Source organism: Dipodomys merriami, unplaced genomic scaffold, assembly GCF_024711535.1.
Source record: "Dipodomys merriami isolate MVZ:Mamm:240054 unplaced genomic scaffold, mDipMer1.0.p SCAF_4, whole genome shotgun sequence".
Lineage (NCBI taxonomy): Eukaryota > Metazoa > Chordata > Mammalia > Rodentia > Heteromyidae > Dipodomys > Dipodomys merriami.
Genome location: NW_027205603.1, coordinates 60,873,079 through 60,944,854, shown reverse-complemented (window position 1 = coordinate 60,944,854; position 71,776 = coordinate 60,873,079). Strand labels below are relative to the sequence as shown.

Here is a 71,776-nt window from a genome sequence, read left to right as displayed (position 1 = left end):
CACACAAAACTTAGAGGTCCCTGATTAACCATGAAAGTTAAAATGCAACTGACTATTATGGGCTGTCTTTCACCCATCCCTTTTGTCACAACTATGTGCCTTCTGAATGGGCAGCTGTGTACATTGAACAATCACTGTACATCAGGTGGTTTTGAAAAGAGGTTTATCCATAATAGTTTATTTATTCTTCCAGTGAGTCCATGAAGTCAAAATCAATAGGAAGAGAAATAAAAGGTAAACTAGTAGGAGTTCAACTTGTATTCTCTATGACTCAGAAAATAATAGAAACTACCAACAACTTAAATATAAACCAACCAGAAAGGGCTGGGAAGGTGGCTCAGTGGTAAAGTGCTTGCCTCATATGCATGAGGCCCTGGGTTCGGTTCCTCAGCATCACATAAGCAGAAAAAGCCAGAAGTGGTGCTATGGCTCAAGTGGTAGAGTGCTAGGCCTTGAGCTGAAGAGCTGAGGGACAGCGTCCAGGCCCAGAGTTCAGGCCCCATGACTGGCAAAAAAAACAAAAACAAAAACAGAAAGTAAACAAGCAACACAAGGAAAAGAACGACATTAGTACAAGCTAATCCTATCAGTGCCAATATAGATGGAAAAATCCTGGATTGAGGTCTTGAATCTGCCACTTGATTTCAAGCAGATAATGATTACTCTAGGCCTTAATTTCCTCCTGTTTGGTGAGGCCTGGACTGAATGACGTATAAGAGGACTTGCAGCTCAGAGAAGGTATCATTGAATGCCTTCTAATGGGTTCAGTAAACAGGAGGTGTGGAACTAGGCAGGGAAGGTTTCTTAAGAATGAGGACTTTTTCAACCTGGTCACAGACTCTGCACAAATTTCATTACACAAATTCAATAAAGTCCCTTATGCCCACCTGGAAGCCAAATCCAATTACCATAGTTCAATTCAGGCCTTACCTTATTTGACTCTTCTGTTGCCTTTGCCTGGCTAGCCAATCTGATTTTCATCAAACTCCCTCCTCTTGAATGTCCCTGAAACTCTCCTTCCTTGGTTTGCTTCTTTTTCTCTAGTCTCTCCTCTTCTTCTACCCACACATAATGCTAATGATGCCTGAGGGCTCCCAGATCCCTGCTTCCCTAAGATAGGCCTTTGGCTTTTCTTACTCTCTCTATGCATTCTATCTGATGGACTCATACATAATGTGTATTCAATTGCTGGCTACAAGTCCAGCTTCATCTCTAATAGACACATCCTCCCCCATACCAGATCCATACATCAATCACCTATTTTTCACAACCACAACAAGTTCAAAACTGAATTTTGTATATCCCCATTTGTAGCCTTTCCTCTAATTTAGTACAAGATGCCACAATCTTCTTAGATAGCTGAAAGTCATTAGAGCCTCTCTCCCCTCTTCAAGACCTGTCATTCTTCCTTCAACATATCTCCTAAGTCCAGACCTTCTTTTATCATATTCACTGCGGTATTTTGGCAATAAGCACTCAGTCTATGTCATGATCAGGCTACTTCTCTGCATACCCACCAACATAATGTTCATCAGACCCTCATACCAGCTCAATATGCTTCATATGGTGTCAAACATGGATGGATAAAATCCAAACTCCCTTGCAGGGCAAATTCCATGCACAGTGTATGTGGGTTACTCAATCAGTGCACCACCCATCATTACTTGCATCACACTGAATTGTGTTGTAACAGCTTAGCTGTGACCATTTTTTTCATGTCCAGTGCTTAACACAATTCCAGAACACAGGTTTAAGAAACCATTAAATTTTGGTTGAAATGGATGAACAAATGAATGCACAAATAAATATTCCTTAACTTTTAAAATGGGGATTACATCTTCATTGACCATTACAAGCTGGAAATGTAAGTTTAGAATGCATCTGACACCCTGAGAAACACATACTAAAAGCAGAGAATGAAGGAGAAAAGGTATCGACACAGAGATTCACTCCATCTCCACAAGATGCCTCTTTACAAACAGGAAAGTAGTAAGTTTATAATGAATAAGCCTGGCAAACTCCAGTGCACCAAATGAGAAAATGTATCACCAGCAATCATTAATGAGACGAACTACCATTGGGTTCCTCTTGATCTAATGCACTTGTAATGGTAATAAATGCATGCTTTTATTTGAATTATGAGAAAAGATCAAGCAATTCAAAACTAAGGGACAATCTAAAAATCTATGCTTTTTAATATCTAATCCTTTTTAATGTCAAGATTATAAAAGAAAAGGACCACAGAGCTTGACTGCTATGACTCAGGTAGACATGTACTCAAAGCTTTGGAAGCCTGGACCCCAGTGGGGTAATGTGGAGGTGGTGGAAACGGTAAGAAGTGGGAGCTCAGTGGGAGATAATGAGATTGTGGAGACAGTGCACTTAATGAGAGTGGACTGTCGTAAGTGTAAGAATTGCTCCTCCTGGTTTCTTGCTTTCTTGTCTCACCATGTGTGAGTTTTTCTCCCTTTCCTGTCTTCAGCTTCCAGGATGTCATCTGCCATGTTTTGCGGTCTTCACTAGAGGTGAACTGATATTGGACTTTCAGCCTCCAAAACTGTGGAGTAAATAAATCCTGTCTTGTGTGTAAAGTGCCTACTGTGAACAGCACAAAATAACCTCAGACAATCATTAAATGCAATTTGTAGTTCCAAATCAGATACTGAACCAGGAAAAGGACCTTAGTCGGACAGTTTTTGAGATTTGGACAAGATGTATAAATTAAATAATTTTACTACATTAATTTAATGGCCTGCTTATTATTATACTGTGGCTATACAAATATATTTTGGAACTTGAATGGAGGATATTTGGAGCTTTACTGGATTTTTTTTTTCCTTTTGGTGTGAAGTACTAGGGCTTGAAATCCAGACCTAGGCGCTTAGCTTTTCCCACTCAAGGCTAACACCTACTAGTTGAGCCACTTTCCTCTAAACTATTGGGGGAGGGGGCGGAGGGTAATACAGCACACACATGCACGCCATTCCTAGGGCTTGAATTCAGGACTTAGGCATTGTCGTTGAGCTTTTTTCTTTCTTTCTTTCTTTTCTCAAGCCTAGCCCTCTACAAACTTGAGCCACAGCTCCACTTCTGGATTTTTGGTGATTGATTGGCAATAAGTGTCTCACAGACTTTCTTTCCCTGGCTAGCTTCAAACTGCAATCCTCAAATCTCAGCCCCCTGAGTCCCTATACACAGTGTGAGCCACACAAGAACCCAGCTTGAATTAATTTAAAGCTTAACTTGAGGGGAGGTAGGGAGGGAAGGATAGTAGGGGAAAAATAAAGGAGGGGGTAATAATGCTTGATAGGAAATGTACTCATTACCTTACTCATGTAACTATAACCCCTCTGTACAGTATCTTTACAATAAAAAACATTTCTTAAACATAACTTGAAATTTTGCACTCCCCCAGAAAGAATAACTCTATTCTGAGTTCGTGGGATTTGCTGGAGAATAGCTTATCATCCTATATCAGCTACATTTAGATAAATCCCATATTCTCCACTGATAAGGATGAACATTAGAAAGAGATCAGGCCAAAGGTTTTTGATTTGCTTGTTCAAAGTTATTGAAAACATTCTAAGAGATCTTTCAAATTACTCAGAGTTAATTTGATAAACTATTTGACTAACCATATATTTTCAATATAGTGGGGGATTTTTTCCTTCTTGTTATACAGAGAAATCTATACATCAAAATTAGTAACAATGGAAGTGTTGAGATTTACACTGACTCTACCCCATTGTAATGAGCAACACAAAGTTCTTTTGTTGGTTGGGGTTGGAAAGCTGTCAGTAACCTCTAATTCAGCCAGGTGCTGGTATCTCACACCTCCTAGCTACTCAGGAAGCTGAGATCTGAGGATTGTGGTTCAAAGCCAGCCCAGAAAGCAAAGTTCCACCAGAAAACTGTCTCTGTGGCTAAAGTGGTAGAGTGCTAGCCCTGAGCAAAAGAGCTCAGGGACAGCGCCAGGCCCTGAATTCAAGCCTCAGAACCGACAAAAAATTAAAAGAATAACTTCTAATTCCTCAGTTCATGCCCTTGCTCTTGGGCTTGTTAGTTCCCTATTCTTCAATTCAAAGGCTGATGGGCCAATCTAGGACTTTTTTAGGATTCATCCTGCACTCTGCTATGTGTCATTTGCCTGTACAAACTCATTTTGATCAAAAGACTTCAGAAATGCCCTGCACTGTGATGAAGCATTTCTTAGGATAATGGTTCCTAGTAGATGGCAGACAACACCAAAAACAAAGATTTTCGAGTCCTTCCTTGAAGATTCACAAACTTCCCAGATATTTGCATTAAAAAAAAAAAAAAAAAAGGAGACCCAGCCAGGCACTAGTGGCTCACAAATGTAATGCAAGTTACTCAGGAGGCTGAGATTTGAGGATTGTGGTTCAAAGCCAGCACAGGTAGGGAAGTACATGAGACTCTTACATCCAATTTAACAGCCCAGATGGTTATCTATGGAAAAATAGAGCATTTTACAGCAATAAAAAAGAAGGAATCCTGTAAGACTAAAATAGACATCTGTTATACTCATGCTAAAACTTAAAATCAGTATGGTACATGATTCATATAAACATATACATATATATGTACATATAACATCTCTAGATGTTATAAAGTTATAGGGAAAGGAAACTGTAGCCAGGTAGAAAGGAATAAGAGACTTCTTCTCCTAAGCCTATTTGAATTCATTTTATTTGCCTAACATGAGTTATATGGTAGTTGTAAATCATTTTGTTATAAATGTAAAAGCCTCTGCTTCAAAATTCTGCGTTGGATCATTATTTTTGTGTTTGTAACTCTTTAAATATCTATTATTCTCTCTTTATTCTCCACGGGGACCTCAATTTCCATTCCTTTGCAAGAAGAACTGTTTGTCCCTTCTTTGTTTTGATTTTATAATAAACTTGCTGCTGGCTTTAAGTTCAATTGCCTGACATCCAATAAAAATCCAAGTCAGCACAGAAGAGAGCTGCTTCCTGATATTTTAAAACACATCTCTTATGCCACTCCCCACCCCGCCCCCAATCCTTCAATCCAAGGCTGCCAGATCCTTCTTTTAGTGCCCTTATCCAAATGCATCAGAGCTGCACAGTGGCCTTGTCTGAAGCATTTTTCCAGGAATAATCATTAGGCCCCAATACTTAACAGTCTTCAAACATCCAGTCAGAATGTGTTTTACATTATTCAAACTAAAACATCCTCCTTTAATCTTATCCCAAGAACAACTGAGATCTTAAATTTATATCAAGCCCTCAGCAAGTATTAATGTAACTAAAATAGATTCCCATACTTTGTGTTCCAATAACTTTTTATGGGTAGAAGGTCAGGGAAGTGCTGGGAATCTCACCCTGCATTGCCCCCTACTGATCATTTTCAGAAAAGGCAGCAACTTTCTAATGGTGCTGAAGAAGTAATTCACAGGGTAAAAGTTTTGTTTTGTGTTCTTCCCACATGCTTCTCAATTTGGGTATCTTTTTTGTACATACGCCATCTGGTGATGCTAACTGAGAATTTCTATGAGTCACATTGGTGACAATGGAGTGTCAACGGAAGGAAAGGCACTTCAAATTACAGGAGGCAGTAGAAGAGTACTCCCCCAAGAGAGAAAAACTGTGTGCTTAGATTCTTCTTGGTCCTCGTGCTCTCAATTGACATTTTTGCTCAAGGCTGGCACTCTACCACTTGACCCATACCTCCACATGGGGTTTTATGCTGGATAATTGGAGATCAGAGTTTCTTGTGGTTTTCTGCTTGGGCTGGCTTCAAACTACAATCTTCAGATCTCGGCCTCCTGGGTAGCTAGCCACCACTGCTTGGCTGAATTTTCTCTTTTGCAGCATGAAAATAACTATGGATGGCTAATTGGGTGGGTGTTTCATTTATTGTAATATGATTTCCTTTTACCAAGTAGGTTTTATCTAACAACTAGTGGAAACCACCTCAGTTTGGGATTCATAGTGACTAAAAATTAAGACTAATGAATGAGTTTGCAACAACTGGGCCGAGAGGTCTCTGGGCGTCCACATGTCCTGCCTGTAGTCTGTGAACACTTGACCCAGCCACAGTAAGCAGGATACTTAGAGGAACTCCTCCCATCTCAGCATTTATCCCATTTTTTTTTTTTGGCAATAAATCCAAAATCATCCCTACAGAGTTTCTCAAAGCACAACCAATAACATTATTTCACCAATGGGAGAGCATCACCCACATCCTGACAACAGAAAACAAATGAGATGGGCACCAGTGGCTCATGTCTATAATCCCAGCTACTCAAGAGGCTGAGAGCTGAGGATTGCAGAAAAGTCTGTGAGACTCTTTTTTTATTTTTTGTCAATTGTGAGGCTTGAACTCTGAGCCTGGGCACTGTCCCTAGCTCTTCAGCTCAAGGCAAGTGCTCTACCTCTTGAGCCACAGTGCCACTTCCAGTTTTCTGAGTGGTTTATTAGAGAAAAGAGTCTCACCGTGCTTCCTGCCCAGGCTGGCTTTGAACTGTGATTCTCAGATCTCAGCCTCCTGAGTAGCCTAGGATTACAGGCATGAGCCACTGGTGCCAGGCTCTGTGAGACTCATCTCCACTTAAACACCAAAAAGCAGGGAGTGGAGGTATGGCTCAAGTGGTAGAGTGACAACTTTGAGCAAAAACACTCAGGAACAGCACACCAGCTCTGAGATCAAGTTCAGGGCTGTCAGGAGGAGGAGGAGGAGGAGAGGAGGAGGAGGGAGGAAGGGGGAAGCAGCCTTTGAGCCTTTGCTAAGTAGAACACGCACAGCAAGGAGGCAGCTGCAATGTTCTTTGAAGAAAGTCTTCTGTGCCAAGCACGAGGAGAAGCTGATTCTTCCCTCACTTTAAGCCAAGTGTGCGGGGGGAGTCCATTGTTCTCTGCAGACTGTCATGTGACTCATCCCCTGAGTGTGAAGAATGAAAATCTGGATGGAAGGACCTACCTCCTAGTAAAGAAGCAAGACCACAAAGGAACAGCCAGACTGTCTAGAGGCAGTGACATTCACAGCTCTCCCTGAGGTAGCTATAAACCTTAGAGAAGAGAGCCAGGCTTCACTTACCTTAAATGAATGTCCTAGGAACTAGGAGACCACTATGGAGGGACAGAGTGTCAAGAGCCAGGGACTCGGGAGAAAAGCAAAAATGCCCAACAGCTGGAGCAACTGCCCACATGAAAAGGGGCATAAAAAGGTAGGAAAGTACTAGGGTCAGAGTCCCTGAAAACTTCCTTTTGATTTTATTTTTCCAAGAGTCAATAGCCATAGCATCCAACTCACCTAGCTGCCCCATGGCAGCTTACATTGTTATGCCAGGTACAACTGTCTAATTAGACGTTCCTGCCCCTTTTCCCACCCTCCCTCAGAGCAGTAGAGCAAGCAGGACAGAAATGAAAGGACAAGGTAGACAAATAGACACACTAATCATATCCACCCCTCCTCACACAGACCCTCAGCACAAGGATCTTGTAACCAGCAAAGAGGAAAAGCTTGACTTTAACTTTTTACAACCACCATGCTTAGTTGTGTTATTTTTCATTAGTAGTAAAGGAAGAGAAACATGGTCTCAGATCTCAGAAGTTCCACAGCTGTTCTTCACAGATGCTAGGATTCCTTCTAATATAAATAGAGCAAAAACCAAAACAAGCCAAATGTGAAGGCACACACCTGTAATCCCAGTACTCTGGAGGCTGAGGCAGAAGGATCTTGAGTTTGAAGCCGGCTTGGGCTACATAATAAGTTTCAAGCAAGCCTAAGCTATAAGACAAGACCCTGTCTAGAGAGAGAGAGAGAGAGAGAGAGAGAGAGAGAGAGAGAGAGAGAGAGAGAGAGAGGATAAGGAAATAGAAATAAAGGAAGGAGGGAAGGTAGGAAAGGAAGGAGGGAAGGTAGGAAAGGAAGGAGGGAAGGTAGGAAAGGAAGGAGGGAAGGTAGGAAAGGAAGGAAGGAAGAAAGGAAGGAAGGAAAGTAGGAAAGGAAGGAAGGAAGGAAGGAAAGAAGGGAGGGAGGGAGGGAGGGAGAGAGGGAGGGAGGAAGGGAGGGAGAGAGGGAGGGAGGGAGGGAGGGAGAGAGGGAAAAGACAGACACATTTTGATAAAAATCACAGCCTTTATGTACTATTCACTTACAAAAAAAAAGTTTTAATGATAGTTTGCCTAGAGAAAGATACAAGAATTAATGGCTGGTTAGACCATGACATAAAATTATAACATAAATTTTTACAAAAGAGCTTAGAAAGACAGTTAGAGCTTATAATTATGGCTGTCCCAAAAAGTAACTGGCTAAGTTTTATGAACAAAAGGCACCTTGAAGGCCAGCCACTGCACAGCTAATAAATTCCTAAGTAATGGCTGCATCAGACAGGTCATGGGGCTAATTGGCCAGGGGTGTGATGACGCCATTTCTCTCTGCAGTGGCACAAACACAACTGATGCTCTCTTTTGTGTTCCCCACCATGATCCCCCAGCTCCTTGGATTTGTATTTCAGACACAAAATCTTCCATCCATACTATTGTAGAGATTAGAAGCTGGCAAAATAAAAACAGTACTAGGAAAAAATGATGCAATTTCAATGACTGGTGTGGCCTACTAGAACTCATCTAACTCCTTCCTCAAAGTGTTCTTCACTTAGGGATTTGTCTAACAGCTAGAACACAAATATATCAAAGAATGATACTTGTTGAAGGCTTACTCTACATCTATTTTCCTAAGCACTCCAGTGCCTTAGCTCATTTCACTCTCAGGAAGCTGATATTATAAGCTCCATTTTACAGATGAGGAAAGTGAGATTTTTAATGTTGCTGTCACTTTCCCAAAGTCCACAGTAAATTAGAGGCAGAGCCTGGATGCTTTATCCAGGCAACATGGATATGAGCTGATTCACCTGAAGACTCACTATAGAGCCAAACAAAGATTTTCCCTTAAATAATGTGCTATGAAGTCAATAATAAGAAACCCATTGGGTACTATTCAGACTAAAAGTCCCTGGCTTGCAAAGAGGCAAGTATCTGGGCGTATGAAGCAAATCTATTGAAATCTTTTTTAAAATTTGTTCTGTCTTAAGAACATTTAACCTGCTCTACCCATTTAAGAGGGGTTTGTTTGGTTTTTGTCAGTGGTGGGGCTTGAACTCTGGACCTGAGCACTGTCCCTGAGCTCTTCAGTTCAAGGCTAGCATTCTACCACTTGGGCCACAGTGCCACTTCCAGCTTTTTCTGTTTATGTGGTGCTGAGGAATTGAACCCAGGGCTTCACACATGCTATACAAGCATTCTAACGCTAAGCCACATTCCAAGACACATTTAAGATTTTTTTTCTTCTTTTTTTTTGTCAGCCATGGAGCTTAAACTCTGGGCCTGAGCGTTTCCCTCAATTCTTCAGCTCAAGGCAAGGACTCTACCACTTGAGCCACAGAACCATTTACATTTTTCTGGTGGTTTATTGGAGATAAGAGTTTCACAGGTTTTCCTGCCTGGGCTGGCTGTGAATCACGATCCTCAGATCTCAGCCTCCTGAGTAGCTGGGATGACAGAGGTGTGCCACCAGCACCCAGCTCCTTTAAGAAATTTTTATGGGGGCTGGGAAGGTGGCTCAGTGGTAGAGCGCTTGCCTTGCATGCCTGAGGCCCTGGGTTTGATTCCTCAGCACCACATAAGCAAAAAGAAAAAAGCCGGAAGTGGCGCTCTGGCTTAAGTGGTAGAGCGCTAGCCTTGAGCTGAAGAGCTGAGGGACAGCGCCCAAGCCCAGAGTTCAGGCCCCATAACTGGACCCAAAAAAAAAAAAGAAATAAAAGAAATTTTTATGAATACAATATATAAGTGTTAAGGATAGCTACACTGTTTTACAATAGACTATAGAGTTTATTCATCTTCCCTTTATGCTTTCGATTATAACTCCACATTTCCCTCTCCCACCCCTATAAGTTGCCCTTAGTAACTACCATTCTATTCTTTGTTTCTTTGAATTTCAGTGTTTTTTATTATTTTTTATTTTATTGTGAAAATACCATACAGAGGGGAATTTAAGTGTGTTAAGTGCCATCTATACATGGAACCACACAGTAGTTGTCTTTCTGTGCCTTGCTTATTTCACTGAACATACTGTCATCACAGTTCACCCGTGTTGTTAAGTATTTTTGAATTTCCTCCTTTATTAGGGTGAGTAGTCTTCCACTGTATGTATACAATGTGTTCTTTAAACTTCCCTTGCTCAATGGATATTTAGTTTGTTTACACATCTTTACTATTGTGAATGGTACTGCAATACTATGCAAGTATTGCGCTCTCTCTCACTCTCTCTCTCTCTTTCAGCTCCTAATTGTAATTCTTTTAGATAAATACTCAGAAGCAGGGTTGGTAGGTTATATGGGAGTTCCAGTTTTAATTTTTTGTTGTGATATTTGAACTCAGGGCCTCATACTTATGAAACTACCACTTGAGCCAGGCCCCCATGAACTCAGTGCCTTGAACTCACTCAGCTTTGCTTATTTTACTAATGCTCTACCATTTGAGTCATGTCTCTAGCCTGGCTTTTTAAAGCTTATTTTGGAATGGAGTCTCAAGAACGTTTCTGCTTAGGCTAGCCTTGCACCATGATCTTCCAGATTTTAGCCTCCTAAGTAGCCAGAACTATAGGCATAAGCCACCAGAGCCTGGCTCTAACTTTAAAATTTTTAAGGAACTCCATGCCGTTGTCCTTCGCAGCTATACCCTTTTTTATTTCCACATACAAGGTACAGGAGTTCCTTTGTCGCATTCTTACCGTTACTTTCTGATTTTTAATAGCAGCCACCCAATGGGGTAAGTCTTATTTTTTGACACTAATCACCCTGACAGATATGACTAGGGATATTTCATGCACCTATTTGCAATCTATATGTCTTATTTGGAGATTAGACCCTTATACCATACAGGAGTCAGGAACCTATTTTCTGCCAGGGGACATTTGGTAGTTATAACATCATTCATAGGCCATACAAAATGATCAATACCAACAGAAGCATATGAGAAGCATATTATCTGTATCATCATGTATTAAAATGATTTTGTGGACCTTCTATGGGCCCACAGGCTGGACTGCCTCACCCCTGGAGCTCTATCCTCTAACTATAAAACTCCTAAAACATCAAAGCCTAATACTCCTAGAAGAAAACACACAGGGAAAGCTTCAGCATAGATCTTAGCAATTAATTCTTGGATATAATTGATACCAAAGCAAGGTAATAAAAACATGATTATATCAGACTAAAACTCTGAACAGAAAAGGAGACAATCTATAGATTAGGATTCCATCCCAAGGAATGATTGAGAAATATTTGCCAAGGATCTCATGTGAGGTTACTCTCCAGAAGGTATAAGCAACTCCTACAATTCAGAATAAACACCTTTTCAAAAATGGACTGGGAAAAGCCAGGCGCTGGCTCATGTCTGTAATCCTAGCTATTCAAGAGGCTGAGATCTGAGGATCACAGTTTGAAGCTAGTGCCTACAAGAAAGTCTGTGAGACTCTTATCTCCAATTAACCTCCAAAAAGAAGCCAGGCCCAGGAACAGTGTCCAGCCCCTGAATTCAAGCCACAGGACTAGCACCCACCCACCCCACCCCCAAAAAAGTGGCCTAAAGACTTGAATAAGCATTTCTTTAATGACATCATTCTCAGTCTGGGAAGAAGAAAGGAAGAAATGAGTACTGTCAAGTGCTCACTCCACATCACTCTCTTTTCATAAGTCTTGGCACAGCCTTTCCAGGCTGACCACATCCATGGGGCTTCCGCACCCGGGAGGCATGGCAAACACTCCAAAGCAGCTGGCAGTGGTAGAAGAAAGGTCAGCCTCACAAATCAACAATAATGAAGTGTAACTCCCTGTTACTGCAGCCCTGCCAGGCACAGTAAACTGTTTGAGAGCTCCTAGCACCTGTGGTACTCAGGCCCCAGAGCAAATGAGGCAACGGGAGAGGCCACCTGTCCCGTGGCAGAGACGTGTGGGAGGAGTTAAACTGAACTGCAAAATAGATAAGGCCTGCTAGGACACACAAAAGAAAACACTTCATCGCAAAGAAAAGATACAGCCAAACCTGAGAGATAAAAGGCATCATTATTACTAGTGAGAAATGAAATCGTCTGGTAACAGAGAACCAGAAATATAGTGCAGAACAGTGCAGAAGAGTCAAAAATCTTGGTAAAGGTCAGAAAAGAAATTCCTACAGAGATAAGTGATTTAGAAGAAAAAAAAAACATAAGTATATTTTTAAATCATCAGCTGCAGTTTAAAACAGCTAAAGTCTGAGCTTGTATTCCCAGAAGCCATTGACTGGAAAAACAACAGAGAAGTGTCCTCTGTCAGAGTTTTTGTTGGACTCTCTAAGGAAAACAGTGGCTTTTGCTACCCACTGTCCCAGGAAGCTGTGGCCTGAGCTGGGAAGGAGAGCACCCAATGTTTCGAGGAAAAGGAGAACATCATGAAGGCAGACCAGCTGTTTCTCACTGCATTAGAAAATATCCCACTGAACTTTTAAAGTGAGGGATCACACTAAACATGTCAGTGTCCCACTGGAATGGAGTTGGAGGGTATTTTCCCTTTTTATTTATAATAATTCACATACTGATGGATACCATACAAAAATAGGAAGCAGAAGGAGGAGGGGGTTCCTGATGGAGCTTATATATGCAACATATGGAACAAGTTATTGGAGAAAAGTGCTTCTAGTAGAGTTTGTAAAAAGTTGAGGGTGTGGTGGGAAAAAAATAGCAAAATGGGATTAAGATAAACCAAAACAGAGGAGAAATATGGGGCCAAATGAACTTTCACCTTTCCTAAAATGATTTATGTACTTAGAAAGAGCTAGGCTGGTCTTGATTTCTGGAAGCAAAGGTTTCTGGGGAACCTGCATGAATCCATCATTTCTCTAAGAGTTGTAGGCAAAGATACACTTTTCCAGGTAGAACCCATGTTGACATTAGTGATGATGGGGTTTATTATTTGGGTGGGGCAAACCATTGCTAGGTCTTAGATTTTTAGCACTTCACTCCAGAGGATGAAGGGAGGAAAGATAAAGATCTGAGGACAACGAGAAACAGCTTGTTTTTTGTAATGCTTGTTTTTTGCCCCTACTCTTAAGAAAAATAATAATTTCTCATTTATGATTTCCTAGTGTCAAAGTCAAAAAGATTCTGAACTGTGACTAAAGGCCCATGAGGACCCAACATGATCAAACTAGTAGATTTTGTTGTAATTTAGGCTCAGTCTAATTACAGGCTTATACCTATAATCCTAGCTACCCGGGAGCTGAGATCTGAGGATCAAGGTTCAAAGCCAGCCCAGGCAGGAAAGTTTGTGAGACCCTTACCTCCAGAAAACTAGGAGTGGTGCTGTGGCTCAAAGTATTAGAGCACTAGCTTTGAGTGGAAGAGCTCAGGGACAGTGCTACGTCCTGAGTTCAAGCCCTACAACTGAGTTAAAAAAAAGACTACAAGATTATTAGCTCATTGTGAAATATATGAATCTAACAATGTATCTAACTGTGACAGGAAAAGGGGCTGTAGCATTTCCAGGAGAGGATATGTAACAGTAGGAAATCTTACCTGTGTTCAGGTAATGCATAGGAGGTCTAGTCCATGATTGCAAAGCACCAGCTGAAGATTCACCCTGGAAGCTTCACTAAGAGTAGAGTTCAATGGAAGGATCATGAAATCAAAGTATTCAGTTTTTCTCTATATTTTTTAAATAAGGATGAGATTTAAAAAATAGAATATGTTAGGCTCAGATATAAAATAGACATTGATACTAAAAGAGAGCTTGACTTTCCATACTAAGTATTACTTAATGGAACTTTTTAATTCAGGTGTCTGTACACATTTGCATGCTGATTCATTAACCATGACCCAAACAGACTTATTTTGAGGGGGGGGCTACTGCAGTGTCATAGTTGACACAAGAAAAAGTCAGTCTACAAGGTATACTGTTTATCACAGAAGTTACAAAGTTATTGCTAAATATTAGCTTTTTAGCTGAAGAAACAGTTTGACTCAAGGTATCGCGCGCGCGCGCGTGTGTGTGTGTGTGTGTGTGTGTGTGTGTGTGTGTGTGTGTGTGTGTGTGTGTGTGTGTGTGTGTGTGTGTGTGTGTGTGTGTGTGTGTGTGTGTGTGTGTGTGTGTGTGTGTGTGTGTGTGTGTGTGTGTGTGTGTGTGTGTTACTCTCAGGCTTGAATTCAGGGCTTTCTGCTCTTACTTGGCTTGTTCCACTCAACATTGAATACCACTTGAGCCCCACTTCTACTTTTGGCTTTTTGCTGACTAATTGGAATTTGGAGTTTCACAGACTTTTCTGCCCAGGCTGGGTTCAAACCATGATCCTCAGATCTCACTCTCCTGAGTAGCTAGGATTACAAGGCACCTTTAAGTGAAAACATCTTGAGAAGGTTGTGATGTGTTGAGTGAACCAATGGTTGTGTGTGGAATTCAGAACCACATGGTTTTCCTAGCAGTCTGGATATAGCAATGTACCAGGTGACATAGCAATTGCAGATTTCCTGTACTGCTTCATGGTCTGTTTTAATGCTAAACCAGACACTTAGCAAACTACAGTGGATTTCAGTTTTCATGCTGTGTGGTAAAGTCACACTTGTACAGTGTAAATCAGCTCAAGTGATTCTGCTTGGATTACAGACAATATTCACCTTTGTTCTGGGAGCCCTTCTATGTGTTTCTATATGCCCCTATCAATCACCCAGACAAGTTACTACATTCATACAATGCAGAGAAATAGCTCCAAAAGAGCTCCAAAATAATTTGGCATGTGATTGAGCCTTAAGAGATTCGTATTGTAACAAAACTGCTTACATGAACCAAAAACCTTAATTCAATTCCAGAAAGTAGCTTATATAACAACTATAAATTAGCCATATGGTATAAGAATCAAGAAAAATATCTATATGAGTAAAATGCTAATACAGAGATTTAATGTAGTCCTGTTTGGGGCGAAACTACAGTGTTTCAGAATGAAAAAGATTTTATTATTGTGTGTATATGTGCATATATTACATACGAAGTATAAAAATTATATTGTATTTTTTTTTGTTGATAGTGGAGCCTGAACTCTAGGCCTCAGTGCTGTCCCTCAACTCTTCAGCTCAAGGCTAGCGCTCTACTTCTAGAGTCACAACACTACTTCCAGCTTTTTCTGCGTATGTGGTGCTGAGCAATCGAACCCAGGGCCTCATGCATGCAAGGCAAGCACTCTACCACGGAGCCACCTTCCCAGCCCCTATATTGTATTTTTTTTAATCATATGACACAACAATATTGAAGTAACTAGGATTAGGATAATGTTTAAGGATTAAAGTACCAAAGCCAAGCCAGGTGCTAGTGGCTCAAACCTGTAATCCTAGCTACTTTAAAGGCTGAAATCTGTGGATTGTGGTTCAAAACCAGCCCATGTAAACCAATCTGTTAGGTTCTCACCTCCAATTAACTGGGGGAAATCTAGAAGTAGAGTGGTGGCTCAAGTGGAAAAATCCAGGCAAGGCTATAAGGTCCTGAGTTCAAGACCTGTATCAGAACACACACACACACACACAGAGTACCAGAGCTATTTCTGTCCTAATTGATTCTTATTCAAACACTGGGGAGACCAAAGTCCTTGGACTTTGATTCATGTACATTATTTTATTCCAGCAACAGTAGAGTTCTAGCTCTTTTCTTACAAAAGAAAGGCAGACACAAGACTTTAGAAAGTTTAGAAAGACATTGAATATTTAACTTCCTAAGGAGGATCTTCTTCATGACACAGACAGTGAATTCTGTGTGGTAAGCTTCTTTAGTACTGTATTTGTGCCACTCTCTGGTTCATATTTCTTTGCTACTAGATGATATACCTCTCTTCATAAAACTTCTAATGTCTGCTGGTGGTGGTGGTGTCTTTTGTTTCTGCTTTGGGGGGTTTTGTTTGTTTTGTCTTGGGGGAGGTACAGGGGGCTAAGAAATGGAGGAGGAAGGGTAAGCAAATGCAGTCATGTGAAAATGAACTATGCAACTTGTGGGCAGGAACAGGAGGGGGAAACTGGGGAAAAGCAAAGGAAGGGATGACATTGTCCAAAAAGAAATGTATGGGGGGATAGTGGAAGAAAAACTAATTTGACAAGAAATGTACCCATTACCTTACTTATTTAACTGTAATCCCCATACAGCACCTTTGCAACAAAATAAAATTAAATTTTAAAAAAAATGTATCCAAGCTGGGCACTGGTAGCCCACACCTGTAATCCTAGCTACTCAAGAGCTGAGAACTGAGGATCATGGTTCAAAGCCACCCCCAACAGGAAAGTCCATAAGACTCTCATCTCTAATTAACCACCAGAAAACCAGAGGTAGCACTGTGGCGTGAAGTGGTGGAGCACTAGCCCTGAGCAAAAAAGGTTAGGGGTAGTGCACAGGCCCTGAATTCAAGCCTCACAACCAACAAAAAAGAAAGAAATGTACCCATTTCCTCACTTATGAAATGATAACACCTCCATATAATACCTTAATAATAACAAAATTATATTTTTAAAGAAATTTCTAATGTCTTTTTTCTTTTTAAAAAATAAAGTATGGTTAACTGTTAGATTCAACAATTTGTTTAGTTTCAATATTTTTAAAATCTACAATATTAATTAGGAAATTCAGCAATAAACTTCATATATTTTTTGAAAACTTTGAAACCACTAATAAATGGAAACTCCATAGTGAATGAGGAAGGAAAGGACTGGACTGTAAAACTCAAGAAATTAGCAAATTATACACAGTTCTATCCTCTTTCTTGAAAAAAAAATGGAATCCCAAAGAAATTAATGTGTTTAAGGTTATAGGATTCATGACAGCATTGCAACTGGTATCTTTATGCCATTAAGAGCCTTTCTCCCTATGAGAAAGCAGGTGAGAGAGGAGGAATCAGATGAGAGGTTCTGCAGGAAAGCCTGTTTCTTGAGTTGAACCAGAACTTGCTCTAAGATGGCACCTGATTCCTAAGTAGAATTATCTATTCTGCCACCAAGTAACTGGAATAACTTGGATAGATACCTCACTTTCAGAAATCCGGGGTCTCTCCTCTGTAAGTAATAACATATACTTAAAGTAGATCCTATGGAAAGCTACCAGTATTCATCCCCCTTGCTCCTTTCCTAACAAAGTCCCAACTTTATTCATCCACCTACTTCATGCAACCCAGGGAAAACAGACTCTTCCTAATTCCAGAGGAGCCAGGCCAACCATAACAGCACCACCCTTCTTTGTCAGCAACTGATTCAGGAACCTGTCAGTCGCTATAGGTCAACTACCATGGGGCATTGCCTTAACTATCCAGGAGAGACTAACCAGGAAAGAAGTTCTCTTCTTTGTTGTAGAAGAGATTTTTTTTCTTCTTGTAAGCTAGCTATGGAAGATATTGTTTTGTTTTTTGGTGCCAATACTGGTTCTTGAACTGAGGACCTCATCTCTTGCTGGCTTTTTTGCTCGGGGCTGGTTTCTATCACTTGAACAATGCCACCACTTTTGTTAATAAGTAGCCTTACAGATTCTTACCATTATAAGGGAGAGTATATTTGAATGGAACCAGTGCCATCAACTACAAAATGTGAAGAATGAGAACCCAAAGGCATAAAACCTCTATTTCTATCAAAACAAATTCCAGAAAATGGAAACATGGGGAGGGGGTGTGGTTGGTGGTGGTGTAGGTGGTGGAGATAGTGATGTTTATTTTTGCTTTGGGGGAGGTATTGTTTGCTTTTTGCTTTGTTCTCTTATCTATCTTTTGACCGAGGCAAGGGAAAGAATAGAAGTGGAGGAAGAAGGGTGAACAATGCAGGCAATGTACTCAGTATACACTATATGGGAAATGAACTATACAACTAGTGGGCAGAGGCAGGAAGGGGAAACTGAGAAAGCAAAGGAAGAGGTGGCATTGTCCCAAACGAAATGTATTCATTATCTGACTTAACAGTAACCTTTTTTGTGAAACAACTTAATAGTAGCAATAAAATTGTATTTTTAAAAGAATTACATGAGTGCTCACTGAACTGAAACTCCTACACCTCCATCTTTAGAATTGAGACAATTATATTTCTGCTTATTAGATCATGTTTCCTATTACTTGTTGCTAACAATTCATCATGACAGAAGTAGAGATATAGCTAATCTATTTAAAGCATTTTATGAGCTACAGACAACATATACAAAAGACAAAGTTCTCCAACATCATAGTTCCAACTGCTCTGCACAGAAATGACTTTTAGGACTCATCCTTCTCCTACATGTTGCAAGCCTCGCCTTCTCCAGCGGGACACACTTGTCCTCTCTCCTGGCCTCTGAGCAGGAATTTTATTCTGTACAACACCTAGTACATTATCAACACTTAATAAATGCAGAATCATGTTGTGCTAACTAATAAATTGCCACCAGATGTTCTTAAAGCTTTGGAACCTTCAGGTGAAACAGATCACACACAATAATAGTTTAATTATTACATCATCCATCTCAGTAATGGTGAGCGTCTGTCTGTCTTATGGCTGAAGCCTTGCATTAGATTACTGCTGTAGTGTTCAAGATTAAGTGCTCTATATGTGATCCCTAAAGGCAGATCTTGGAAAGAGCCAACATTCAACTTCTTTTTTTTTTTAATCTCTTTATTTCAAAACATGAGTGTTAAATAAAATCCAAGAGGAATTGGGCTGGTCTTTGGTCTCTAAGCAAAGTATCACTGAGCCTCCAAAAAACATGAGGGCATCTACTCACAAGGCTGGAAGTTCAAAGGCATACATCCATACTGGGCCCCAGTGACTCACGGCTACTCAGGAGGCTGAGATCTAGAGGATAATAGTTTGAGGCCATCCTGAGCAGAAAGTTTCTAGACTCCATCTCCAAAATAAACAGCAAAAGCATGACTGGGGGCATGCCTCAAGTAGTAGTAGCAGCAACCTAGCAATCTTGAGTTCAAACCCAGAAAGAGAGAAAGAGAGAGAAATAAATGTGCAATCATAGAGAACTCACTGGATGTAGTAGGGCATAGGCTCCAGCTACTACAAGAGAACAGAAAGTCAAAGTGCTCTTTGTTTTTTTTCGGGGGGGGGGGTTGTTTGGGGGTTTTTTTGTTGTTTGGTTTTTGGTTTGGGGAGGGGGTTTGTCGGTCATGGGGCTTGAACTCTGGACTGGGCGCTTTCTCTGAGCTCTTCAGCTCAATGCTAATATCTACCACTTGAGCCACAGTGCCACTTCCAGTTTTCTGGTGGTTTATTGAAGAGTCTCATGGATGCTCCTGCCTGAGCTGGCTTTGAACAATGATCCTCAGATCTCAGCCTCCTGAGTAGCTAGGAGCCACTGGTGCCCAGCTCAAAGTGCTCTTAAGAGGGCAACTGAGCAAAAGAACCTGGCACTGGAATGATCTACTGAGGAAAAATGGGGAAAGGAAGGTGAGAGACGGAAGTCTTCCTCTTTCCTTCTTGCTACTTACCTGGGTCACAGGCATAGAAGCTCAGCAAACAAGGAGACAGAATTGGCGGCAGCCACTTGGACTCACCAGAAACAATTCAGGGGACAGCTCCTGGCAAACAGGGAGTGAAAGGATAGCCATAAGGAAGGAGGCAAACCTATAACTTCTGCTCTGATTGCTTGGTAGTGTCCAGTACTTGTTCATGATTTCCCTTCTCCAGGTTTTTCTTTTATCCATGATGCTGCTGCTAATGATGAGTTAGAAACCAAACACTCAAAGTCCACAGTGTCAGGCAATTATAACTTCCAGTACTGTGTTCATGCCAACAGCATTGGCACCTAGCTCCTCCAGCAGCTTAACACTACACTATTACCTCAAAGCTAGGGATAGCTTTTGTCTTCCTGTGATTCTCTCTACTCCCCAATTTGTGTCCTGTTTGTGTGAACCTTCTGCTTCCTCCTTGAGTCATAAGCTTCAGACATAGCAGAAAATGAACTCCAAACTTTCATCATCGGGCCTTGGAGAGGTTTGGTGTAATCGTGAATCAGCATGATATCACACGTGGAGTGGAACCTTCCCGTTGCATGGGTGACCACCAAAATATCCACACGCAGGAGCCAGAATACCCTTACCTGGGTGCAATATCAGCTTGCAAAGTGAGGGCCCTGCGGACCTGTAAGCCTGCCTTTTTTTTGTTTTTGTTTTTGTTTTTTTGCCTTTTGTTATAGTACAGGATTGCAGTTCGGGATCCTAAATACCAGGCAATTAGCACAGCATGCCTTGGAATGGTGCCTTAGGAAACACTGTAATCCAAGATCTAGTCCTTGGATCTGCCAGACCTCCTGACATAGAGCCACAGATCACTTCCATTTGTGGTCGATAGGTGGTTTAAGGGAGAAGCCATGCTGCAGTATTTTGATAGTCTCCACAGCCCCACAGGTATGCTCCATTTGGTAGATCTGTGCAGTGGTCACTGGGTCTAACTTGCATACCGTCTACATTATTATCTTGGCTTTGTTTGGTTTTTTATTGTTTTTTCTTTTGGTCAGTTGTGGGGCTTGAACTCTGGGCCTGGGTGCTGTCCCTCAGCTCTTCAGCTCAAAGCTACTGCTCTACCATGTAAGGCAAAGCACCACTTCCAGCTTTTTTTTTTTTCCTGTTTATGTGGTGCTGAGGAATCAAACCCAGGGCCTCATGCATGCTAGGCAAGCGCTCTTCCACTGAGCCACCTTCCCAGCCCCTTTGTTTTTGTTTTCAAACACAAAGCTCACATGTACACACACACACACACACACACACACACAAGTACTGGCAACAGTTGGTGATAATCATTATCCATAAGTAGTTAATGAAAAGATGACAGAGCTATTTCAATGGAATCCCCTCCTCCCCTACAAGGCAACAGGAAAGGTCCCTTCTATTCACCAGGTGGCAGGCCTAGGGTCAACTGGAATCACCTGGTGAGGGTTTTGGTGTTTGAGTTATTTTCTTGTTTTGTTTTGTACCAAGTCCCTCGGCCCTACTCTCACTAGTTACACCAGAATTACTGAGAAAGAACTTCATCTATAAACCCTAGACCACCAGCATTATCATCATCTGGGAACTTGATACAAATGCAAAATCTGAAGCCTGGGCTCAAAAATCCCTATTTCAGGATTTTCATTTTCACATAATCTCTAGGTGATATTTTTTGTTTGGGGGAAGGGGGGGTCTGGTCGTGGGGCCTGAACTCTGGGCCTGGGCGCTGTCCCTCAGCTCTTCAGCTCAAGGCTAGCACTCTACCACTTGAGCCACAGAGCCACTTCCAGCTTTTTTCTTTTTGCTTATGTGGTGCTGAGGAATCGAACCCAGGGCCTCAGGCATGCAAGGCAAGTGCTCTACCACTGAGCCACCTTCCCAGCCCCTCCAGGTGATATTTTTATCCATTAATTTGGAGAAAATTGGAGCAAGATGAGCAGCTAAAGTGGTAGAACAACTGATTAGAAGCATGAAACTCGAGTTCAAATTCCAATGCCAACAAATAATAATAATAATAAAGTTGGAGACATCCAAGTTTAAAGAACAAAGAAGCTTGTCTTTGTTTTCTGCCATAATGGTTCCAGGTGAGAAGTTCAGAATAACCATGAAGTCTTGCTCCACTCAACTATTCAGGTATTCAGGTTGCTTTGTGAGGGTCACCTAGGGGTGACATTGTTAGTATCTACCTAGATTACTACCAGGTTCCAACAAGCCATGGGGGAGGAAAAGGTGAAGGAGATCCTTCTATTGGCCTGAGACCCAAGCCAGAAGTGTCAAGCTTCTGAATGTTCCCACAAGAATACAGCCAATGCAGAGGAATATGAGGAGTGCAATGTACTGCCAGTCCAATAGATTATAGCTATTAGTATGAACTCTGATGGCTGCTTCACCAGCTCATGTACAAGTAGTGTTTGTTTACTTTATATTTCTTGTATATTACTTGAAGCCCCAAAACCTTATTATCTGGAAGCCTGATATTTCTTCCTCAGAGTCTTTCCCAATACTCCATCCCCACACGGCCCAACATCCAGGGGTCCATCTTGGTTCTAAAAAGGGTCAATTACATTAACAAAAAGTCAGGACACTAGTCCCATCTAGTTGAATGGCTGAGACTATTCACTGTGGCATACCTTCACAGACACGCACAGCTTGTTACATTTGCTCAATTGCCATTCTTATGCACTAGAGGAACTAAAGGCAGATTTGAGAAGGCAGAAGAAAAAACCAGCAAAAACTTGTAGCTAAGACAAGAAAAATTATTGACTGTGAGGGACAGAGAGGAAAAGATTGAACAAAAATGAATAGAGCCAAAGCAATAGGCAAGAAAATACACAAGAAAAATGAAATAAAACACTTGGTACATGAGCTAGTGAAGCAAACATCCTGGCTAATACTAATACCTATAATTTATTGGACAGTACATTGTATCAAGTGGACCACATAGAAGGGGAAGAGAGAATATATAAATAAGTAATATCTAAAGCTGGGTGCTGGTGGCTCATGCCTATAATCCTAGCTACTCAGGAGGCTGAGATCTGAGGATCGTGGTTTGAAGCCAGATCAGGCAGGAAAGTCCATGACTCTTTTTTTGGGGGGGAGGGGGGTGGTCCAGTCATGGGGCCTGAACTCTGGGCCTGGGTGCTGTCCCTCAGCTCTTCAGCTCAAGGCTAGCACTCTACCACTTGAGCCACAGCGCCACTTCCAGGTTTTTTCTTTTTGCTTATGTGGTGCTGAGGAATCGAACCCAGGGCATCATGCATGTAAGGCAAGCACTCTACCACTGAGCCACCTTCCCAGCCCCTTAACATAATATTTTTTAAATGGTACAATTGCTTTAGAAATAATATAGCAGAGCCTCAAAAATCTTAGAAATTACAATTCAATCTGTCAGTTTGAGTACAGTGCATCTTGATCCATATCACCCATTTCAATGTTCTCCCCATCCCTCCCAACCCTACCTATTCCCTCAGTTTTCCTAGTTTCATAGGATATGCATTGAATATTATGACTTCTTCTCCCCCATCCTCTCAAAAATCTTAAAAATAGAATTACAATATGATCCAGCAATTCCAATTTCAATAGGCAAATAACTGAAGGCAGAGCTTATTCTAGCTTATTCTAGAAGGGCAATCGCCCCAGTTATGAAGATGAAACCTTCATTTCTTCATCGCTTCCCGAAGGTCCCCACCTCTTAATACGATCCCATTGACTATTAGATTCCAAACTATGAGTTTGGGGGAACCATCACTGTGCCAGGGGCTCAGGCGTGCCTGTTCCAAGGAGACCCTTGAGGTGAACCTGCTTCCCATCTTCACAGGTTTCACATTCCTTTTTGTGTCGGTCATGGGGCTTGAACTCTGGGCCTGGGCACTGTCCTTGAGCTCTTCAGCTCAAAGCTAGCGCTCTACTACTTGAGCCACAGTTCCATTCCGATTTTCTGGTGGTTTATTGGAGATAAAGAGTCTTACAGCCTTTCCTGCCCAGGCAGGCTTTGAACCTTGATCCTCAGATCTCAGCCTCCTGAGTAGCTAGGCTTACAGGGGTGAGCCACCGGCGCCCAGCTAGATTTCACATTCTTGCAAGTAACATTGGAAATAACTATAACTGACAATAAGAGCAAAATGTTGTTAAAGGACGATAGATACCCAAGGGAGGGGTGGATCAATCCTATTGATCAATCAGGGCTAACTTTAAAGTGATGGTACACTTCAGTTGAGTCATAAAGAACATGTTTATTTAAAACCTGGGATCCTTCCTAAGAGGCCAATGGAGAGAAATTGATAGGCACCAAATCCAAGCCCAAGGCTCAAAATCATAAAGCAAGAAATCATATGAAACACAGAGAGGAGAAGAAGGAGCTGTAGAACTGGGGGGGAGGTGCCAGGGAGCGGTGGCGGGGAGAATGTTTCAATGCAAAATCTTCAGAAAGAAGCTGAACTGTCTCCTCAGAAAGTTGATGAGCCACACACATTAGCACTTTGCCTTCTCAGGCTAATCTGTTGGTTAGTTGCTACATGAATGGTGATAAAATATCCATTTGGGTGGAGCCAGAGGCTGAGTTACTCTCATGGCACACCTGTGAATCCTGGCCTTTTGAACAGATGACTGTAGTTCACTAGGCCTCTGTGCTGTCAGAAGCTGCTACCCAAACACCAACTGTGAACCTGGCCCTATCATAAAGACATATAGGGTCAATGAAAAATGGTATCTGAGAGGGTCCCAAAACCTAGGATATGGCAAAAAGTGACAGGTTTTATCCCAACTGCTGAAGAGAAATATACTGAGACTAGAAAGACCAAAGAGGTATACACCTTCAAAATCCACCCTAACTGGTTCTTGAGAGGAGCCTCTGATGGCTGTGTAACCTTGGCATTGTTATCATTAGGCAGCTAGGCTCGTTTCTGGCACCTAACATTCGACATATTGACAGCAGTGGGGTTGATGGAAGAGGAAAGAATCTGTTTTGCAGTTTAAGAAGGAAAAAAAAAAAGGTCTCAGATTTCTCAAGCCATTTGAAATCGTGCCAAAGAAATACTTGATTTCAGCATTCTTCAGCTCTCTGCGATGATGCTGCAAGTGGTCTCCCCGGCATGTGATGGTGTATTTCAGAGCCAGAGTTTTCTCAAGATGTTCCAAGCCTGCAGGCTCCTGATCCTTTTTCAAATTACCAACATGATAGCATCCCCATGAGAGCAGTGATTAGTCTAAACTCTCCACAGCTGTGAGAGATGAATGTACAAATTCCAATAAAGATTCTGCATTCTCTGGACTGAATTTACCTACATGACATCGAGGCCTAATTCAGGGTATCCTTAAAAACAACTGTCCTATTTCTCCCCTAGCCTCCTCGCTTGGAGGCTTGCCGTGTTCCTAGAGGATGCCTCCCGTGTGCCAATGCCACTGGCCAGCAGTGGGTATTTATTCAGCAGGCCTGTGATGTGTGGGGAGAACAGCAGGGCTGAGAAATTAAACCTAAGTACATGGGAATTCAAAGAGGCCTTGCAATTCATTACGTGAATAGTCAGGAGAATTATAAAACACCTTGTAACTGAAGGGGTTAGCCTGGAGCTAGAGGGGACGACAACCAGCTGTCTTACTGCCTCTAACTCACAAGAAACAGGCTCAGAGAGAGCACTCTTTAACTTACTTGGAAAAGCCCATAAGGCTTCCTTGTTTTTTTTTCTTTTGTGCAAGTCCTAGGGCTTGAACCCAGTGCCTGTGCCGATGTCCGAGGTTTCTTGTTCAAGGCTAGTGCTCTACTACTTGAGCCCCAGCACTACTTCTAGTTTTTTGGTGGTTAACTGGAGATAAGAGTCTTATGGATGAAAAAAAAAAAAAGAGTCTTATGGATGAAGAGGTGGGAGGAAAGGGGATGGTAGGAGAAAAACAAAGGAAGGGGTAATAATGCTCACTAGGAAGTGGACTAATTACCTTGCTCATGTAACTGTAACCCCTCTACAATAATATAGTATCTAGGATTATAGTAGGCTTTATTTTCATTTGAATACTTATTCCCTAAAATACTTCCTTGGAATACTAGGTATATATAATAATACATGGCATTCCCCCTTTTACCTTGTTTAATAATTGTAGCATCTGAAGGCACTTGCCAGTTCTTTCTGAAACATCTGATGCTCAGTATGTTTTCTAAGTCTAGGAAAGACTTAGAGCTATGCAAGATTGTTCAAGTTTTAAAAAATAAAACAAAAACCCAAAGGAATATGTAACTTTTTAAATTTTTATCTTCTAATGATTTGTATGAAGTGGAAAGACTGCCTACACTCATCGTGGGTATCTGCCTCCATGGTCTGGAGTCCTCTGAAGTCACTCCTGACATTCTGACATTCTGATGGCCTACTGTCATTGTATAGTTGATTAGACAGCCATACATGTCATAACATTTAGGTGAAATGTGGCACTGCAATCCAGAAAAGGAATATGCCTACAGTCAGGAGAGCCACTGGAGACCTGAAACAGCCATAAACAAAACTCTGAAAATACCCAAGTCTGAATAATCTACAACACGTGGTTTGTAGATCAAGGGAACAAGCTCCAATTTCCTTCTAAAATTCACACAAAAATATAAAACTAGAAACATGTCCTTCTATATTTTCATAGTCTCTCAAAAATCATCTACCTGCTCAAAGAGATTCTTTCAACTACTATTACATGTCACCTGTGATCCTAGCTACTCTGGAGGCTGAGATATGAGAAGATTTGAAACCATTCCTCCCAGGACAAAAAAAAAAAAAAGAGCAGTCTTGTCTCCAATTAAACCACAACAAGTCAGAAGTGGATGTGTGGCTCAAAAGAGCACCAGCCTGGAGTAAAAAAAGCCAAGAAAAAGCTTGTAGAGTTTAAGCCCAACATCTTAGCCATAAACAAATGCAAATCAAACAACAATGACATTTCCTTTCAGTCCTATCGCAACAGCTAACATCAAAACATCAAAAAACAAGGAAATGGATAACCTTGGGAGAACTGGAGAATAGAAGGAGTGATATTGATAGAGATTCATTATACTAATAAATTGATATATTGAATTAAAAATGCTTTGTACAACTACTTGAAGATTATAAAATTTAAAAAAAATTGAAAACCAAGGATAAAGGTAGGCTACAGTGGCTCATGCCTGTAATGTTAGTTACTAGGAGGCTGAGATCTAAGGATCGCTGTTCAGCTAGCTAGGGCAGGAAAGTCTGGGAGACTCTATCTCCAGTAAACTACTCAGAAAAAGCTGGAAGTGGAGCTGTGGCTCAAATGGTAGAAACCTAGCCTTGAGCACAAAGAAACACAGGGACAGAGCCCAGGCCCTGAGTTCAAGCCCCAGGACTGGCAAAAAAATAAAAAGAACAATAATGACTTTAAAAATTAAAGCCAAAGATAAACAAAAAACAATGCTGGCAGGGATGCTGGGGGGGGGGGGGAAATGAACCCTTGTACACACACTGTTGATGGTAATGTAAAATTAGTGAACCTGAACACAAGTTTAACACACACATACACACGGCTTAGATGAAAACACAAGTTTTAGCAGCTCTTGGGGGTGGGGGCACAATTTTCCAGAAACAATACACATCAATACTTCACCACCATAAGAAATGGTAAAAATGGAGTAAAAAAAAAAAATCAGAAGGTGGCGAATTTTTAACTTAGTTTTTTAAAGCTAATTGCTCGATAACATGTTCTGGAAATGACTTCAAAGGTGGAGTCCAGTGGTGAGGCAGCCTGCCGTCTAGCGCGCCACTCGTTTTAGGTCGCTCTTCCGGGACAGCAAGGATATTCCCAACAAAGTAAATTCATGAAACTAATAAATCATCTGGATCACACCATTCCCAGGGGTTCCAGGGATCTTTGCTAATCCTATTTTAGAAATGCTCCTGGGGCACTGGTTAGACGGCGAGAGCCTTGACAGGAATAACGTTCATAACACTATCTCTGAAACCGACGTTACACGTCTTCCAAGCAGCACGTTACAGCACGGCCTGACGGGCACGGCACCTGTGAACAGGTGGATATCAGCAATTTACATACTAGCTAGAGAAAAAGAGAGTCCTGGAAGTTGATCCTCTAGAGAGGCGCAGCCGAACTGGTGGCGGCGCCAGTTCCAGCTCCTCCGGTAGAAATGGCCCCCGGGCGGTGCAACGGGGTAGGTGAGTCCTAATCCTGAGCGTCCCCCTCGTTCTCACTCGCTCTCTCTCCCTCCCCTCCCGCCGAGCCTCTGGCCCTCGCTCCTCCTCGCGCTCGCTGACTGTGACTCTGGAGATCTACCTCAAACTCCCTTTATCTGACGGAATACTAAGGGTGGGCACGTTCCAAGTGCTCCTCCGACAACGGATCTCAGCCCCCGCGCGGACTGAGCCTGAGCCGGGCGGCCGGGCCGTGGCCTTCTCCGGATCTACGTGGCACCTGTTACTGCGGCAGACGCTGGTGCCCAGAGTCTACATAGAATCTCACTGCCAAAATTCACACCAGCAGTAGTCGTGGCCGAGTGGTTAAGGCGATGGACTAGAAATCCATTGGGGTCTCCCCGCGCAGGTTCGAATCCTGCCGACTACGGGAAGCGAAATTTTTCCTAAAACAATGTTCTTTTTCATCTGGAGCGTCCTCTCCGGACCACCCGCAGATCATTTAAGGTATTTACGAATGGCCGACCCGCACGGAGGGGCCGAAGAGGGGGCGAAGGGCACTGTCGTACTTGCGGAAACAGCGTGAGTGCGGACGAGGAAAACGGACGCGAGCTGGTGGAAAAGCTAGGAGGAACTAAAGCGACAGCGTCCGCTAGGCCAGCAGGAGCCGACAGCCGGGGTCCCCCGCCCGGCGGGGCACCCCGCGCCGCCCCGAGCTCTGGACCCGCCCCGACCTCCACCGCCAACTCAGCAGCGCCCCCACCTCGCGGGCGTCGGCCACGGCGGCTTCGGGGCTCGCGCATGCGCGCCCGCCCCGCGCGGGTTCTCGCGTTGCCATGGAAACAACCCGCGGCCCCAGGCCACCCCCCGAGAGGAAAACGTGACGATTCAAGATGGCGGAGGACCTGGATGAGCTCTTGGATGAAGTCGAGAGCAAGTTTTGCAGACTCGACCCTCTGAGGCCGGGCAAGACCGAGCGGGCCAAAGGCCGCGGCGGCCTCACCAACTTCAGCGACTCCAGCCAAGACCAGACGAGGAAGAATCTCAGGTTCACGGGCGGGAGGGGTGGGCTGCCCTAGCGAAAGCCGGCTCAAAGCCGTCCTCCCCGCCCCCGCCGGCGCCCCCTCGCGAAACGCGCGGGCGACCCCCGCCCGGCATTGGGGATCAGCCCCGCGAAACCCCGCTCGGAGGCCGCGCTACCCGGACTGGCGGGCGGGAGCCGCCCGACCTCTCCAGACTAGGCCAGAGCCCCGCCCCGCCCGGGCTGGCCCCGCCCCGCCCGGGCTGGCCCCGCCCCGCCCGGGCTGGCCCCGCCCCGCCCGGGCTGGCCCCGCCCCCGGCGCCTGCCGAGTCCCGCCCTTCCCTCCTGGTCCCGCCAGACAGCCGCTCTGAGGACTGGGGCTGGAGCTGGAGTCCACGCTCTGGTCCGGCCCGCGTGCTCGTGGAGGCGCCGCTTCTCTGTCCCGGCCGCCCCGGGGCTAGAGGGTTTGTAGCTCGCGCGTCCCAGCAGTTCTCCTAACCCTGCGGTGCTCCCTAGCAGAAAACCTGCTCTGCCCCCTTTCCCCGGGGCAGTCCCTGGCCTGTCACTGCGAAAGGAGAAAACGTCGTTCTAAATGGCATTTCCCGATGTGTCTTTAAACCCACGGGGTTAGATGAGACTCATGCCAACGGAGTTTATTGTTGTCAGCAGTGTCTGCGTTAATTAGCCAACTACCTTTTCCTCTCCATGATCCAAGTTAAGGAACAAGCAGTTGACTGACAGCCATATCAAAATCTGGGGACATTTCTTAAATCTTTGATTTTTTTTTAGTTCCCCCCCCCAAAAAAACCTTCAAATTTGCCCCCCTGTAATAATTACTAATAGGACTTACTTCCTCCTCCATTTCCCCCCCAACCTCAAAATCATCAGTTGGGAGTCGTCCTTTTGTTAATTGCCATTTGCCGAGAATATTTGGGAAATTACACAGAGACACCTTTGGATCATTTCTTGTTAACTTTATAACTACATTTGTGAGGTGTGTGTATGTGATTTCCCGGAAGTGCTATATTCAATTCCCTAGACTTATTTATACTGATATGTATTTATTTTTAAAAAATCACTATCAAGCTGCGCACTCTAGCTACCCAGGAGTTGAGATCGGAAGATTGCAATTGGAAGCCAGCCCAGGGCAGCAAAGTCCATGAGACTCATGTCTAATTAAACCATCAAAAGTTGAGAAGTGGAGCTATGGCTCAAGTGGTATAGAGTACTAACTTTGAACACAAAAGCTTAGAGACAGCATCTAGGCTCTTGAATAAAAGCCCCAGGACTGGAACAAAAAAAAAGTATTAGAACATAAAACCATTGAAAAAATTCTAAAGTAGTTTAAACCAGAAGTTCTAAAAATCATTTGAATATCAAGGAACATTTATAAAATAAATGTAGAAACAACTGTGATCACTACTCTCAATGGGCCCCTAGATTTTCAGTAATAAATTTATAAAACGCTTTAGTGAATCACTAGTGTTGTCATTTGTGCTAAACATTTTGTCTGGCAACTAAGCAAAAAGCAACAAAGATCATAAATCTAATTCTAAATATATTATCCATATATGAATATATCACATATGTATGTATGTAATGTTACATTAAAATTTTGCCTTGAGCTAAAATTAATAAAGAGCTAGGAAACAAATTAACTAATATAGTAGTAAAATGTAATTTGTCAGAGTATTCAAAATGATACAGAAAAATACATAATGAAGTTTTTTTTTAAGACTGATATGAAACCAGGTATGGTAACACATGCCTGTAGTCCCAGCATGCAGGAGACTGAAGCAAAAGAATCATGACTTTAAGACCTACCTGAGCTACACAGCAAGCTGTCTTTGAGAGGGAAAAAAAAAAAAAAGACTTGTATTGGTTGGGTAAAAGTGCAGTAGTAACAAAGTAGGGTGATACCAATGGGAATATTTACATATAATCTCTCAGATAATAACTACAATAATAATAGCTAATACTGATTGAGTCACTTCTCTATGCTGAATGCTTTCTAGGTTTTATTTAATCTCCACATCCCTAGGAGGTAAATACTGTTATCTTTTTTTCACTCACCAGATTAGGCGTTTTGGGAGTTTTAAGTTGAGAAATTCATCTAGGTTACCAACTGATGCCAAGTCTAACCTGCTTTTGAAGAAGCAGCATATGGATGGAAACTATTTTCAGTAGTGAGTAAGGAAAGTTAGCAGCTTAAATAAATGTTATTTTTTAAAGTGGCTTGAGTTTGTTGGGGTGGGGTTTTTTATGATTTTTTTTGGTAGTTGTTTGTTTTCTTAAAGAGAAAAGTTTTAAACATGCTCTCAAAGCAAAGGAACAAGCCAGGGGAAAGCAAGACACTGGGGATAAAAGAGACGGGGAGGGGGCCGGGGATGAAGCAGATAGCTAGATCAACCATCAAGCATGAAGCAATAGGCTCTGGATTTTCTTGCGCCATGTTAAATTCATCTTATACAAGGTAGGAACAAAGAAGAGCTACAACTCCTGGTGTTAAGACACTTAAGAATAAATACATTTCTAAGTTAGTTTGGCCAAAACAAACAACAACAACAAACTTGCCTTCCAAAACAAGTCAATTAAATGTCCAATGAAGCTGTGGCGATAATACTGATACATAGTATCCACAACATTTGAACTATAAAAAGGACTCATCTCATGGCATGGTAGGTGGTGGACTGCCCTGCTTTCTCCTGTGATTTGTATGACTTTGGACAAACTTCTGAATCTCTCAGTGCCTTCTCTTCACCTAAAAATTAGAGTAATAAAGATACCTCGTGTAAAGACAGAGCCTGACATTTAGTAAATATTGTGTTTGCTTTTAAATAGAAGTTGTTTTGGACAGAAACAGTGCATATTAATAATCCAGGATGACTTTCCAGCAAAAGATAAAGAGATAGCATGTGTGTGTTTTGTTTTGTTTGGGAGAGTCGTATTTTTTTTTTTTTGGTTGGTTGGCTTATTTATATTTGTTTGTTGTAGAGGGTTTGTTTGTTTTTGGTGCTAGTCCTTGAACTCTGAGCCTGTGCTTTGTCCCTGAGCTTCTTTTTGCTTAAGACTCGTGCTCTACCACTTGAGTCACAAATCCACTTCCAGTTTTTTGGTAGTTTATTGGAGGTCCGAGGCTCATGGACTTTCCTGCCCTGGCTGGCTTCAAACTGTGATCCTCAGATATGAGCCTCCTTAGTAGTGTGAGCCACCGGGACCCATCAAGAATTTTACTTTACTTGATTTGAGTTGGCTTTTCTTTGTCTTTTTTTTTTTGTCATTTGATGATGTGAACTTTGGCTCCTCTAATAAAGAGGCATGGTTGACATCCAGTGGAAACTTTTGCTTATAACAAGTACTACTTAACATTCCATTTGTTTTCATATTCGCTAAAGAAGTAATTGATGTCATTTAGAAAAGTAGATTCCCAGTTTTCTCTTGAATGTAACGTGGGTGTAGCTGTCTTGTCTTTTTTACATATGCAACAGTAAAGAGCATATGTGAATTTATACCAATAAAGTATATCTTTGTCTCAGAAACTTAGGCTGCATCCATAACAGGAAAAACAGTTAACATCACACTTCCCCTGGCATGATAATGTCCAATAGTGGACCTGAAACAAAAGTCCTCATGTAAAGAGCTTATCTGTTCTTACACTTTCAGGAGAGATTTTCTTGTGTACTTTTCTTTTTCAGATCAACAGAAAAAGAAGATGATCTTGATAGTCTTATTAATGAAATATTTGAAGAACCCAACTTGGATAGAAAAACCTTTGTAAGTCAGGTGTTTTTGTTTTGGGTTTTTTGTTTTTGTCAGTTGGGGGACACTGTTTTGTCAGTGTCAGAGCACTGTCCCTGAGCTCTTCATCTCAAGGCGGATGCCCTACCACAGTGCCGCTTTTGGTTTTCTGGTAGTTAATTGGAGATAAGTGCCTCATGGACTTTCTTTCCCAGGCTAGTTTTCAACCACAATCCTCAGATCTCAGCCTCCTTAGTAGCTAGGATTACAGGTGTGAGCCGCTGGCGCCTAGCTAGTAAGTCTTTATATTTCTAGACTATTAGAATAGCCTTAAAGAGGGCACAGTGGCTATATGTAGTCCTTTGAACCCTGAGTACAATTACTTTAAAAAGTACAATTACTTTTAAAAATAAAATATAGGCTGGGAAGTTGGCTCAGTGGTAGAGCGCTTGCCTTGCATGCCTGAGGCCCTGGGTTCGATTCCTCAGCACCACATAAGCAAAAATCAAAAAGCCAGAAGTGGTGCTGTGGCTCAAGTGGTAGAGCGCTAGCCTTGAGCTGAAGAACGGAGGGACAGTGCCCAGGCCCAGAGTTCAGGCCCCATGACCGGACCCAAAAAATAAAAAATAAAAATAAAATATAGAGGAAATTATATATGAGAAACTCTCACTGTGTGCTTCCCTGTTTCTTTCTCAGCAAGAATAAACTAGGAAAGCTGTTGGTGTAAAAGTCAACACACAGCTGTCAGGTTGTTCACTTGTATTTATTTGTTGTCTAAAATCACTTTTGTAAAAAGCTCAAAACAGAAAACGTTCACTGTAGGTATATGTTTAGCATCTCAGCTGCAGTGCTATTGCTAATAGCCTGTGAAGTGTTAATATTTCAACTTTTTAGCTGAGTACTGCTGGTCATGTCTACAATCCTGTCTACTGAGGAAGCTGAGATCTGAGGATCTCACTTCCAAGTCAGCCCAGGCAGGAAAAGTTCATGATACTCTTTCTTATTTTCAATTAACTTCCAAAAAGCCATTAGTGGAGCTGTGGCTCAAGGGGTATAATTCTAGCCTTGAACAAAAACACTCAAGGACAGTGCCCAGGCCTTAAGTTCAAGCCCCAGAACTAGCTCAAACAACAACAATTTTTTTTAATATTTATGTATCTCTTTTAATTTTGTAAAGTGTTCATGAAATAATAATATAGTCACCATTCTACTGAACATATCTTAATAGCTATCCAAACTAAATATATTTCAATGTTTTGCTATATTGTTATGCTTTTTAAATTTTTACTTATTTTTAATTTTTAAAACAGTTTTTTTAGACTGAGGCCATCTGTAGCTTAGGATGGCCTCAGTCAAACTCATTATGTAGCCTAGATTGAACTAGGTATCCTCCAAACTTTTATTTTTAGTAAATAAATAGCGGAGATATTGTTTAAGACCTCAAGTCCTATTCTGAGGTAACTGCTATCCTTTCCATCAATGCTTTGATATTTTAAGAAGGTAAATACCATAAACAATTTTTAAGTGGCATATAATAGTCCACAACTTATTTATTCACTTCACCGGCCATAGACATCTAGACTAAACCCAGTAGTTTACTATTGCAAATAGTACTCCATTAGATGTCTTTTCCTAGAAAAGGAAGGCCTAGGTCATAAGCTATATGCTCAGCTTCACCTTTTCTACCCATTGCCAAATTCATTTTCAAAGTAGCTGTGTCGTTTAGTTTTTCTCACCAGCAGTGTATGAGAGTTTGTACACCCTAGTGTATACCAGTGTGATATGTGTGTAGCATTACTCATTAGAATTTTTTAAAGATATCAAACAAATGTCTAATTTACAAAGGTCATAAAGAAAACCCAGAAAATATATGTAACAAAGAAATAAATATAGCACAAGAGCTTTTGGGTGTTTTTGTTTTGTTTTTAAGCTAAACAAGGTTAAGACAGTGGACTGAAAAGCACAGGTTATGAATGTAGGCCACTGGTATTTTTGTCAGTGAGACCAAGAATGATCTTATTGGAATAGTGTGTTTATGTGTGCATGTGTGCGTGCGTGTATGCATGTGTGTGTGTGTGTCTGTCTGTTGGATCTGGGTCCTGGGACATGAATTCAGGACTTGGACACTGTCCCTAAGCTTTTTTGTTCATGGCTAGTGCACTACCACTTGAGCCACAACTCCACTTCCAGATTTTTGCTAATTAATTGATTAGTTTCACAGACTCTCTTGCTCAGGCTGGCTTTGAACCTTGATCCTCAGGTATCTGCCTCCTGAGTAGCTAGGATTGCATTGCTTGTATTAATATAGCTTTTAAAATCTGAATTTTTATAAATTTGACATTTTCATTCACCTGTCTCATGATAAGTCAGTGCAATGGTAATGTTAAACACTCTGCAAGAAGCACAAGTGCCAAATTAGTGCAGCCTAAGTGCCAAATGGTGATGCTAATTAGTAGGTAAAGAAAATGGGATGATTGGGCTGGGAAGTTGGCTCAGAGGTCGAGCGCTTGCCTTGCATGCATGAGGCCCTGGGTTTGATTCCTCAGCACCACATAAGCAAAAAGAAAAAAGCCGGAAGTGGCACTGTGGCTCAAGTGGTAGAGCGCTAGCCTTGAGCTAAAGAGCTGAGGGACAGTGCCCAGGCCCAGAGTTCAGGCCCCACGACTGGAACCAAAAAAAAAAAAAAAAAGAAAATGGTATGATGTTTTTGTTACCCATTAATCATCTGAACTTATTAACTATTCTAAGGTATATATCTATATATGAGACATTATTTTTAAGATAAATATTTCTCTGGTAAGGCTTTAAGATATACTAAATTGAATATAGCTCTTAAGTCATGAAGAAATAATAAATTTTGTACGTTTCTATGTTTCTTCCTAGTTATTATATCTGGTTTTCTGTCTCTTAAGGGAGAGAACTGATCTGAGTTAAATATTTATTGGGCGAGTAAAAGAAGTGTTTATGAATGAATGGTCCTGCCCACACTGTCCTATCAGGCATCTCATACCCCACAGCACTAACCCTCACGCAGCCTTGGCCCTCCCATTTGTTACATTTTGAGTGCATGCCTGCATGTGTGCATGCATGCATGCTAGTCCTGAGGCTTGAACACAGGTCTGGGCACTATCTGTGAACTTTTTCACTCAAAGCTAATGCTCTGTCACTTGAGCCATACCTCCATTCCTGGCTTTTTGGTAGTTAATTGAAGATAAGATTCTCATGGACTTTCTGGCCTGGGCTGGCTTCCAACAATAATTCTCAGATTTCATCCTCTTGAGTAGTTAGGATTAGAGCCAGGCATGGGTGCTGGCTTCATTTGTTACATTTTTTTTCACTGCTCTCAGACCCACTCTAGAAAGCCCAGAAACCAACAACAAATGTCACTGTATTAAAGTGTCAGGTTTGGATGGTAATATAAAACATTTCCTAATATGAAAAGACCCAGCTGGCACCTCTAATCCTAGCTACTCAGGAGGCTGAGATCTGAGGATAGCAGGAAAGTCTGCGAGACTCTTATGGCCAATCAACTACTAAGAAAAAGCTGGAAGTAGTGTTGTGGCTCAAGTGGTAGAGCGATAGCCTTGAGCAGAAGAAGCTCAAGGACAGTGCCCAGGCCCTGAGTTCAAACCCCAGGACTGGCAAAAAAGAAAAGACCCATGCACATTTTTCAGATGTGAGGGGGGAAAAAAATCCTGTTTAATGTAAAAAAAATAAGAGAACAAAATATTTTTGCCTCCATTCAACTTCCTCACTCACTAGGTAAGATGAAGGCATGTCTCTACATAGTTAAAATTGACTTCCTGTATCTTACTTCCTCTCCTTAGTGGTGGTCCTAATATGTGCTTGGTTTATGTTGTTTAAGAACATATACCAGTTAACACTTAATAATGCTGGCCAGTGATGGGCAGATTATGTAATCATTAGGAACTACTGTTTAATTATAACTAGGTAACTACATTTTCCTTGAAAATCTGTTGGTTGATACCATTCCCTTTGGTCAAAACTAATATTCCTGAAGTTATACAGGAGTTTGGTTCATTTATTTTTAATTCAGATGCATAACACTCACAGCCTTTAAAAATTAGTCTGGGTTGGTTTGGGTTTTTTTCTTCCTCAATTGAATTTTTCCAGAATTAAGTTTTAAATAGCAGGTCCTTCATATTAAATCATTGAACTCTGATATTAACTGAAGAGTTATAAAGTGACTGTAAATCTTACCATGCTAGTGGCAGTATATCAATTTCCTGTACTAAAAAGTCAGTGTAGGAAAGTAATTTACAAATTCCTTATGGATTTGTACTTCCTTGTTAAACTTTAAATGGTCATGATCATTGTTTTCCTTTCAGACACTTACAAAATGATGCTACCAAATTTTTTAAAAATAGTTTAAAGTAATAGTTTAAAACAAAGAATATTAGCTTTCATGTTGCCATTCTCAAAGTCACTCTTGGCCTCTTATTTTGTTTTCTAACAGAAATTAAAATCTAGATCTTCAGGTAACACATCTACTAAAGCCTCTATTCAAGGCCTCAGTAAAAGGTAAGTTGAGATCACTTTAGTGAGTTACACACTCCAGTGAGCAAACACTATGAGCCTAGTCTAATAGATTTTGTTACCATTTGAAGAGCAGTGACACTGAAGAATAAAATGTAGGTTGGTCTTTAGGAGAAAGATCAATAACAATATCCTCAATGTTCTTATGGTCTATGCCCCCTCCCGCCCTTAGTATAAAGGAAATTAAATGGGAGATTATTGCTATTGTAAATAATTTTCTGTGTTTAAAAAATGTGTGAACAGTTTCTCAAAATTAATGTTCTGTTATGTTCTGTAGCATTTACTTTGTTCCTTACATTATTTGGCAAACACATTTTTCTGTGACTCATTTGGATTCTTTGAGTGTTCCTAAATATGTATGTTATGTCCAATAAAATAAATACCTCTTCTTTTAAATAGCTGGCTTGCTAGGGGAGATGTGCAATTTGATTAGAAGCACACAAAGTCAGTGGGGCCAAATTAACTCCTCCTGTTTCTTTTGAACACATCCAGTTGCGGACCAGTGTACCTGAGTGGAAGCAGTGTTCCATGGGGGATTGGAACGAATACATCACAGAGGTAGGATGTCACAAATACCTTATTCTTTCCCAGTAGGATTTTTTGTTTTTGTTTCTGTTTTTGTTTTAATCGATGCTGTTTTGTTGAGATGTAGTTCTTACCATCTTGGCATCAATTTATTTTATAATGAGAAGCATATTTTATTAGGCATTCTAAGGACAGTTCATTGAAATGTTTCTTTTTCTTGGCAATTAGCTACCAAGGGCTGTGATGTAGGGTTCATTGTGTAGAAACTCCTAGCTCACTAAGGTCAAACTTGGTTCTCTTTTATTTCTTTTCTGTCAGTCATGGACCTGAACCCAGAGCCTGGGCGCTGTCCTTGAGCTCTTTTGCTCTACCACTCTACCACTTTGAGCCACTTGACCACTTCCAAATTTCTGGTGGTTAATTGGAGATAAGAATCTCACAGACTCTCCTGCCCAGGCTGGCTTTGAACCGAACTCCTCAGATCTCAGCCTCCTGACTAGCTAGGATTACAGGCGTGAGTGAGCCACCAGCACCAGTCCTTAAGCTTGGTTTTCACAAGCACCAGGAGAAAGCACCTTCCAGGCAGTGGGAAGCAATACAGTGGCACTACCCATGATGCCTCAGCCACACTGATTCGCCAAACAGCAGAAAACTACACGTCCTCATTACACAAAAAGTTTTCAAGCACAGTCACTTGATTTACATATTTCTAAACCAGAACCCTACCACTGCTGCTTGTATGTTCCCTTCTCCTTTCCAGACTCACTTTCTTACCCAGTATCTCAGCCAGTCTTACTCCAAGCCCATGTTAATTCCTAGCGTATTCCATCACCATTTTCACAATACAGGATGATTTTAAGAAAATCTTTGCACTGCCTTGCTATCTTTGGTTCTATTTTTGGCAAAAAACCTACCTCCTACATTACTTTATTGGGGTTTTTATTTGTTTGCTGGTACTGGGGCTTGAACTCAAGGCCTAAGCTGTTCCTTAGCTTTTTGTTCACAGTTAGTGCTCTACCACTTAAGCCCCAACTCCACCTTCACCTTTTTGATGGTTATTTAGAGATAAGGGTCTCATAGACTTTTTACTACCAATCCAGGCAGGAAAGTCTGTCTCCAGTTAACCATCTCCAGTTAACCACCAAAAAGCTGGAAGTAGAGCTATGGCTGATGTGATAGAGCACTTAGCCTTGAGCAAAAAAGCTCAGGGACATAGCCAGGCGCTGGTGGCTCATGCCTGTAATCCTAGCTACTCATGAAGCTGAGATCTGAGGATGATGGTTCAAAGCCAGCCTGGGCAGAAAAGTTTGTGAGACTTTTATCCCCAATAAAACCACCAGAAAATTGGAAGTGGCGTTGTGGCTCAAGTGCCAGAGCACTTGCCTTGAGCTGAAGAACTCAGAGACAGTGCCTAGACCCAGAGTTCAAGACCCCACAACTGACAAAAAAAAAAAAAAAAAAGCTCCAGGACAGCATCTAGACCCTAATTTCAGTCCCCAGGTCCAATACAAAAAATAAAATTCCCAGGTAATATGCTTTGCCCAGGGTCATTTTCATTATTATGAAACAAGGACTCAAACTGGAAACTTGACCCCTAACCTGTTAAATACACTTTCAAGTGCACCAATTTACTGCATTTAATGTGGGTAGCAAGGAAGTAACTGCTTTTGCTATTGGAGCTGCACTGGTATTTCACACCTGTAATCCCAGCTACTCAGGAGGCTGAGATCTGAAGATTGAAGTTCAAAGGCAATCCGGGCAGGAAAGCTCAGGAGACTCTTAACTCCAGTTAATCACCAATAAAGCCAGAAGAGTTGTGGCTCAAGTGGCAAAGTGCCAACCTTCAACAAAAAAGCTCAAGGACAGCATCAACACCCAGGCTCTGAGTTCAAGCCCCAGGAGCAGCACAGAAAAAAAAGAAAGAAAGAAAAAAAAAAGATTTAGTTCTTTAGCTCAGTTTGTGGAAAAGAGAAAGAATAGTTGCGTGGTGATATTAGTAAGTGATATAGATAAAAAACCAATGCATTATTTTCAAGCCAACTGAATTTTATCTGTAGCATACTTTTTAAACCATTTGCCAGACTGGATTATTCCATAGACTGTACTAATTATGATCTAGTAGAGTGAGTCAGAGCAGTGAAATGACTTCTTTAACTGAATATTACTTGTAAGAAAATGTGGTAGTGTGAATAGATTTAAATAAACTACTAAATTTTAAATTACAAAGCTGTATTTAACATTATGGTTGAGATTTTACACATATAAGATGTCAGGAGATTCTAAATAATGACTCCCAACACAGCAATAATTCAGCCAAATTGCATATATGTATTAAGGCATTAAAGTTAACACTCTGTGCAGTCATGTAATAAGCTAGATGCATAAGCAAGCAAATAATGGTCGCTTTGGGAACCATCACTTTGCATTTGCTGACTTGTACATCCAAAATGTGAATTCAAATTTGTACAAATGTGAATCTGTTGAATTTCCATATGTACCAGATACACCTTCATAAATGGTTAACAAATTGAAAGAAAATATAGAATTGCCTATGAAATTTATATATTTTTTAAATGGTTGAGCACCAGCTATGTGCAAGAAAGCCAAGCAAGCTGAGCCAGTACTGACACTAAAAATAATAATAATAATAATAATAATAATAATAATAATAATAATAATAGGATCAGCATTTAAGCCTACCTCTCTATGCCCAGAGTCCATGCACTTTGCTAACTGTACTTGTGACAGTGAATATTTTTTTCCTTTGTTGTCATTTATAAGCACTAGGTGGATAAGGAGTAAAGACACATATTTGACAATCTGTTGAAAAGTTTTCATCTTTTTTTTGGCGGGGGGGGGGGGGGGGGTCCGGTCATGGGCCTCAACTCTGGGCCTGGGCACTGTCCCTCAGCTCTTCAGCTCAAGGCTAGTGCTCTACCACTTGAGCCACAATGCCACTTCCGGCTTTTTTCTTTTTGCTTATATGGTGCTGAGGAATCAAACCCAGGGCCTCATGCATGCAAGGCAAGCGCTCTATCACTGAACCACCTTCCCAGCCCAGTTTTCATCTTTTTTTTTGGTCGTGGGGCTGAACCTGAAAATCAGGTTGTGGGTGCTGTCCCTGAGATCTTTTGTTCAAGGCTAATGCTCAACCACTTTGAGCCCACAGTACCACTTCCTGTTTTCTGGTAGTTTAAACAGAGATAAGTCTCACAGACTTTCCTACCCAGGCCCGATTCTCAGATTTCAGCCTCCTGAGTAGCAAGGATTATAGCCATGAGCCACCAACAAGCAAATGAATACATTTTAACCAAGCAAATGAATACACTGATACTAGGTCATGGGGAAACTAAAAAACATAAGCTATGATTCCAGCACAGAAGTCATTTACAGTAGAGATAGATTTGTTTCAGGGTAGTGTCATATATTCTTTGATAGAAAAGCTTCTGGAAATTTCAGTAGAAAGAGAAGCACTTAGGTAGCTTAAATAAAGAGCTCCCTCCAATATAATTTGAAAATCATCTAATTAAAAGATATATAGGAAGTGGCGCTGTGGCTCACGTGGTAGAGCACTAGCCTTGAGTTGAATAACTCAGAGACAGCACCCAGGCCCAGAGTTCAAGCCCCACAACCGACAAAAAAAAAAAAAAAAGATAAATAGATCTTTGTTTTATGTCTGTTATTATATATGTGTGCTTATATGTATTCATGTGCAAGATCTTGGATGTATGCAAAAATTAACCTGAAATTTAGATGTGTAAATAATTCCTTAGTACAAACACTCATTGTTAACCTGTACTTTTTGCTTACATATTGACTAATCTGTAATCTGTAAATGTATCCTGTGATACGTATAGTTTCTAATGAGCATTTCTTTTTCTTTGATCAGAGCATGTGACCGTCTGCGTTGTATAGCTTGTGATTTCTGGGTAGTGAGCTACAGTGACTATATGTGGGACAAATCATGTGATTATCTGTTTTTCAGGTATGTTTCCTCTGATTCTGTTTTCAGTACTGGGGCTTGAGCTGTGAACTTCACTTGGTCAGCAAATGTGTTACTGCACATGAGCCACGCCTACAGCCATTCACTTTTAGTTTATTTTTAAAATAGGATCTCACTAACTTTTGTTCCACTCAGCCTCCATTCTGCTTTCTCCCCCTCCCACGTACCTGGGCTTTGAGGTCTGAGACATCAGATATAGCCCTTGGATATGTTTTTAAGGAACTTCACTCTGAAAAAGTATATGAAAGACTTTGCATTTCTCATTTTGCTGTATTGTCTCCTGGTCTTGGCCAAGAGACAATGTGGCTTTCAAGCTCTTCAGTATTTTTCTTGCCATGTTACCTCTTCCTTTCCATTTGTTTTCTGTCAGTCTAAATAAGGATTTGTTATTTCTGGACAACAGTATAGAAGTATTCGCTGGTCTTTCAGACCAGGCTTTTCTAAAGCATAGCTCCAAGTTTGCTACTATTATACCCAACACTCCTCTACTCACAGAATCAAGTTTCTTAGCAGGCATTTAGGCCTCTCCAGGCTCTGCCCAGCTTTCTCTTCTACTTTTACTTTTGTTAAGACTTAAGCCCATCTCTGTTCTCCGTGCCCACTCCTGATGGCTGTGCAAGTTCCTGGGAGACCTGCCTGACATTTTACCTAACCAAGCCCTCCCTGCTTCTCAGACTGCAGTGTGTCCTGCATCTTCCCTGGTTCCCTCGCTACCCAGTTTGGCATTAAACTCACACATGCGCTCATAATCCACACATAAAACATTCAAGCCTAGGGAAAATTACAACCTCAGAGGCTTTATAGTTCCTCACCCAAATAAAGCCTAGCTCTGTCCCAGAAGTCCAAAGTTCAGAACCCCTGCTCTCAGATTTAGCCTACTTTTTTTTCCCCATAGTTGGAAATGTTAGCTTTTAATTTCAGTTTCCCTTTGCCTTTCCCACTTTTTCTAAACCCACTTAGTATCTTCTGGCTAATAATCATCATGTGTCAACAAGAGAGATCACATACTTTTTTTTTTTTTGGTGGTTATGAGGTTTGAACCCTGGGCCTGGGTGCTGTCCCTCAGCTCTTCAACTCAAGGCTGGCACACTACCACTTGAGTCACAGCACCACTTCTGGTTTTCTGGTGGTTTATTGGAGATAAGTCTCTCTCAGACTTTCTGCCCGGGCTGGCTCTGAACTGCTATCCTCAGATCTCAGCCTCCTGAGTAGCTAGGGTTATAGGCATGAGCCACCAACGCCCGGCTTAGATCACATACTTTTTAATTGTTATTATAAAGGTGGTGTACAGAGGGGTTACAGTTACATAAGTCAAGAGCACATTTAGACAATGTCAGCCCTTCCCTTGCTCTTACCCAGTTTTTTCCTCCCCTCCCTACCCACAAGTTGTATAGTTCATCTTAAACAGTATCTAGTGAGTACTACTGCTCCATTTGCTCACCTTTGTCACTCCATTTCTTTTTTTCTTTTTTTTTTTTTTTTTGGGTCCGGTTGTGGGGCCTGAACTCCGGGCCTGGGTGCTGTCCCTCAGCTCTTCAGCTCAAGGCTAGTGCTCTACCACTTGAGCCACAGCGCGACTTCCGGCTTTTTTTTTTTTTTTGCTTATGTGGTGCTGAGGAATCGAACACAGGGCTTCATGCATGCAAGGCAAGTGCTCTACCACTGAGCCACCTTCCCAGCCCCCTGTCACTCCATTTCTACACCATGCATTTTTATAAACTATCTTGATTGGTACATGAGGAACTGAATTATGCAGCATCAGAGTCAGCAAGAACATTGGAGCCAGGCATGGTATACACACCTCTGGAGGCTAAGACAGGAGGATAATGATTTCAAGGCCAGCCTGAGCTACATATTATCACCCTGTCTTGAAAGAGAAAGAAAGAAAGAAAGGAAGGAAGAAAGAAAGGAAGGAAGGAAGGAAGGAAGGAAGGAAGGAAGGAAGGAAGGAAGGAAGGAAGGAAGAAAAGAAGGAAGGAAGGAAGGAGGGAGGGAAAGAAGGGGGGTGGGGAGGCTTGGGGGGGCGGGGGGAGGATGGGAAGGGATGGGAAGGGGAAACAAAGGAGGAGGCTACAATGCTTGATAAGAAATGTACTTATTATCTTGCCCATGTAATTGTAACCCCTCTGTACAGTATTTTCACAATAAAAATAAATAAATAAAAATTTAAAAAAAAAAGAAAAAGAAAGAAAGAAAAAAAACGGGCGGGCAGGCAGGCAGGCAGGCACACACCAGTGGCTCACTTCTATAATCCTAGCTGCTTAGGAGGCTGAGATCTAAGGATTGTAGTTTGAAGCCAGCGTGGGCAGAAAAGTCAATAAAACTCTTATCTCCAATTAACCACCAAAATGCTAGAAGTAGAGCTGTGGCTCAAGTGTTAGAGCACTAGCCTTGAGCACAAAAAAACTCAGAGCTAGAACCCAGATACTGAGTTCAAGCCTCAGGGACCAGCACAGGAAAAAAAAAAAAATAGTGACTACTAGAAGATTTACTACTGTACTAAAAATAAACTTTGTGTTATTATTTAAATCAGTGGATAGGATCTCGACTATCAAGATATCTAGGAATATTTTTAGAGATAAAAGAATGAAACAACTAAAGAAGAAGCTAGCCAGGTGCCAGTGGCTAACACCTATAATCTTAGCTACTTAGGAGACTGAGATCTGAGGGTCAAGGTTCAAAACCAGACTGGAAAGGAAAATCAGTTAGACTCCAGAAGTGGTGCTGTAGCTCACGTGTAGAGTGCTAGCCTTGTGCAAAAGGTGTTTAGGGTCAGCACCCAGGACCAGGAAAAAAAAAAAAAAAAAGAATAGGCTGTCCCAACCAAGATATAAATGACATTTGTTTTTGCACAACTTACTAGCATTTCTTAATCCAACAGATGTTATTCAGTACCTAGTTTTTGCTGTCAAATAATGCACAGTTCATCATAGATGAATTCAATAAATGTGAATATGATAGATGAGAGAGGGGTCTCAAGACTCCATCTCAGTGAAGAAAGTTGGGCATGGTGTCATGAGCCTGTCAGCTCAGCTGTACAGGATGTTTAAAATAGGAGATCACAGTCAAAGCCAAACTGGACATGGAAAAACAAGACCCTACCTGAAAAATAACTTCAAGCAAAAAGGGCTAGGGACATAGTTCAAGTAATAGAGCACCTGTCTAACAAATACAAAGCCCTAAGTTCAATCCCTAGTACTGAATAAAAGAAAAAGAAAGGGAAAAACAGGTTTGCAAATGCTATTGAAAGTGTTTCCCATAGTGCAGTGAGTTGTCTATCTTCAGTGGTATCACTCTGCATATCTGTTGCAGGATAAAATGCTGTGTGGTGCCATTTTATTGTTTTATTGCTCTTGTTTTATAGATGAAGAAATCAGGTATCCTAGTATTGACAAGCTCTAGAACTTTCTAAAAGAAACAAGAGTGAACTGAGCACTGATGGCTCACACCTGTAATCCTAGCTACTTCATGAGGCTGAGTTCTGAGGATTGCAGTTCAAAACCAGCCTGGACGGGAATGTCCATGAGACTCTTATCTCCAATAGTGTTGGAAATGACACTATGGCTCAAGAGGTAGGGCACTAACCTTGAGAACAAGAATCTCAAGGACAATGCCAGGCTATGAATTCAAGCCCCAGGACTGGCACACAAAAAAAAGGAAGGAGCCGGGCACCAGTGGCTCACACCTATAATCCTAGCCACTCAGGAGGCTGAGATCTGAGGATCACGGTTCAAAGCCAGGAAAGTCTGTGACACTCTTATGTCCAATAAACCACTAGAAAACCGGAAGTGGCGCTGTGGCTCAAGCAGTAGAGCGCTCGCCTTGAGCTGAAGAGCTGAGGGACAGGGCCCAGGCCCAGAGTTCAAGCCCCACAACCAACAAAAAAAAAAAAGGAAGGAAGGAAGGAAGGAAGGAAGGAAGGAAGGAAGGGAAATCAATACTTATTGAACACAATAAGTAGTGAGTGATTACTACCACAGTCACCAAGAAAAACACTTTTACGATTTTATTAATTTATGTGATTAAGGAAAAATGATAAGATAATTTATTTCCTAAACTTTGAACATATATTCTTCCTAAAAAGCTCCTGGCACTGAGTGTGATGACACATGTCTGTAATTCCAGCACTGAGAAGGCTAAAGCAGGAGGATCACAAGTTCGAGTGGCGTACGCAACAGAATAAGTTAGAGGCCAAGTCTGGGCTATATAAGAAAACCCTGTCTTTAGAAAGAAAGAAAGAAAAAAAAACAACAGGAAAAAAGCACTTGTAGTGTATCGTTTTCTGACTACTCATGATTCCTATTCCTAAAATCTCTAAGGATTCAGTCAAGTATAAAAATGTTAGATTAGGCCAGGTTCCTGTGGCTCACACCTGTAATCCTACCTACTCAGGATCCTGGCTGAGGTCTAAAGGTTGCAGTTTGAAGCCAGCTAGGACAAGAAAGTCTGTGAGACTCTTACCTCTGATTAACCAGCAAAAAAAACAAAAATGAAGCTATGGCTTAAGTGATAGAATACCAGCCTTGAATGAAAAAGTTCAGGCACAGACAGCACCCAGGCCCTGAGTTCAAGCCCCATTACTGGAACAAATACAAACTAACAAACAAAAATAAAAGCAATAAGATGTGAAGTTAGGTTAAGTTTGTCATTCAGAGTATATCTGGCCATGGTAGCTCATGCCTATAATTCCAGCTACCTAGGAAGTAGGGATTGAGAGGATTGTGGTTTAATGCCAGCCTAGGAAAAAAGTGATTTAGCTAGACCTCATGTACACACACACACACACACACACACACACGCACGCACGCACGCACACACACACACACACACACAGTGTAGGCCTATCATTCCAACTGTGTGGAAATCAAAAGTAAGAAGATAGTGCTCCAGGCCACAACACCCAATCTGAAAATAAAGCAAAAAGTCTGGAAGCATAATTCAAGTAGTAGAGTGGCAGCCTAGCACGTATGTCAGCTTGAGTTCAAACCACAGTACAATTTTTTTTTAAAGCAAAATGAATAAAAAACATATTCTCTCATTTTAATTAGCTTAGTTGTGGTGATTTTTTTTTTGTACTGGAGTTTGAACTCAAGGGCTCACACCCTTTCTTGGCTCTGTTTTTCCCTCAGAGCTGGTACTCTACCACTTGCGTCATTACTTGCGTCATTTCACTGGTTATTTTCCTTTAAATATTTATTTTTATTAAGTCATTGCAAGTAAGGGGTTTTAATTGCAGACGTCAGAAGTTAGGTTATGATGACAATGCGTGCTGGTCAATATCACCCCTTTTCCTCCCACTTTCCCTATCCCATCCCTAGCTCACTTTCTACATACTAAGCCTTGAATGTAATGACTACATTTGCTCACCCTTCCTCCTTCCATTCCTGTGCCCCTGTACACACGTACACACACACACACACAGCATGTTTCGGCTTTCTGGTATTCCTTTTATTAAATGGTTCTTCAGATATTCAGAGGAATTACACCACTGGACTCCTCCCTAAGCATACCATCCTTTTGGCAAATCGTTTGTGTATATATGGATATGACTGTATACATTGTCATGTTTGTTTGTATTTTAGAAATACATATGAAAGAAATTTGTCTCTCTGAGCCTGACTTACTTCACTTAACATAATTTTTTCTAGGTCCATCCATTTCCCCACAAATGATTATATTGTATTATTCACACAATATTTTAATACAATGTTATCATATTGTGTAATTAGTACACTTTCATTATACATAGGTACTATATTTTCTTGAGCCACTCATCTATTGTAGGGCATCTGGGCTGTTTCCATAACTTGGCTATTGTGAACAATGCAGCAATGAACATGGATGTGCAAAAGTCTTTACTGTATCCTGACTTGCAGTGCGCTGGGCAAGAATGATATGGCTAGATAATAGGGTAGTTCTCTTTAGTTTTGTCTGTTTGTTTTTGCTGGTCATAGGGCTTGAACTCTGGGCATCGGTGCTATCCCTGAGCTCTTCAGCTCAAGGCAAGCCACTCTACCATTTGAACCACTGTGCCATTTCCGGTTTTCTGATGTTTAATTGGCGATGAGTCTCATGGACTTTCCTGCCCAGGCTGGCTTTGAAATGTGATCCTCAGACCTCAGCCTCTTGAGTAGCTAGGATTGCAAGCGTGAGCCACCAGCGCCCAGCTATGTTTAGTTTTTTAAGGAACTGCCAGAGTGGTTGTACTAGTTTACATTCCCACCAACATTGTAATAGAGTTCCTTTTTTTCCACACACACACCCCCCATCATTTTTTATTATTCAAATTATCTATGCTGGCCACTCTTACTGGGTAAAATGGAATGTCCATGTTGATTTGCATTTCCTTGATGGCCAGGGAGGTTTTAGCATTTCCTCATGTGTATATTGACCTGCTTGTTACTTGGAGATAATTTCTCAGATTTGTTTGCCTAGTCTGGCTTCAAATCCCAATTCTCAGATCTCAGCCTCCTGAGTAGCTAGGATTATAGGTGTGAACCACAGGTGCACAGCCTGATTTTTTTTCTTTCAGATAAAACTTACTCAGTTCTAACCCTATAACCTTATAACCTTATAACCCTATAACCTTAGCTAAGTCACTTAACTAGTTAGAGGCTCACTTTCCTAGTCAGACCATTGGCCTGGAATATCTCTGAGGATTCATTAGGTCTATGCCTAAATCATTGCCTAATTTTGTAGTACAGGATGAATGTGGTGCCCACTGACCACCAGAGGGCACTCTGTTGCCTGTGTATGCACAAAGTATGCACTGCCTCCCTTTAGTGTTTCTACCGTTTCATCATTTCACTTTATATATTTTGTCATTCCATTTTGAATGCTTATATAAACCTAGCATGTGAATTATCATAAAATTATAATTGATTTTCTTTATTAATGAAATTTATAGTGAATTCTATATTCCTTTTTGTAAAGGCACCAAATTTAATGATTATTATTTTTCATGACTGTCTTGCTCAATGATTTACTTACTTTAACCTTGTCACCATTTATTTGGGGATTGGCATATACTTGATGTTGATAGTATGGCTAAATAAGAAAATCACTGAAATAAATGAAAGATACAGACATTTCAACATGCAGAAGTAGCAGGCACCTTTTCCTCTGTTAAGGGTTTTTTGTAAGAGCTTATTACCTTTGTGCTTCTTACACTTTCTCCACTTCCTATATTGTTAACTTTTATGATATACATGCAAATCTGAGATAGGAGAACCACCGTACTTACCATTTTTCTCATTCATGTCATCTCTGACCAGTCAAATCAGTAATTCTTCAACCTTTTTACTACTGTATTCTACAGTACAATATCTTAATAAATATGCTATAGGATTACCATTAAAAAGTGCTGAATATTAAATGGGTGTGATGGAGCATGCCTATAATCTCAGCACTTGGGAGGCTAAGACCATGAATAGGAGTCTGGCCCGGGCAACTTAGCAACACCCCGTCTTTAAAAGAAAAAAGTAGTACTAAATATCAGAGAAATATCATCAGAAAGAAACTGCTGAAGCCTGTCTTCTATTTGTGAGAAGGAACTAAGGTCATTTGCTGTTAAGATAATCTGCTTGGAAACAAGAGGAAGCTAAAGCGATTAGAACTTCTGTGTCATTAAACACTGAACAAAGCCATAATGATGAAGCCTTCCTGTTTACCAACAGGAACAACATGCCGGACTTCCACAAATTAAAAACAAAACTGGTAACGAAGAAAGGAGCCCGGGCTTATGCCTGTCAGTGTAGCTGGAGAACTATTGAAGAACTGACAAACCTGCAGACAGATCATCAGCTTCGCTGGGTTTGTGGTAAACATTAGGAATACAGACTTTACATTCGGACAAATGCGTCAGTAAGAATAGACTCTTAACTGATCGCCATCATATGTAGACAGAGGTGTATACTAATACCACGCCTTTGGAATTTCACTTAACTACACAATGAACTGGAGGAGACAGACAGACAGACTATACTATAACAATTTAGAATTATTCTCGTGTGTGTGTGTGTGTGTGTCTCCTGGAGTTTAAACTCAGGGCTTGGGCAGTGTGTGTGTGTGTGTGTGTGTGTGTGTGTGTGTGTGTGTGTGTGTGTGTGTGTCTGTGTGTGTGTGTGTGTGTGTGTGTGTGTGTGTGTGTGTGTGTGTGTGTGTGTGTGTGTGTGTGTGTGTGTGTGTGTGTGTGTGTGTGTGTGTGTGTGTGTGTGTGTGTGTGTGTGTGTGTGTGTGTGTGTGTGTGTGTGTGTGTGTGTGTGTGTCTCCTGGAGTTTAAACTCAGGGCTTGGGCACTGTCTCTGAGCTGAACTGGAGAAGACAGACAGACAGACTATACTATAACAATTTAGAATTATTCTCGTGTGTGTGTGTGTGTGTGTGTGTGTGTGTGTGTGTGTGTGTGTGTGTGTGTGTGTGTGTGTGTGTGTGTGTGTGTGTGTGTGTGTGTGTGTCTCCTGGAGTTTAAACTCAGGGCTTGGGCACTGTCTCTGAGCTGAACTGGAGAAGACAGACAGACAGACTATACTATAACAATTTAGAATTATTCTCGTGTGTGTGTGTGTGTGTGTGTGTGTGTGTGTGTGTGTGTGTGTGTGTGTGTGTGTGTGTGTGTGTGTGTGTGTGTGTGTGTGTGTGTGTGTGTGTGTGTGTGTGTGTGTGTGTGTGTGTGTGTGTGTGTGTGTGTGTGTGTGTGTGTGTGTGTGTGTGTGTGTGTGTGTCCCTGTCCTGGAGTTTAAACTCAGGGCTTGGGCACTGTCTCTGAGCTTTTTTGCTCAAGGTTAGCACACTCCCACTTGAGCCACAGCTCCACTTCCCAAGCCTTTTTGGTGGTATTAACCACCGAAATAAGAGTCTTGTCTTGAAGATAAGAGACTCAAGGACTTTTCCTGTCTGGGCAGGCTTCGAACTCTGATCCTCAGATCTCAGCCTCCTTAATAACTAGGATTATAGGTGTGAGCCACTGATGCCTGGCAGAATTATTCCTTTTTGGTACGTGGATACTTCACTTAGTAAGGTAACAAACACAGACTTTTTGCTAGGCTATCTCTTGTCCCATGGAAAGTTTAATTATGGAGTTTTGTAGAACTATATGGCCATTAATTAGCAATTGCAGTGTTGTCTGCTAACAATATTTAATATACACATTCCTCATATATAGCCGTAAAATGAATCTAGCCAGGGTAGAGAAGTCATTGTAGAAATGTTCACAGCACCTCCTCCAGTCTGATCTGTTACGCCAGAGATCAGAATTTGGACTCAGTAAAGCCACACAATGAGTGGCTAGCTGAAGGGTTGTCAGGAATACAGATATTTGTAAAACACTGCCTATAGCTCATGGACCTCACCAGTGACAGGCAGAACTATACACAATAATGATAATGTTATATTACCAGTTTTAGCTTATTTCCTCTCCCTTTGTTTTATAGTATTAAAAGTTATTTCATTTCTATCTTAACAAATATCCATTTATATATGTATAAACAATTCTTTTTTTGGGGGGGGTCCGGTTGTGGGGCTTGAACTCTGGGCCTGAGCACTGTCCCTCAGCTCTTCAGCTCAAGGCTAGCGCTCTACCACTTGAGCCACAACGCCACTTCCGGCTTTTTTTCTTTTTGCTTATGTGGTGCTGGGGAATCGAACCCAGGGCCTCAGGCATGCAAGGCAAGCACTCTACCACTGAGCCACCTTCCCAGCCCCTAAACAATTCTTCTAACGCTCTTAAAGTGACAAAAATTCTTAATACCAATAAGTCATTGTTTGGTTTTTCAAGAACTCTCACAATTAATGCCAACAAGTGAACAGCAAGTAAGATAATTCATCAGCCCATGAATTTTTCTAGTAGGATGAGATTGGTATATTATTTATTAAATGAGTATATAAAGAGAGAAATAGGAGTATAACAAACCCAGCAGACAATGTGCTGGTCCCTTGACATCACTAAGATTTGACCTTTACAGTAGTGGCACATTCAAAAAGTCAGGTCTCACAGTTTGCCCCTCGTAGCTTCATTGAGAGATTCTGGTGGCTTCCTGCTTGCCAAAAACTCTCTATACATGTATCTACATTTGGGTTCAAACATGAGATGGGGTAGATCGAAAGGGAATAGTTTTTAGCAAAGTTATAATCTTGTATTTACTACTTATTCTAGCCACCTTCTAAAGGGAGGAATGAGTGACCCTTCAAATCCTTTTCCTGACTGTGACACATGCATACTTATAAAACTTACCCTGAGCCTAGCATTGCAACAAAATAAATGTCAAAGTAACTGATGCTCACGTTTTTTGTGCTGAAACGATTTGCAAGCTTTATCTTTAAATAAATTTTTTTACTCTAAAATTATATTTCTTTGTAATTGCATCAGAAATTCAGGGAGATTTGTGTTGAAGGCAAAAAAAAAAAAGTGCAAGCAACAAGATCCGCACAGAGGCTCACATTTGGCAGGTCAGTCATAATGGGCGTGATTTCTTTTTATTTCAGTAAGCAAATGTACTAAACCATTAGCTTGAAAATATTAAACCTATATATTTTAACCTACATTAAACCTATGTTGCCTTTAGAGGGACAAACTTGTCCTGTTTCCTTTTTTCTCTTTTATTTCATTGTAAATATTCAGAAACTTGGACACATTACCCATGTTTGACAGTCTATAACATAATAATTGTTCTTTAGTGTTAGAAATGCATATGAGTTTCTTTTATTGGCAATTTATAAGCTTAATGTTTATGAGCATGTCCTATTTTCATCTAAAATGTAGATAGAAGGTTATGTTTATTTACAGATGGATATCATCTGCTATAAATGCAACTATTTTAGTATAGGGATAAAAGAAAAGCATACCTTCTTGTCAAGTTTAATTCAAAAATGAAAAATCTAAAACTTAAGATATTTTGAGGGCTGGGAAGGTGGCTCAGTGGTAGAGCGCTTGCCTTGCATGCATGAGGCCCTAGGTTCGATTCCCCAGCACCACATAAGCAGGAAAAAAAAAGCCCGAAGTGGCACTGTGGCTCAAGTGGTAGAGCGCTAGCCTTGAGCTGAAGAGTTGAGGGACAGCGCCCAGGCCCACGACCGGACCCAAAAAAAAAAAAAGACATTTTGACTATTTTCATTATTTATAATAGTTTTATACTTGCAGATATCTATTGTTAAGCCAGAAAACTACTTTATTTGGAACTGATTACATTCTAACTCTGTTGTTCTGCCTAGACATGAGTAAATAACAAATAGCTTTACTCTGTGTTTATTGTTTTATAGTAAGCTATATGGACATTAATTTGAAGTATTTTTGATGCTATATTTAATGTCACCAAAAAAGTTTCCAAGTGGGCAGGGAATGTGGCCTGGTGGTAGAGTGTTTGCCTGGCATGCACGAAGCCCTGGGTTCAATTCCTCAGTACCACATAAACAAAAAATAAAATTTTCAAAAAAAGAGTCTCATGGACTTAAAAAAAAGTTTCCAAGTATCCAGTCAAACAGAATTGGTTTACACTAGGGAAAAGAGATATGTCACCACAAGTTTGAAAGAGAATATATATACATATGTAAAAGAACATAGGTATTCAAAGCATCAGGTCCAGGTCCAAGAAACACAGACACTGTTGATATGACAGTTCCTGTCCAAATGCCAGTAAATTTGATATCTTCTCTTGGGCCAAATTGTAGGTACACGTGTAGAGGCTATGAATCTGAATTGCTTTTGGATACAAAAGAGTTTTTGAATCTAAAATACTCAGCAGTGAGTGAGATGAAGCTCAGCAGTAAATTCCAAATACTTAGTTATCTCAGCCATCCTATTTTACCAAAAATCTTAAGCAACCACCACACTATGCCCAGTAGTCAGCTGTACCTGTTATCTCAAACAGGTTTTGAAGCAGAGACAAAATTGAAATAGTCAATTTCTTTGGGTTTGTGTGCCCATTTTAAAAGACTGCATAGGTCCTGACCTTGGTGACTCACACCTATAATCCTAGCTACTGGAGGCTGAGAGCTGAGGATCACAGTTTGAAGCCATCCCAGGCATGAAAGTGCATGTGATGTTTATTTCCAATTAACCAACAAAAAGCCAAAAGTGAAGCTGTGGCTGAAGTTGGTAGAGCACTAGTATTGAGCAAAAAAGCTCAGGGATAGCCCAGGCCCTGAATTCAAGTCCCAGGACAGTAACCAAAAAATTGATTGTATAGGATGATAAGATGTGTAAATCTACACGTGGATGATGATAATTCCATTTGTCTATATTCAAATGCTTTGAAATCATGGATGACAAAATGATGTGTACAGAATCAGAGGTATAAATCATATTCCTTAGGAAGTTACTTGACTCCTTGGAGTTCATTTGCCTTATCTGAGTGAATAGTGATTTGTAAGTTCAGAAAGAGTTACTCCTATAACATGAAAAGTAACTAGACTAGTGTTTAGTCTACAATCAAGTGCTCAGCAAATGTTCTTGCTGATCTTCCCTTTAGAGTAAATACTGTCTAAATTACAGTAAGCATGTAGCATGTGTATCACAGCAGATCACTTGACCATAGATCATTCCCTATGAGAAAAGCATCAGTGCTATTCCTAGCAGTTGTTGTAAACATGACTACAATTCTTCTTATGTAAGCTGAGGCTGCCACTTTTATGTATGAAAACAGTTGCCCCTGGCCTGCTTCTTTTTGGCTGACTTCAGTGTGCCATCATGAAGGCAGCTTCATCTGCCCCTGTACCCCCTTCTCCAGCCAGGGCACCTGCCGACTGATCCTCAAGCACCCCTCATCTTGGACTGCCCTCACTCATTATCCAGACATTTTTTCAAGCCCTTATCTTGTACACCATCTGTTCTCTAAGTGAAGTCCACCCAGGTGAATATCCAAGAGATTTTTATTTTTGGGGGGAGGGGGTTGTTGTGGTTGTTGTTGTTTTGTTTTGTCAGTCATGGGGCTTTAACTCTGGATTTAGGTGCTGTCCCTCAGCTCTTCAGCTCAAGGTGAGTGCTCTACCGCTTGAGCCATAGTGCCACTTCCGGTTTTCTAGTGGTTTATTGGAAAAAAAGAGTCTCACGGATTTTCCTGCCAGGGCTGGCTTTAAACCATGATCCTCAGATCTGAGCCTCCTGAGTAGCTAGGATTACAGGCGTGAGCCACCGGTGCCCGGCTTCCGAGTTTTTCAGGTCAGCAAATCTATTCTCATGGCAGTTAGGTAGTATTTTCTTTGTTTACTCTGTGGACATTTACACTGATGATACAAATGGCAGGTAAACTTGCTACCACCCTCCTTTTAAAGTAATGGTGCTGTGCACTTGCAGTTTCCTCCAGAAAATACAGTTTCACTTCTCAATGGTTTTGATACAAGTAGTAAAAATCATTGGCTTCAATAATATCCAAAACAGTTTTAATAGTCTTGGTGTCTAAGTAGGAAGTATGCATAAAGCATTGTGCAGTGGAGTTAGCTGAACTAACTGCTGACGGCTGACTCACAGATAAACTATTAGAATTCAGAAAATGAGTGATGCAGCTACCGAAGAATAAAGGACATTGTTTTAAGCTAAAATTAGAATTTTAGAAAGTTTGTATCTATCACAGTAAGCAAGACAGCATCCCAAATACTTAAATTCTTCCCTGGTAAGGTTTAACAAGTGATTTCTGATACTCTGTGATAAAAGAGAACAATATTTGGGAAATGTGTATAATTCAGCACTTATATTGCCAAAAGACCAATGCATTCATACTACATAAGTTAGACCAACGGAGTTTAATGTAAATCAGTGCTCAAAGTTCATTTGATACGATTTTAGATTTTACATTACAGCTAACTTTTAAGGAACTCACACTTGTCACATGTTGATATAGAATTGATCTATACTGTAAGCCACTGTTCCTACAGGCTCACCTATAAGATGAGAATCAGATTTAGTAATTTAACTTCATTTCCTTTTACTTAAAATAATGGTATGAACACTGATCCTTTAAAAAAGAAAAAAGGGATAAACATGCAGCAGTGGTACTCACTAGACACTGTGGTGAAAATGAACTATATAACTTGTGGGTACAGACAGGAGGGAAAAACTGGGAGAGAGCAAGGGAAGGGGTGACATTGTCCAAAAAGAAATGTACTCTTTACCTGACTTACATAACTGTAACCCCTCTGTACATCACCTTTACAATAACAATAAAAAAATAAAAATCGGGGCTGGGAAGGTGGCTCAGTGGTAAGAGTGCTTGCCTTGTATGCATGAGGCCCTGGGTTTGATTCCTCAGCCCCATATAAGCAGAAAAAGCTGGAAGTGGCGCTGTGGCTCAAGTAGTAGAGTGCTAGCCTTGAGCTGAAGAGCTGAGGGACAGCGCCCAGGCCCTGAGTTCAGGCCCCACGACCCATAAAAAAAAATTAAAATTAAAAAAAAATTAGCGGGGCACCAGTGGCTCACAACTGTAATCCTAGCTAACTCAAGAGGTTCAAACTCAGCCCAGGCAGAAAAGGCCATGAGACTCATCTCCAATTTGCCACCAGAAAGCCAGAAGTGGCACTGTGGCTCAGTGGTAGAATGCTTGCCTTGAGCTGAAGAGTTCAGGGACAGTGCCCAGGCACTGAGTTCAAGCCCCACAACCAGGGGGAAAAAATTGTCAGTTGTAGGGCTTGAACTCTGGGCCTGGTTACTGTCCCTGAACTTTTCAGCTCAAGGTGAGGACTCTACCACTTGAGCCACAGTGCCACTTCCAGTTTTTTCTGCTTATATGGCGCTGAGGAATCGAACCTAGGGCTTCATGCATGCAAGGTAAGCACTCTACCACTGAGCTAACTTCTCAGCCCAAAGTAAATTTTTTTTGGGGGGGGGTCCGGTCGTGGGGCCTGAACTCTGGGTCTGGGTGCTGTCCCTCAGCTCTTCAGCTCAAGGCTAGCGCTCTACCACTTGAGCCACAGCGCCACTTCCGGCTTTTTCCTTTTTGCTTATGTGGTGCTGAGGAATAGAACCCAGGACCTCAGGCATGCAAGGCAAGCGCTCTACCACTAAGCCACCTTCCCAGCCCCCAAAATAAATTTTTAAAAATAAAAATTTAATTTAAAAAAAAGGAAAGAAAAGAAAAACACCTCTGTAGGCCCCGAATTACGCTAGCCATATATTGGGAGCTATGGTTCAAGTAGTGAGGAAGAACTTAGAGATTTAGCAGGTTTCAAAATGACATAATCTGTGTCCTCTCAGAGCTTCCGATCAATGGGGGGGAAAGGAGCCACTTATTACTGCAATGATCAGTAATCCTCAAGGAGACAAGTAACCAACACTGTGCAAAGGCCCACCATTGGATGGCAGGAAAGAAGGTCCTTCTGGTTGGAAATGATTCTTAAGAGGGACTTAGTACAGAAGAGCATACTTGGAGGCATAAGATGGTGTAATGTGTTTGAAGAACTATAAGGAAACTTGCAAAAGAAATTGGCTTGATTTTGCCTCCTGTGATGTAGGCAAAAGAAATAGTAAGAACAAACGCTGCAAGAGTGAGATCTAGAGCAGAATTAAGAATTAACCGTGGCCGGGCACTAGGGACTCATCCTACCAACTCAGGTGTCTGAAATCTGAGGATCACTGTTCAAAGCTCGCCCTGGCAGCAAAGTCCATAATCACCAGAAACCCAGAAGTGGTGCTGTGGCTCAAAGTGGAAGAGAGCTAACCTTGAGCAGAAAACAAGTTCAGGGACAGCAACCAAGCCTTGAATTCAAGCCCCACAACCAACAAAAAAAAAAAAAAAAAAAAAGAAGAAGAATTAAACTTGTCTCCTATAGAGTCAAATTTGTAGATACAAACACTGAACTAATTCAAATAAGCAATTGATAATAAGCAAGTGAGAAAAATATCAAGCACTTTTTTTTTGGGGGGGGGGGGGGTATCCAGTCATGGGGCCTGAACTCTGGGCCTGGGCGCTGTCCCTCAGCTCTTCAGCTCAAGGCTAGCGCTCTACCACTTGAGCCACAGCACCACTTCTGGCTTTTTTCTTTTTGCTTATGTGGTGCTAAGGAATCGAACCCAGGGCTTCATGCATGCAAGGCAAGCGCTTTACCACTGAGCCACCTTCCCAGCCCACAAGCACTTTTTTGAAGTGACACATAGATGCTGAGGATTGCACATCTCCACCTTTTGGACTCAAGAGAAGACTGGATCCCACACTGAGAATGAAACATCTTGGGGAGACAGTCCTAAAAAGGTATGTTCAGTTAAGGCAGAATTAGAGCATGAAGAGTTCATTTACCATGAACCAGAGCCATGGTGAATGGAACTGGTCAGGAGGCAACAGTGGGAGATGTTGGGGAAAATGAGTTGGCAAAAGAAGGAGGAACAAAATAGGTGATTGTAAAAACTGGTTTTTGTGTCAGATATCTGACTCTGGTTAATACCAGACATCAAAATTTACTGGCAGACTTGGCCTATTACACTATTTCACAACCTACTAAAACCCAACACTGGACATCTCTGTGTTTCTCGTCAATTAGAATGTGACCAGAATGGAAACCGCTATGCTGTATGGTCAGTACTTGTGCCAGAAATGTACACTGCTCCCAGACAGGAAAAAGGAAGGCGTATCACTTAAACTTCCCCTTTCACAGTCTGAAATTCTCACTGCAACTTTGAATCACTAGTATCACATCCTAGGCCTTTCCCCAGAAAAGGAGGGAGGTCTTGAAGTGGCCCTGCCAAAGGAGAGCTAATTACAATGAAAAAGAAATGGGTAATGTGGCACCCAGAACGCTAGGATTTTAAAAGACCTACATTCTGAGTTCTGCAGACTTAGTGAAGCTAGTAAGTATACAACCGCTAGGGGGCAGACTTGTACTGAGGACCTCTGAGCTCAAGCTCTGTCTCTGGAGAAAAGCACCCACAAGAATTTTCTAAAACATCCATTTTTTTCCCCCATCAAAATCTGCTATTGCTAACAAGAGTCTGTAGAACTGGAATTATGTTTATCTCTGGCTGAAAATAAAAATCCTCCCCAGTCTAATCATGTTTTTAGGATAAAATTTTAAAAGTACCCAATAACTAAATCTTGCTTAGCAACCCTTTCTTCCCAGAAATATGCCTTGAGGAAAAAAATTCGGACATGTTAAGTGAGTCACTTGGCAAACTGGTTCCTTAAGCACTTTAAGGAATCTAAGTGGATCTGAAGTCTAAAGGAACAATAAAAAAACATTCCTTGCCTGTAAGAAATGATTGGATGTCAAGGTGATGACCTGAACCCAGGAAGGACATGACAAGGCTGAAGAGGTTTGTGCTGACAGGCATCCTGGAAACCGTATCTTCAAGACCACTGAAGGAACCCCAGCACAAATATTCCCATTGCACAGTGATCTGTTTTGTTTTTAAGAGGGTAAAAAATTTTTTAAAAACTACAGCAAAAACAGATTATTTCAAATCACCTTTCTGTACATAGAAATGCAATATTTTAAAAAGCAAAACTTTGGAAGTGGCACTGTGGCTCAAGTGGTAGAGCACTCTCCTTGAGCTGAAGAGCACAGGGACAGCGCTCAAGCCCAGAGTTCAAGCCCCATGACTGACAAAAATAAATAAATAAACAAACAAATAAATAAATGGTGCTATTAAAAAGCAAAACTTCGCCAGGTGCAAGTGGCTCATACCTGTAATCCTAGCTTCTCAGGAGCCTGAGATCTGAGGATCATGGTTCAAAGCCAGCCCTGGCAGTAAAGTCCATGAGACTCATCTCCAATTAACCTCTAGAAAACCTGAAATGGCACTGTAGCTCAAAGTGGCAAAGCACTAGACTTGAGAAAAAATGCTCAGAGACAGCTCCCAGGCCCTGAGTTCAAGTACCATGAACAAAATTAAAATAAAAAAGCAAAACTCACTGGATGCCTGTGGCTCATAATGTCATCACATCTGTAATCCTGAAATCTGAAAATCAGTTCAAAACTAGCCCAGACCAGGAAAGTCCTGAGATTCTTATCTCCATTTAGCCACCAAAAAAAACTGGAAGTAGAGCTGTAGCTCAAGTCGTGGAGTACCAACCTTGAGCATAAAAAGCTAAGGGACAGTCCCAAGGCCCTGAATTCAAACTCCAGTTCTGACCAAAAAAGAAAACAGAGGGGCTGGGAAGGTGGCTCCGTGGTAGAGCGCTTGCCTTGCATGCCTGAGGCCCTGGGTTCAATTCCTCAGCACCACATAAGCAAAAAGAAAAAAGCCAGAAGTGGCACTGTGGCTCAAGTAGTAGAGCGCTAGCCTTGAGCTGAAGAGCTGAGGGACAGTGCCCAGGCCCAGAGTTCAGGCCCCATGACCGGACCCCCAAAAAAAAAGAAAGAAAAAGGAAGGAAAGAATGAAGGAAGGGAGGAGGGAGGGAGAAGCAAAACTCCCCTCTACTCTTGCACTGCTCACTCAGGGTCCATGCTTCTGGGCCTGGCAGATGGAAGGATGGTAGAGGTTCTGCAGGGCTTGCAAGGCTTTTTTGGCCCACTCTGTTCTTCCAGCTTCGATCCACTGCTGCTGTTCTTGCCCTGCCAGCAAGGCTGATGCTTGTGAATGGTGTGATTAATGCTTTTCTGTCTGCCACTGGATCCCTGATCCTAGATTTATTGTCTTAACTGCCATCATGTTAAAATCTAAACGTGGGGCCCTTGGTGAATGTTCCACCTGGGCCTTCTGCTACCCTGCCCCTTGTCAGACCCTGTGGCTATGGGTTCTCAACCCTCCAGCCCCACAGACAAACCAGCTGCTTTACCATCACCCGACATTCAATTTGTGTGCATCCAGTCAGCCTCAAATGCTGCCCATTCCCCTTCTGCTGCCATGGACCACCACCACTGCCCCCGCCACACCCCTCGGGTGGTGAGAATCTCAGAGATGAAGGCCAGAGCCTCTCTGCAGTGCAGTCACCAGCACAGACTTAGCTCTGCTGAAAAGCCCTGTAGGGGATCATGCCATAAGGGGCTGCTCAGGGCCTCCCCAGAGGATGTGAGTGAGGGGCAGGAGGACATCAACCATCAGCAGCACCTAAGTAGCTGTTCTTTTTGTAACATAGTGTTTTCAAAAGGCTCACTTACAAAGCTCAAGATTATAACAATATAAAAATCATATCTATTTGGACCCCTTGCCATTCCAACTCTTCAAATAACCAATTTTGTTAATTTCATATATATTTGTTCAAAGTCTGTCAGAAAGAGAATACTCAAGCAAAATGAAAGGAGAGAGAGAGAGAGAGCCTTGAGCAAAATGAAAGGGTGGGGAGAATATTCAGAAAGGGAAGTTCCAAGAACCATCAGTCAAATTGCTAACAAATTTTCAAATGCTCTAAGAACTTCAAGGAATAACAATCTTTCCTAGGACCCTTTTGTCACAACTTCCATGTGACTGTCTTCTTGTTAAAGTTCCTCACTCTAAAGAAACTTGGTTCCAATGGCACTCTGTCACAAGATCATCACTCAGAAAAGAACCACAACTCAAGACACAGAGCCAGGGTAGAGATAAAGAAGTTACCAGGCCCCTCTCTCTATTTGGTCATTCATCTGTTAGATTTCTAGATACCAGGCACTAAGCTGGGTCTTGGGGACATGAATCCATCCCTGAACTCAGGGCCAGAAGAAAACAAAATAGGCCAAAGATATCATTGAGATGGTTCGATTCCAGCGAACATAAATCCAACCCAAACAGATCACATGTTAAAAGGAATTCAGTAAAAAGCCAAATGCTGGTAGTTCATGCCTATAATTCTAGCAACTCAGAAGGTTGAGATCTGAAGGTAGCAGTTTGAAACCTGTCTGGGAAGAAATGTCAATGAGACTCTTATTTCTAAGCAGCAAAAAGCTAGAAGTGGAGAGGTAGCTCAAATGGTAGAGTGCCAGCCTTCAGAAAAAAAAAAAAAAAAAAAGGTGGTGGGGAGGTTGGAAGGAATTACAGTAGCCCCTGTAGCTGGATTTGGTTTCAGGTACAGCTTGGTTCCAAGCTTAAGTGACATCATTAGGTGCATCTCTAGCATGCTTCCAGCACATATCATCATTATCTTAGACCAGAAGTATGTCAGTGGTCCTAAAACCCAAACAAAAATCCAGTATCCTTAACCTTGACGGGCAGATTTTGATCATTTGTCCATTCATGAAGCAGTCACTGAAGCCAAGGGGGATGGATTGTGCCAACTAGTCCAGCCCATGACACACACACTTCTCAGAGCCCAGGAGTTGGGCTGGCGTTACCCCAAAGCACACAGATTGAGAGCTGAGGTGGAATGGTACCTCAAAACAAAACGAGAGCTCTGCAGCTATACATAAACCAGAGAGGCTGTTAGACTATCAAGCAAGGCCTTCCCAACCCACCCATGTAATCAAAAGGGAGCAGAATGACTCAAACGGTGCCACAGGACCTGGCCCATAATAAAACATCAGCAATGTTCCTAAGGACAGAGCAGTCGCTGTATGAAAGCTGTTGGTTTATATTCGGGAAAAGGAAACTGTCATAGGTCAGCCCCAGGGCACAAGACAGGAAAAGAAGAAAGGGTTTCCTTAAATAGCTACATTTGACCAAGCTCAGAAAGGAAAGGGTGGAGACCAGGGGAGTGAGTGACGTGGGTCAGATGGACAGCCCCAGTGGGCAAAGAGGCCACAAGATGGATCTGCCACAATCAGTCCAAGGACATTTGCACTGCCCAACTTCATCTGTCAATTTCCTGGTGAACTGAGCATTTGGCCTACACTACAGCTGGGGCCCAGTGCTGTGAACAGGATGATCAGATCGCCCCGGGCCATCTTCCTGCACTCAGCACGCAGTAGTCCTACATTCCCCACCTGGTCTCTGAAGCCTGGGCTCCAGCCTCCTGTCTCTCCCTGCCTTTGGTTTTCTCCCTGCTCCACTGGCCCCAACCCCCCAAAGCTTACCCCCAGCCACAGTTACTAAGGAGTCACCAGAGGAAGAAAGAGTCGCCACAGGAGAGGGGAGTTCTAGCCACAAGCGTATGTGTCCTCATTCTCGCAGAGCACATACAAGAAGGCTGGACAAGCCTGGTTAGGGGCGTCAATTGTGGGCCAAAATCCAGACACAGTACCTGGCCATCACTGTCTTCACAGATGCCACCTGTGTGAGCTGAGGCCAGTCCAGGGCTTTTGATGTGTGTGGAATTGAGGACACACGGGGGAGAGAGCAGGGGCCTTTCTGAGGCAGGAGAGAACGGGGCCTGGGGTGATGGAGCTGGAGCAGAGCAACCTGAGCAGACTCTGGGCTCGGAAAGCTGCTCAGCGCTCATCCACACTCCAGCTATGGGGAACTGTGTTGCAACTCCTCCGGGGAAGCCATGGGCCATGTGACTTCCCCAGCATCATGTCTATGGAAAGTGGAAAGAGCAAGACAGTGTCGAAACTGCATCTACTGTCTTCTACCTCTTGTCTCCGGTCAGCCATTGTCCCCCAGTTTCCTCTCTGATCTCTTTTTGACTTACATTCAAGCAGCCCGATTTACCTACATGTTTTGTTGTTGTTGTTTTGTACCAGTTCAGGGACTCGAACTTAAGAGTCGTGGCGCTGTCCCTTCATTTTTTTCATTCAAGGCCAGCACTAACACTTGAGCCATATCTCCACTTCTGGCTTTTTGGTGGTTAATTGCAGATAAGAGTCTCAGACTTGGAAGTGGCGCTGTAGCTCAAGTGGTAGAGCGCTCACCTTGAACTGAAGAGCTGAGGGACAGCGCCCAGGCCCAGAGTTCAAGCCCCACGGCCGACAAAAAAAAAAAAAAAACAAAGAGTCTCAGACTTTCCTGGGCTGGCTTTGGACCATGATCCTCAGATCTCAGCCTCCTGAGTAGCTAGGATTACAGGCGTGAGCCACCAGTGCCCATCTTGTTAATTAAAAGCTGTCCATTATTTTCTGGAAATGTATTAAAAGAAGAAAGATTGTAACTGTCCTCTAATGCCAGAGTCCCCCATAGATGCAAACAAACTTGTTGGCGATCAGCCCCAGTCCTCAAACGTCTTACAGCACGCACTTGATCTCCTGTCTCATCTGTCCACTGGTGGACAGTCAGCTTCCTCAGCTTAATCAGTTGCTCATTATGCACAGAGTACAATTTCCTCCTCACAGCTGCAAGCACACATCTGTGCTGGGCTAGCAAACAGCCAGGTTCACACCAATCATCTTCTTTGTGCAAGAAGACCGAAAAGAGGATAAAGCCTTGCAGAGGCCGCCAGTGTCCTCAGTAATGTGCTTTATGCTCAGTGACTCCCATCTGCATTTTTCCATTTGTCAGCTAGAAAATTACTCTCCTCCGTATCTACTCAGAATCTAACAAGAGATGAACTTCTCACTCACCCCTTGTGGCAGAACTGTGTACCACTCAGGACTTAGCACACAGCTTTTCCTTCATTTTTGCACAATTGAGTATAGCTCAATTTTCTAATTCATGACATCAAAACTAGGTGAGGCCAGCACCATGCTACCTGCACATCGGAACTGGGGCTAGAAGAAAAAAAAACTATGGGGAAAGAATAAAGGTGTGGTTCCTCTGGTAGACTCCTACCTTGCAAAAATGAAGCCTGGAGTTCAAATTCTAGAAAAGAAAGAAAAAAGGGAGGGAAGGAAAGAAGGAAGAAGGGAAGAAACGAAGGACAAGACACACACAGCTGAGCACTAGTGGCTCATGCCTGTATTTCTAGCTATTCAGGAGGCTGAGCTCTGAGGATCAAGGTTCAAATCAGACGCAGGAAAGTCCATGAGACTCTCACCAACAATAAACTACCAAAAAAAGCCAAAAGTGGAGGTGTGGGTCAAGCTTTGAGCAAAAGAAACTCAGGGACAGCACCTAGGTCCTGAGTTTAAACCCTAGGACACTCCTCTCTCTTTCTCTCTTTCTCTCTTTCTCTCTTTCTCTCTTTCTCTTTCTCTCTCTCTCCCTCTCTCTCTCTCTCTCTCTCTCTCTCTCTCTCTCTCTCTCTCTCTCTCTCTCTCTCTCCCTCTCTCCTCTCTCTCTCTCTCTCTTTCTCTTCCCCCCCCCCAGTCAAAAGCTAGCTAGCCTCATGCCAAACAGATTCCATCATCCCTGGGAGCTGTTTCCTCTTTTTTCCAGAGTATCTCTGGGCACCTTATGAAGACGACCATGAGCTCTTAAAAGCAATATTTAATCTGTCTGAATCTCCATCATCACCACTGTTCCTGAAAGGCAGAGGGATTGAACAAACCCTTCCTTGCCCACCTCCCACTGAGCTGTGTAGCAATGGATAGAATGGGTAGAAAGAGTTGTTCTGGACCCTTCCTCTCAGTCTCCCCCCTCCAGCAGGTGATTCTCACTGACGAGCAATGGATGGGCCAGGGATCCCAAGTACCTGCTAAGCTCTTCATCAACAGAGAAACAGACCACAGCAACAAGCTTGATGACACCATTCACTGCAGAGGTCTGGTCTTCAACAGCCACCTGTCCTGCTAAGCATTAGACTACAAGCTGTGAATTGAGTGAGCAAGGGAAGGGTGACATTGTCCAAAAAGAATGTACTTTACCTGACTTATGTAACTGGAACCCCTCTGTACATCACCTTTAAACAATATATAAATCCTACCTACATGGGTGGCTGGGATCTGAGGATCGCGGTTCAAAGACAGCCCAGGTAGGAAGCCTTTGAGACTCTTATCTCCAATTAACCACCCAGAAGAGCTGGCAATGGAGCTGTAGTACAAGTGGTAGAGTGCTAGCCTTGAGCAATAAAGCTCAGGGGCAGTGGCCAGGTGTGTGTGCGCACATATGCACGTGCATACACACACACAATGAGACAGAGACAGAGAGAAAAGAAGAAAACAAGCTCTGGGTGACTCACCTCCCACACCCCAAGATGCCTCTCAGGTGCTTTCTAGACACAAACACATCCTGAGCTTACAGCCTCCTGCCCCTCCCCTACAGAAGCAGCCAAGGATCCTGCACGCAGGAAGTCACCAGGAAATGAAGAAGGACCCCCAGAGGGAGGTGGGAGCCTAACAGGTGGAGCGAGGGCTAGCACCTTCTCACAGTGTGCTCTAGGCATCACCTGGGAGCGGGTTAGACATGGAGATTCTCAGGGCCACCTAGGCTTACTGGGATCACATGTGCCTGTCGCGTTCCCTGGGTGATTCTGACATGAAAGTTGGAGAAGCACTGAATCCACCCAGCTCTGGGACATTTCCTTCAGTCCTCCCCACGGCTGCAGCGACAGTCACGGCAAGGTAGGAGATGCAGCATCAATTCTGCTACTATCCCCATCAAGGTCAAAAACTGAGCAAGTTTGGATTTGACCATGGACCTCCAGTCCCATCACGTGGAGGCTAGGAGTGTAGCCTCTTGGGCTAGAATGTAGCTCAAGAGGTGGAACACTAAACTAGCAGGCAGAAGATAGGAAGGAAAGCAGGAAGGAAGGGAAGGGGAGAAAGAAAGAAAGGAAAGAAAGCAAGAAAGAAAGAGAGAAAGAAAGAGGGAAGGAAGGAAGGAAGGAAAGGAAGGAAGGAAAAGAAAGGAAGGAAGGAAGGAAAGGAGGGGCAAGGCAGGGTGAGAGGGAGGGAGAGGTAAAGAGAAGGAATGAAAGGAAGGAAGAAAAGGAGGGAGGAAGGAAGAGAGGGAGGGAGGAGGAGAGAGAAGGGAGAGGGAGGGAGGAAAAGAATATAGCAGAGATGGGAGGGACAATAGGAGAGGGAGGCAGGGAAGGGAAAGGGGAAAAGAAGGGAATAGAAGAGAGGAGGGATGGGGAGGAAATGTTCTCAATGGTCTGTGATCCTAGCTAGTTGGGAGACAGATAAGAGGATTGTGCTTAGAGGCCAAACATGGAGAAAAAAAAAAAGTTAACAAAACCCTATCACAAAACATAAGCTAGGTGTGGTGGTCTACTCTGTAATTCCAGGCAGATGAAGAAGGATCTCAGTTTGAGGCTGGTTTAGGCAACTCTCAAGATTTTGCCTGTGTGAAAAATAAAGCAAAAACAGGGGAGCACTGAGGGTTCACGTGGTAGGACACCCACCGAGCAGCCTAGAGCCCCCTCAGTTCAAACCCCAGCCACACATACACACACATCAATAGGAATTATAGCTTCTTTGAAGGCTGCAAGGTGTGAAACAAAGCTCTGTGTAAAACGCATCCCCATTCTGAATGTGAGCTGGAGCTTGCGGTAGGAACCTGGGCTGAGGAGGACAAGAGGGGCAGGCAAGGTTCCAAGCTGCTCTCATGAAGCAGAGCGAGGCACGAAAGCTTGACAGCCAGGGCCTTGTCCAGGCTTGTCCTGCTGTCCAAGCTGCCTTGCTGAGTCCTGTGGGACTGGGCGCAGCTGAGCGGGGTGTGGAGTAGGGTCAGGTGAGCCACTGGTGTGGTCTTTGCTCAAGCCCCAGCTCCAGCCCAGGAAACGTGTCCAAGACTCAGCCCAGAGCTGCTGCTTCCTCTGAACACAAAGCCAGGGTGGCTCCGGTGTGGTCTGCCTGCGGCTCCCATGCTAAGGCTCTAGGCTCCACTGCTACAGAACGGGACACCTTACATTTCACATTTTTACAGAACAGGACACATTACAGTTCACATTGCTACAGAATGGGGCACATTACATTTCACATTTCAGTCAGGTCTAGATTGTGTTTTGCAGTAGGGTTTTGTTAACTTTTTTTCCCATGTCTTTTTTTTTTTTTACATGCCTGGTAAACCTGGAAGGATGCTTTCACATCATGTTTTATCCTTAATCCATGAGAAAGGTACTATTAGTCCCACTTAGCAGCTATGAAAATGGACATCATGCTTATAGAACTAGCCTAACAGATTCTGAACATATATATATATATATATGCATATTTATGTATATATACATACGTAAATACATAAATATATAAATATATATAAATAAAATATACATGTAAAATTTATATATGTATAATTTACATATGTATTTATTTTACTTTTTTTTTTTTTTGTCAGTCATGGGGCTTGAACTCTGTGCTTGGGCGCTGTCCCTGTGCTCTTCAGTTCAAGGCCAGCACTCTACCGCTTGAGCCGCAGTGTCACTTCTGGTTTTCTGGTGGTTTATTGGAGATAAGAGTCTCACGGACTTTTCTGCCCGGGCTGGCTTTGAACCGTAATCCTCAGATCTCAGCCTCCTGAGTAGCTAGGATTACAGGCATGAGCCACCGATGCGTGGCTTTATTTTACTTTATTTTTGTGCTAGTCCTAGGGCTTGAACTCAGTGTCTGTCAGTGTCTCTGAGCTTTTTTGTCGTTGTTGTTGACTGTGGGGCTTGAACTCTGGGCCTGGGCGCTGTCCCTCAGCTCTTTAGCTCAAGGCTAGCACTCTACCACTTGAGCCACAGCGCCACTGCTGGTTTTGTCTGTTTATGTGTTGCTGAGGAATCAAACCCAGGGTCTCATGCATGCAAGGTAAGCACTCTACCACTGAGCCACCTTCCCAGCCCTCTCTGAGCTTTTTTGCTCAAGGCTATCACTCTACCACTTGAGCCACAGCTCTACTTCCAGTTTTTTGGCAGTTAATTGGAGATAAGAGTCTCACTGCCTGGCTGGCTTCTAACTGTGATCCTTAGATCTCAGCCTTCTAAGGAGTAGTAGGCATGAACCACCAGCTGCTCAACCAGAATCAGAATGTTTTAGGCACATAAGAGACTCTTTCGTACATTTAGTACAGGACTTGCCATGTTACTTGATAGTTATTTTGTTGAAAGTGTGCCTATTCCACTAGACTGCTCATTTCCAGGAGCTCCCATTCTATATATTCATGCTTGTATCCGGGGACACATGCACACATTAGACAGAAGAGGCTGAATATATTCAGAAACTGATCAGGGGAAGAATGCACGCATTGTGGTGGAAGGGAAGGTGCAGGGAAGGAGCACTGGAGGCTTCCAGGGAAAACAATGGTAGGAGAGGTGCTTGCTACAGAGAGAATGCTGTCATATGGGTAGGGAAGGAGGGAAAAGGCTGGACAAAGGTAGGAAGGCCTGATTTTTCTAAGCAGACGGTGAGAATGAACTGGGCTCCAGTGGTTCACACCTGTAATCTTAGCTATTCAGGAGGCTGAGTTCTGAGGATCATGTTTCTGAGCCAGCCCAGGCAGAAGAGTCTATAATATTTTTATCTCTAATTAACCACCAAAAGACCAGAAGTAGAGCTGTAACTCAGGTGGTAGTGCAGCAGCCTTGAGTGACTAAGCTAAGGGTTAAGTGACTAGATCCTCAGTTTAAGCCCTACTGTTTAAACAGAGAGACAGAGACAGACAGAGAGTGTTTAGAGGGAATATGTTAAAGGAAATACTACACTACGGAGGATGCAGGTGATGTTGAAGTGGCTTGGATGGTCTGATGGTAGGTAGCAAGCGACAAACAAAAAGGAAGAGGAAGTCCTTTGTGAGCCAGGGCTCTAGCCCCTCCCCCCCCAGTCCCTCCCTGCCACAAGCAGGCTGGTGAAGTCACTCTGCAGACTGAGGGGTGAGGGAAGAAGGGAAGAAGGTGTGTAGAGAAAGAGGTCACTTTGGGTCATATCAGGCCCGAGGCCTGGGATGTCTAAGTCTAGACACGCAGGAGGGGTGGCTCTCAAGAGAAAGAGGGCCAGTCTGGAAGAAGAAGTGAGGAGATGGGAAATGGGAAGGAATAGTATTTCCCAGGCAACAGGAGACTGGAATTAAAACTCAGCATGACAGTGAGTCACTCGGGACAGTCTTTCTCTGCATCCTCCTACTCTTAGGGAACTCCAACCCTTCTCACACACATTCCAGGGAATACTGGGTAGAAAGGGGGATGGATGTCTTAAAGAACTTAATTCCCAGCTAAGCCGGGCGCTGGTGGCTCACACCTGTAATCCTAGCTACTCAGGAGGCTGAGATCTGAGGATCGCGGTTCAAAGCCAGCCCGGGCAGGAGAGACTGTGAGACTCTTATCTCCAATAAACCACCAGAAAACCAGAAGTGGCGTTGTAGCTCAAGTGGTAGAGCGCTCGCCTTGAGCTGAAGAGCTGAGGGACAGCACCCAGGCCCAGAGTTCAAGCCCCACAACCGACAAAAAAAAAAAAAAAAAGAATTTAATTCCCGCACTAGACATCTGCTGCTACAAGCTACCCCTGGTTTTCCCTTCCCTGCTCCTGCTAATGGTCTTGGGCCACTCTAGCCTCAAAGCTATGCCTAGGATCTGACGCTGATTCCAGGAGCCTCCCCAGTGCCCACCATCAAGAACACGACTGGCTACATGGAAAAGGAACAAATGCACAAGGAGCAAGTGAAGTACAATCTGATTAAAAATAGCTGATCAGAATCCCCAGGGGCCAGGGGGGGAGGGCAGGGCAGGCAGCCCCACTCCAGTCCCTCAGCAGCCAGGTCTCATCTAGTCCTGGTCAAATCACCTAGCCTCCACCACCTCCACCACCATCACTAACACTGCCAAGGTTTGAACATCCCCTCCCCTCACAGTGAAACATAATTGTGGTGAGACCTTTAGGAGGTGATTAGTGTAAGATACACTCCTGGATTTCAAGCAGACTCCACCCTCCTCACAGCAAAGTCTCCACCCAGGACCTGCGTTACCTAGGCAACTGGGACACCTGGAAGAGGTCACATCTGCATCCGCTGAGGTCACATCTGAATTTGATGTGGCCACACCTTTCTCCGCCCATACCCTAGATAAGGCCTAGCCCAGGCCCAGACGCTCTCTTTCCCAGCTCTCTCTGCTCTCTTCTAGCTCTTTCTCAGCTCTTTCCCACCTCTTTCCCAGGTTTTTCCCAGGCCTTTCCCAGCCATGTGGAGGGCCAATGTGGCCTGGTGCCAGCCAGAATGATGAATAAACCCACCCCTTACCTGAATACCACGTGAGTGGTGCTGTTCCTACTCGGCTACCTCTTTTTAAAAACCTCACAATTAGGTCATAAGATCAGATCGCTCAGGAATGGATTAATGCCATTGTTAGGAGTCAGTTACTGCTGTGGCTAGCTCCTGATGAAGGTTAAGTCCAGCCATCCTTCCTTGTCTTGTTCTCAACATTTCTTGCCCTTCCACTGTCCATAAAGTGATGCTCGGACCTTTGTCAGATACTAGTGGGATGCTCCCTGACTTCCCAGCCTCTGGAGCCACCAGCCCAGTAAATGTCTGTTCTCTTTAAATTGTATGGCCTCAGGTATTCTGTTATAGCAGCAAAAACATGGAATCAATATCAACAGTAACACCCTAAACAGGAACATGTACCCCCCACCATCCTGCTTCAAGCCTGCCTCTTACAACCACGACTGAATATAGAGAATGGCAATTTGCTTCAGGGAAGAAAAAGCCCTCACCTTTCCCCCATTGTACAGTCTGAAGCATAGCTCAAATAGCAATGTCAAGAGTCTTAAGTAACTTCATCTATGGGTCTACAGCAGGGACATTCTGTGGGTGCTGCCCTTGACAGGGTAGATTCCAACTCTACCCCCCACCTCCTTTGTTCCCACCCAGACCACCACTGCTTCTTTCCTGATTATTGCTGTAGATCTTCCTGTGCCTGCCCTTCAACCTATTTTTTTTTTCAATCCTGGGGCTTGAACTCAGGGCCTGGGCTCTGTCCCTGAGACTCTCTGTGCTCAAGGCTAGCACTCTACCACTGAAACCACAGCACCACTTCCAGCTTTTTCTGTTTACGTGGTACTAAGGAATTGAAAACCCAAGGCCTCATGCAGATGAGGCAAGCACTCTACCACTGAGCCACAATCCCAGCTAGCCTATTCTTAATATAGTCTTCTGAATGACTCTTAAAACATCACTTGGGATTTGGGGGACATGGTTCAAGTGGTAGAACACCCTTAAGAGGATGGCGAGGACAGTGCTCTTCCTCAGAAGAAAAGACAGAGCTGAAGAATGTGCCAGAGAAGCTAAGCAGGCTGAGGGGCAGGAAAAGTGGAGGAGGGCACATTTGAGGATACATCTCAAAAGTAGCAAGCAGGATCCTACTTGGAAGGTCAGGAGGACTGGAAGAGAGCACTAGGACTTGGGGTTGGGTTGTAGCTCAAGGATAGAACACTTGCCTAGCAGGCACAGACCCGAGGTTCCATCCTGAGTTTGGAAGGAAAACATCAGGATCTGAAATAGCTGGGAAGGGAAATGGGAGATGGAGTGCCAAGGTCACTTGGAGCAGTATGGGATGGGACCACCATTAAATGGGAGCTCTTGGATGGCCAGGTGGAAGGGGAGGGGGGGCTGGGAATGCAGGTGAGAGAGAAAACAAGAGACCATGAAGTTATGGAGCCAGCAAGGAGCAGAGAGAAACAGAAGTAAACTGAGAATGGCTCTTTTACTGGGCAAGGGGAGAAAAGGAAAGGAATTCAAGAGACTCATGAGCACCAGCATAGATGTGGTGGGTGGGAAGAGAGAAGAGGAAGAGGCCGTGGGTCGGATGGGCACTTCAG

The 71,776-nt window shown here is 42.6% G+C and overlaps 1 protein-coding gene, 1 long non-coding RNA gene and 1 other non-coding gene across 5 annotated transcripts; 2 read left to right on the top strand and 1 right to left on the bottom strand.

Annotated features, from left to right (window-relative positions):
- Positions 1–27,001: 27,001 nt before the first annotated feature.
- Positions 27,002–28,354, bottom strand: LOC138805878 (uncharacterized). The gene is made up of 2 exons (XR_011365663.1): positions 28,189–28,354; positions 27,002–27,491 (listed from the first exon to the last, which is right to left on the bottom strand). It is a non-coding gene; the product is annotated as an uncharacterized lncRNA (long non-coding RNA).
- On the top strand, positions 27,765–52,899 carry Cfap418 (cilia and flagella associated protein 418). 3 transcript variants are annotated; one of them, XM_069991106.1, is made up of 6 exons: positions 27,765–28,126; positions 32,336–32,414; positions 36,856–36,920; positions 37,428–37,493; positions 41,350–41,445; positions 49,140–52,899. In XM_069991106.1, the coding sequence occupies exons 1-6, from the start codon at positions 28,074–28,076 to the stop codon at positions 49,291–49,293; spliced, it is 513 nt and encodes a 170-aa protein (XP_069847207.1). In that variant the 5' UTR covers positions 27,765–28,073; the 3' UTR covers positions 49,294–52,899. The 3 variants fall into 3 exon arrangements, with proteins under 3 accessions (XP_069847207.1, XP_069847205.1, XP_069847206.1); XM_069991104.1 differs by lacking the exon at positions 27,765–28,126 and adding an exon at positions 28,410–28,667; XM_069991105.1 differs by lacking the exons at positions 27,765–28,126; positions 41,350–41,445 and adding an exon at positions 28,410–28,667.
- On the top strand, positions 27,968–28,049 carry Trnas-aga (transfer RNA serine (anticodon AGA)). Its single transcript has one exon. It is a non-coding gene; the product is annotated as a tRNA-Ser (tRNA).
- Positions 52,900–71,776: the final 18,877 nt, after the last annotated feature.

Coding starts and splice junctions, on each gene's coding strand:
- Cfap418 (XM_069991104.1), top strand. CDS start 28,513: ATGGCGGAGGACCTGGATGAGCTCTTGGATGAAGTCGAGAGCAAGTTT. Junction 28,668..32,335: donor CAGACGAGGAAGAATCTCAG/GTTCACGGGCGG, acceptor TTTCTTTTTCAG/ATCAACAGAAAAAGAAGATG. Junction 36,921..37,427: donor ATTCAAGGCCTCAGTAAAAG/GTAAGTTGAGAT, acceptor GAACACATCCAG/TTGCGGACCAGTGTACCTGA.